At 42.2% G+C, this 60,948-nt stretch overlaps 3 protein-coding genes across 3 annotated transcripts in view; 1 reads left to right on the top strand and 2 right to left on the bottom strand.

The window, feature by feature from the left end:
- The first annotated feature begins 543 nt into the window (after positions 1-543).
- On the top strand, positions 544-8,604 carry LOC311244349 (uncharacterized protein). Its single transcript, XM_084333813.1, has 7 exons — positions 544-830; positions 6,575-6,679; positions 6,774-6,811; positions 6,912-6,937; positions 7,136-7,189; positions 7,603-7,656; positions 7,819-8,604. The coding sequence occupies exons 1-7, from the start codon at positions 749-751 to the stop codon at positions 8,033-8,035; spliced, it is 576 nt and encodes a 191-aa protein (XP_084189939.1). The 5' UTR covers positions 544-748; the 3' UTR covers positions 8,036-8,604.
- A 1,549-nt stretch (positions 8,605-10,153) lies between these two features.
- On the bottom strand, positions 10,154-36,350 carry LOC311243495 (uncharacterized protein). Its single transcript, XM_084332731.1, has 8 exons — positions 36,006-36,350; positions 35,700-35,744; positions 35,283-35,597; positions 28,970-29,278; positions 25,348-25,662; positions 21,704-21,853; positions 20,988-21,065; positions 10,154-13,729 (listed from the first exon to the last, which is right to left on the bottom strand). The coding sequence occupies exons 1-7, from the start codon at positions 36,037-36,039 to the stop codon at positions 21,022-21,024; spliced, it is 1,212 nt and encodes a 403-aa protein (XP_084188857.1). The 5' UTR covers positions 36,040-36,350; the 3' UTR covers positions 10,154-13,729; positions 20,988-21,021.
- Positions 36,351-53,333: 16,983 nt separating this feature from the next.
- slc25a33 (solute carrier family 25 member 33) overlaps positions 53,334-60,948 on the bottom strand; it is a 21,985-nt gene continuing 14,370 nt past the window's right edge. Inside the window, exons 6-7 of the mRNA XM_084333015.1 lie at positions 58,491-58,765; positions 53,334-54,920 (exon numbers count right to left, since the gene is read on the bottom strand). Coding sequence (XP_084189141.1) covers positions 54,721-54,920; positions 58,491-58,765 — 475 coding nt within the window. The 3' untranslated portion in view covers positions 53,334-54,720. The remainder of the gene's footprint in view (positions 54,921-58,490; positions 58,766-60,948) is intronic.

Raw genomic sequence — 60,948 nt, 5'->3', positions numbered from 1 at the left:
TACATTGGAGGTGGTTGGGGGGGGGGGGGGGCCGGGGGGCACACTGTATAAACAAGTAACACTGTACATTGAGGGGGGGGGGGAGGAGACACTGTACAAACAAAGGTAAACAAGACGAAAGTCTTTCTCTGGTCTGCATCCCCTTAACAATTGTGTGTATTGAGCTGTACTGTACTGTACCCATTCTGCAATCTGTTAATAAACTTTTCAATCAATCAATCAATCAATCAATCAATCAATCAAACTGGTGATGTTCTGGTGGGCCACAGACCAACTGGACTGGCTTGGCAAGTTGGCCAACTTCATGCTTACCCGAATGCTTACTTGCTCATTAAAACATGTGTTAATCCTTAAAGAAACAAATGTGCAACAACAGAAATCGAAATGTATATTCTGGGTATGTAAACGGCTGTGTAAAGATTTTGCCTTGCTGATAGAGAAGTATTTATCCTCTCTCAACCGCTGGTCGGCGCTATTGTAAAACTGAACTGAAAACCATACATTGGAATGTAGCTAATACAGAGGAACCGGAAATAATGTGACCAGCGAACTGTGGGTGCGAACGTTTTGTTGTTTTGATAGCAAAAGGGGTCCAATCACAAAGTTTACAAAACGAGCGCGCACAATCATTTGCAGTGGGCGGCGTCGGAGTTGTTGCCTTTTGTAAATAGTATTTTTTAATGTCAAAGGATTAGCCAGCTGTTATCGTTTTATATTTAAAATTGTTCAAATACATCAAAGCTAAACCATGGCCTCGTTTAGCAACAAGTCTGCACAAGAAATAAGCGACCTGCTGAATGAGTACGGGATAAAGCACGGACCCGTGGTCGGTGAGTGGCTCAGTTTTTAGTTTTACTTAGCGCTCATTTTTTGAATCATGCTAGCTAACATACAATACTACGCCTAACAGTTAATGTTGCATTTTCTATAAAAAAAAATCGTAAAACATAGTATTTGCAGGTCGCTCATAGTAAACCTACGTGATTCACGTATCTATCCGCGAGTTGATGCTACAGCCTGTTATAGCCCATAGCTCAGGTTACAGCCCATATGAGTTCAATGTGTTGCAGAACATGGTTGTTGACTGGACCGTTAGTTTCATGATGATGTTGTGGACACATGGGCAGGAACTAGGAATAATTTCACTATTATTTAATTGCCTAGAAGTCAGCCCAATGAGATCCCCACGGGTATCTCCTCAAACACAGTATAGAGTAGACAGTTGGGTCGTTCCTGGCTATTCGTGACTTTTCAATGTGCTAACCTTTGGGGGGGAAATCATGTTTTTTTGCGTTTTTAGAATTATATTGATCAGGTAAATAACATGTTTAACCTTCAGGTACTTGTATTGGTAGAGCTCAAGCACTTAACTCTTATCACTGGACTATTGTGTTTTGTACTTTTTGTATATTATATTGTATAGTGTGTATAATACTGGAATGTATAGGACTGTGAAGCTATGTATCCCCCACCCCCGAATTTTCCCAAGGGGATTAATAAAGGATCGTCTTATCTTAAATAATAATAATTATGGGTGGATTGTTCAGCCATCAGCCGTGAGAGAGTTCCACCCTGTTGGGGACATAATTATAATACATAGCTATTGCAAAGTGTTAATAATGTAAATATTCAACAATACTTAGCTTTTCTTACACCAATGTGTCCCTTATTCCATCATATATATGGTTTTATTTGAATAATAATGAAACAAGAATTGTGGAGTAGAACATTTGTTTATTATTCAGAACAATCACATGTTATGCACCCAATTTACCCCAAAGGGTAAATAATTAAACAATATTGCCTAATAAAAAACATGTATGCTGTTGATAATTTTCAACTGTGCAAATTAACCCTTTAATCGCCAAGGACGCCGTAACACGTCATTGCTCGCCATGCTTAATCTGCCAATGACGCCGTAACACGCCATTGAGATCAATATTTCAAAAATCTGTGATGGCAATCATATTTCTCCCGTGGAGACTTGAGATCTACTGTTGATCCCCTCTCAACGGTTCAAGAGCGCCATCTGGTGGCCGATCGGCGGATCGCCCAAACAGCAAACGGAAACTGGTGTTCATCCAAATTCGGTCCGACCACTCGCTATAGCTCCCGGGACTCCATCTTGACACACTAGATAATCGATCGCTCACCCTAACTCAATAAACAACATGATTTGGACGTATATACTATTATACAACCTGGAGATGGATCGCATATTTCAACATCCCATAATAGCAATCTTTTTGCTCCACGCTCATCGCCCAACGGCCCGAGGAGACTGGGGTAAGTTTCAGCGTTTATTTTTACCGTGTTCGATACAAACTGCTCTGATGATCATATCACCCACACTACATGAATCATCTAACGTTGGCCACGGAATTATAAACGACCCCCCCCCCCCCCATCCGGTCAACATCAGATGATAAGTAGTAACTTCTAGAAGCACGTACATTTGAAATTTTTTATCTTGCGCCGATCGCTATCAAACTGTATTTGATCATCAATATAATGCATTTAGGGCTATAAATCACGTTCTGCAGAATGCTGCAGAAAACGATAAAAACATATTTATACTTTAGACCGTATTTTAGTATGAATATGTGAATGAAAAAGTAGAACGTTGCTACATCCTAAACGATAGATAATTGACGTTGAATGGGCCATAGTAATGTCAATTTAGCAATACAATTAAAAAAGTTATAGCCCTGCAAAGAAGGGGAACTTCTCCATAGACAAATAGAGCTGGCAGAGGATGGTATAAGGATGTACATAAGCGTGGCAGAGAAGGGGTTAACATAAAAACATGTAAAACATTTAACATGGTTAAGTTATTTAAAAAGAAAAGGACCCTAACAGGGTGGAATTACCAACAATGTCTATGACCTTCGGACATCCACAGGACAGGACCACAGCCAACATGTCTCTTTCTTAATTTGTCTGTCTTTCAGTTTGTCTCTGTCTGTCTTTCTACCTATCTGTCTGTCTCTGTCAGCCTTTCTATCTGTCTCTGTCTCTCTGTTTGTCTGTCTATCTCACATTCTTCAATTTTGTTTCAGGTAAGTATGACAAGATTTCACTTTGTATTATGTTTCAGGTATTCTATTGTCTTAATAACTGTAATTCATTGCAATACTTGTCTACATTTTAGGTAAGTATACACTTCAATCAATTTAAGTACCTGACTGTCAACATACCAGCTGAGATCTCTATTGATTGACATTTTTAATTAACAGATTGCAGAATGGGTACAGTACAGTACAGCTCAATACACACAATTGTTAAGGGGATGCAGACCAGAGAAAGACTTACGTCTTGTTTACATCAGGGTCCCCCATTTTCACTTCATAATGACATTTATGACATACACAACATATATAAGAATCTAATCTAATCATCTAAACTAATCTAATCTTGACATTTAAGACATAGATATACAGTACTGTTACATTTGTGACATACAAGATATGCAAATATACAGTACTGTTAAACAGATCCTAACAGTAAATATATACATATGAGGGGGGGGAAATGTACATTAGGAGGGGGTGGGTGGCCAAGGCCAGAAGAATTTGTTGACACCATTTCGATGCCGTAGAGGAAAACAACATCCAGGTGAACTGCATGGTCATTGGTGTCAACAAATTCTTCTGGCCAAAATGCCTAGCAGAGATCTCAGCTGGTATGTTGACAGTCAGGTACTGCGCCTACTTGAAGAGCCTCAAGCACCAAACAAAAGGTTGGTGCAATTAGATATAGCAACATGGAGATACGTTGAGGAATCTATCTGGACAGTGTAGACAGAGACAGAGATTAATGTAACGAAAACCTTAAATGGATTGAAGTGTATACTTACCTAAAATATAGACAAGTATTGCAATGAATTACAGTTATTAAGACGATAGAATGCCTGAAACATAATACAACATACCGGTACCCTATACTTACCCAAATCTGGTCATACTTATTTTATTTCTTTCATGTTTTACACATATAGTTTTTTTTATAAAATGTTTTGCATATATATATATATATATATATATATATATATATATAGTTTTTTATTTATTTATTTTAAATAGTACACTCATTTGAGTAGTGGAAAAGGGGTAGGATTAAATAAGTGTATACTTCTTCCTACTCCTTTTCGAACATGTAAATTGAGTTATGTTTTGCTTTTGTTTAGTTATTATTTTGTTTGAGTTATGTTTTGATTTTGTTTAGTTATTTATTTTGTTTGTATTCATTTACATGTTCGAAATAAAGATTTCAAATAAAAAATCAAACAAAATTGAAGAATGTGAGACAGACAGAGAGACAGAATTATTACAATGCAAATCTTATAGACCTTTTCAACTTGACAATAAACATTCTAAATGGCCCCATTTGTGTTTCCTGTTGCAATGTTTGATAATACAGTATCCGACAGGAAGTAAACATAGGACAAAGCTGTTCCCCTAGCAATGGAATTCTAATGAAAAGGTATAACACTTTATAATAATGATCAATTACTGTGTAATGTATATTTACACAAGAGGGTGATCAATTGATACATGATCACGGGTGTGATGCGGCAGGACAGAGGTATAAAGCCAAATAATGCTTTATAACCAATTTATTAAAAGAAATCATAATAACGTGTTACATTGTAATACATATTGGTAAAATACAGTTTACATGACAATTGGATATGTATTAGAATTTATATGGATTTCCTTACATTTTGTAATAGATTTTCCACCCTGTTGGGTGCATGTTCCACCCTGTTAGGTTTAGGGTGGAACATTTTCAACCAAATTAGCCATTGCTCTGTGAAACAGAAAACATAGCTAGCTAGCTCTCCAGACAATACTGTAGTATATCAAACATGTTTAACTTTAAAAAAAAAAAAAAAATGTGGTTTACTTTCCTCATAATTTTGCCTAACAGGGTGGACATTTAAGAGTAGGACATACAGACTAACACCATAAAACTGAAAAAAAAAAAAAAAAAAAAAAAAAAGCAACAGATCGTTGGTGCTCACTGCACTTTGCTTCTTTGAATTTTCCACCAAATGTGTGATTCCACTTCCTGAATGTTGGTTCATGGTAATTGTAGTTCTCTTTTGTTCAGAAGGCTAAAAACCACAAACTAACAGGGTGGAACGCAATTTTGGGGACACCGTAAATTCAATAAAAATAATAAATAACATAAATTTATTTATATATAGTACATGCATTTGTCTTAATGTTATAAAGAGGACCTGAATCTATAATAAAAGCCTTTCATTATAAACATGTTTCATTTTAAGTAATATATAACAAGTTATATCCTGAGGACGGAAAAGTCACCAATAGCCAGGAATGACTATGGAATGTTATGGAATTCTGAGCGTAATCATTTAGTCATTTAGATGGGGCACTCATGGGGTTTCCTGAGACAAAATGTTATCAAAGGGGGTCTGCAGTCTAATGGTTGAGAACCAGTGGCCCAATACATGGATTGATTGATTGAAAACTTTAATTAACAGATTGCAGAATGGGTACAGGTACAGTACAGTACAACTCAATACACACAATTGTTAAGGGGATGCAGACCAGAGAGAGACTTTCGTCAGGGTCCCCCATTTTCAATTCATAATGACATTTATGACATACACAACATACAGGTATTCAGATATAAAAATCTAATCTAATCATGACATTTATGACATACAGATATACAGTACTGTTACATTTGTGACATACAAGATATGCAAATATACAGTACTGTTAATTAAACAGATCAGAGAGGTCGCTTTCACACAGGGGCTGTTTGGTCCGGACTATCGTTCCAGAAGTCGATAGTCCGGTTTTTCGGGTTTGTGTGAATGCGTAGTCGAACTCGGTCCTCCAAAAAACATAGGTCTCGGTTCGCCTTCATCGGACCAAACGCGGACCAAACGTAGTCAGTCACCTGATAAACTGCATCTTGGGTAGAAGGAACACCGCAGCTTATTATTATTAATACCGCGGCGCGCAGCACACTGCATCTATCTATCTATCTATATATCTAACTGTGCATCTTGGGTAGAAGGAAGAAGAAGAAAACACGGCTTATTATTAATACCGTGGCGTGCGGCATTACAAGCACACTGTGTAAACATGTCTCGTGGACAGACTTGGGTGATCCGCTGATCTGGAGTCAGACATGGCTCGCAGTCCACACACACAGACACACACACACACACACACACGGGCTCGCAGCCACACACACACATTTCCACTCTCTATCAATGCCACGCCTCTGCTACTATCACGCCTGCTCACGGCTACGCAGTTTGTGTATTTCCGCATTTCACTTTCTGAAGGGGAGGGATTTCCACTCTCCATTGTGTCCAATAGACGAGCGCCCTTTTTGACCGTGTGACATTGTTCAGAAAGTTCGGTGCGCTTGACAAATTGCTATGTGAATGCAGACGAACCAAATGAAGAATGCAACAATGTTGCAACTTCACCACCAGAACCGCACAGAGTCCACCAAAACTATATGTGAAAGCACCCTAAGGATGTATCATAACTGTCTTGTTACACATTCTCTGTCACGTTGTACTTAGATTCCACCAGAGGTCTGTATGAGAAGAAGTTGCGAGAGGCCATGGCCAAAGGGAAAAAGGCTCCTGTCAAACTGTCCTCTGACAAAACCTACTACAGAGAAGAGGGTAAGTAAAGCCCCATGGTGCTTGACTTGGAAACACAGATGCAGGAGGCGAAAGTCTGGTTTCATATTGGTTTATTTGTGTCCTTTGATTTCAGAGGAAGAGGTCACCTATGTTACCTACAACAGGACACCAGTAAGTGTCCAGGAATATGGTTAATTTAATCAGTTGGCTTAATTATTGGTGTAATTACTAATAGTTCTCATTGATATTCTCTTTCCTTTCAAATTTGCAGATCAGGAATGATGCTTCAGAAGAGGGGTCAGTTCTTTATCAAACCCACTGTGAACATCTGGTGCCCATAACTATCTTAGTTCTTCTGAAATAGTAAAAGATTAAGCTATTATAATATGACCATTGGGTTTCTTCATTGAGCGTTTATCCTTATCATTAGGGCACAAGTATCTTGTGTTTAAATAAAGCTAATTAGTATCTTAACTACTTGTCCATGTCCTTTAGGACAACATACATGCGGTCAAGGCCAGAGTACGCTGAGAGGGAGTATGAGGATGAGTAAGTTCATATATTTCTTAAGTACAAACTACAGTGAGACAAATCTAATCTTGTATGTGTTCATAGGAGATGCCTTTGTGTAGTAAAAAGTATTGTGTAGTTCCTTCTTCCAGTATGGCTGCCTGTAACCATTGGTAACCACTTTCAAAAGAAAACTCCTAATCTCCAGGCAGTGGTAAAGTAGGTAAACACTGGAAAAGCATATTACTATTCTACTGTGACTTGTTGTTGACCAAATGATTGTTTTTGTTTATATTTCCCATATATCAACACATGGCAACAGTTGTCTCTTCCATTGCCATGTACAAAGCAATGGTTGCTATGTTACAGGCAGCCATGTTGGAAGACTGAGAACTACAAACATTCCGCCGCAGGGCTTTGGATATACTAATCTGTATTTCTCTACCTCACAGGAGAACCTATTCAAGATCAAGGCCTGAATATAGTGGGAGAGATTTTGTTGATGAGTATGTTTATTAATCCACACTTTTGCGTTTATATTGTTCAGCCACTTTAGAACACTTAACCCTTTCACTGCGACAATACAGAAGGTTAACCCTTTCTGCCACACTGCAAAAACCTGTGGCAGTGAAAGGGTTAAACAAAACCTTTTTGCTTTTTCCCCTTAGGTCCCAGATGTACGATACCCCGTCCACTTACAGAAACGTCACTTGTGCGAAACCACCACCTGTGAGATCCGTCAGAGACGCCCCAAAGGAGCAGTCTTCCCGTCTGATTCCCCTCTGGGTTCAGTTCCTGGTCTTCCTGGCCGTGGCAGGCTTCCTCTATTTTGTGTTCTCCAACATGGAGTCAACGTACAGCGAGCCTTTTAAAAAACTAGAATGATATTTTTATGCATATTAATCCTTTGGGATTGTTATACTTTTGGTTAAGTGTGTTAATTTAAGGAATGTATTTTGGCACATGTGTTTACTCTTGTACTCATTGTTGAATGATGGTGTTTTTATACAATTTTGACTGAGGGGGAGGGGGGAGTAGACCCAAAATAAAATTCACATAAGCAGGTCACCCGATCTTAAGACGGGCATTTGCGAATATGAAAGACACTATAGATATCCATATCTATGGTTTGCAGTACGATTTTGAATTTGTCTAGTTTTTTGGCCAATTGCAACAGTTTGACCTAGCTGTAATGCAAGTGCCTTTTTTGTAGTGTATTTTACCTCTGTCCTGTGGGAAAGCAATCTAATTGATTTTCTTAAATATAATAAGTATATAAAATAAGTTTTATAAGTGGTTTGGGAAATTGTCATACAACAAAATGTTCCAGTTTCTGGTTGTCATGTCCATGCAGTGTTATTTGTGTCAGTAATTACTATAAACTCACTTTATTTGAAATTCTTGTTTGTTATTTCACATATTTATATCCAATAAAATGATTTTTATCCGTCCAATGAGCGTTTTTCTTTTCTTTTTTTTGCATGAAAATAAAGCTCACGATTCAAAATATAAAATGAGAACTCATAGTTAAAAAATGTGCTGTCAGTTAGGGCTGTCCTCGATAACATTTTTAGACTAGTGTAGGAGTTAACCTAATTCTCTGTGATGACCCTAGTTAAGCTCCGGGAGGGTCATCAAAGAGAAGCCGCCTATTCTCGGTCCTCGCTCCACAAGGGTGGAATGAACTTCCCACCAGTCAGGACAGCCGAATCCTGACCAATCTTTCGCTGTCGATTAAAAACACTTCTTCAATCCAATATCTGGAATGAAAAAATAAATAAAACGAACCTTCTTACTGTCCTATACTACCATGTACTCCTACTTGGAGTGATGCTGGATTGCACTCTGTCTTGGTCTCAGCATATTAATTATATTGTTTTAAAAATGGGAAGAGCAATTGGTATTTCCAGGAAATGTGCTTCTTTTGTTGCCCGTCCCCTTTTATGTCAGATAGTGCAAAGTTTAGTTTTGTCATCTTGACTATTGCTCTGCAATGTGGTCATCTGCTGCCAGTGGTGACCTCAGGAAGCTCCAGAACAGGGCAGCACGGTTGGTACTGGGCTGCTCACTAAGGTATAATGTGAGCCGTATGCGTGCCCGCCTCTCTTTGCTTAACGTTGAAAATAGATTGTCTTTTAATATACTTGTGCTGTTCAAGTTGGTCATGAGCAGTAAAACTCCTGTTTTTATACATAATCAGATTGTTTTTAGTAATACTGTGCATGAGCATTACACTAGAGGTTCCAGTAGTGGGCAGCTTGAATTGCCAGGTCCTAGAACCAGCGCTTTGGGGAGATCTTTTATTTTTAGAGGATTAACTCTTTGGAATGGCCTGCCTCGGAACCTCTGCTGCATTTACAGTAGATTCACCTTTAAAAAGAACCATAGATTGTTTTTAACACTAAAGTAATTTTTTGTTTTACACTAATGTAATTTTAGCTATCTTAATTGTTACAGTAGTTTCATTATGCATTGTGTGTACTGACTTTTAATAATTTTGTTTTTGCAATAGTGATTGTTTTTGTATGTTTTTTTGTGTGTGGACCCCAGGAAGACTAGCTGGTTGCTATCGCACCAGCTAATGGGGATCCCTAATAAAATCAAAATCTATACTAATATGTCTAATGTCCTTGCACTCAATACTGCAGCACCCAAGTTTCAGCACTGTTTGATGATCATTGTTACTCAGCTGAAAGAGTTGTACTCTTCCTGCTGACTTGTCGTACAGAACTTGTAAGTCGCTTTGGAGAAAAGAGTCAGCTAAATTACAATTACAACAGATGTAAAATTGTGTTTACCACATGCAATCACATTGGTGCAGTCTAGTTTTTTTCAATTCAGCATAAAAAATAATCGACAAGTCTTGGTCAGCAAAGACCAAACTGACCCATTAATCTACTAAGGAAGCAGCCTGAGTGTCGGTTATCTAGTATTGTACATAGAATGATGAGTTGAGTGCATAATGGCAAAGACGGACAATTTTTTTTTTAATACTAAGCAGTTTTTCTTTTTATTCTTAGTTTGATCTCAGGTGCCTGGAGAGTACATAACAGCAATATGAGTAGACGACCAAACTCAAAATTGAGTGAAATACAAACCCTTTCAACCCAAAAGCTCCAATACCTACAGTGATATAGTCTATGACAGTCTATTATTACACAATTTGTACATGTTGCAACTGACGAGAGGATGCATCGCAGGGCTTCTAAAAATAATACAAAACATCCCCTAATCCTTTAAGGATCATTGATCTGTGGAAGCAAGGACATAATACACTTAGTGGAGCCTGTTACAGTGTTACTTGGTAATAAAAAAGAAAACTAAACAAAATGAACAAACAAGTAATAAATAGTGTGTATATATATATATACATACAGCCTATAGACAGAGACCTGAGGAACTCATCTCACAGGTTCACCATCAGGCTTCTTAAGAGTACCAGTATTTCATCCCCTATATGTGGGTGTGTAGTAGTAGCCACACCTGAGTGAATATGAAGTCTGCCACAAGTCCAAAGGTTGTCCTCAGTCATGAAATGGATTCTATGTACCACTAACAAGAGTTAGCCTGTTAATCTAATCTGCACATTATCTCAACATAATACAGTGCTCAATAGCCTATCGATGCCCAGTTGTTTCCGGTGTCAAGAAGACACTAGCCTGAAAACTGGCATATGAAAAGGCAAATGTTTATTTAGTGTTGTAGTCTTTAAATGGTTAAGTATTCAGCGAAGAGTTGCACCACGTCCAGAATGTCTTAGATTAACTCGTTAGAGGCCCAAGCAGAGAAGCTCCTGGAACCCTATTGTATTTGAAAGGATTATTGTTTTTTCCCCGCTAAAAGTGCGTGCAGCTCATAAACCATAGGTTTGGCAGGCGGGTTCCTACGACCCTCCACTACTCAGACAAGGCCATGCACCCATGTCTGCCAGATGGTTGCGCTACAATAACATCACACTTAAAAGGCCATAACTCCCACACCTTGGGTCCAACTGCCAAAAAGTTGATACAAAAAATCAACATATATGCAGGTGAACGTGGTCCTCTAGAACCACCCATGTCTATCATACTGAATTGCCACGAAACTGTTTTTTTCCTAAGGCTTTTTCAATTGTCAATCAACACCAAAGTTGTCAGACAACATAAGGAGCTTGAGATACAAACTCAAAAAAGTATAAATTTTTTATATTAATAAACGGTATGGCCACTATCAACCAATGAACTTCGACAAAACGCTTCCCTTAGCACAAAATTGGCCATAAGTCATCAATATGTCATACAATCATCACGATATTCATTTGATATGTTGAGTGAATGTATATGATCATGAGGACAAAATCATTTTAAAATCGCTCCATAGGGGGCACAATAGTGCCAGAAAATGGGTACTAAAACAGCATTCCTATACATGACAATTTACAAAACGGTGCATACAGGTCCAGTCCTATGCCACATTAGGCATCCCCAAATATGGAGCCAATAGTGCTGATGGTGGCGCTATAGCAGCCACCTAAATCTCAACTCTTTTAAAATTCATTAAAAATCCATATTATGTGCGATAGGTCTGTCATCTTCTGAGGTTGTCCTCCAGAATGAGATGAAACTTTCATATGCTGGTACCTATGGAAAATGATGAAGTCTGTCACTATTCTTCAAAATATGCTAAATCAATTAACATCTATATCTCCAAGTCTTCACATTTTTTGTTTTGCCAAATGTTTGATCAAACTTCACCAAAATATTTGACAATACACCGGAGTGTACCTCAGCAGAAGTTTGTCTGATTTACTTTCAGAATCTTATCACCAACAATTAAATTGTTGGGGAAAATACGGACACAAATACACGAGTCTGGCACATGTGATGTCATTGCCTCAAGTTATAAAAAGGTGTGTAAAACCTAATCTTTCCAGTGGTGAAGCTAGTAAATCACCTCCTCTGGGGATAGGTTGCTGGTTCCAGTCCCAATTGGTGTCCAATTCAAACTTGCCAACCATGTGGCAATTTATGTGGCAAAAGTCATAGACCACCTTTGATAAGAATTTGTCCAAATAATTTCTTTCACCGACTCCCTAAAATTATTAAAATGTGAGAAGACTCATGACAAAACATGTCCTCAATTTCTCACAGTGTAAGTCACCTCACCTGAGGATACAAAGGTCATTCAAGTCCCAGGGTGAGCAGGTCCTCCTTCTGAACACTAGCAATTTTATCTTGCCTACTTTTCAAGTTCTCAGATTTAATCCAAATGATATTAAGAACTATCAGCATTGACAGACGTCCATAATCAGAAACTTCAGGGTTCATTTGGACGACAAGAAATTAGTGCACAATGCATGAAAGCATATCTAAAATTGCTGGTTCGATCCCTCAGGCCGGCAGAAAAACACCCATCAACAAATTAATTATCAATGGTCTTCATGGAATTTACTTTGTTTAGGCAACGTTTCTTCTCCGATAAAGAAATGTAATTCCATTGTTAAAGGTGCTATAGATAATAGTCAGACGCTAGATGGCGCACTAGAGCACCAGCATGTAATTTATCCAAATAGGTGCATTCCACGTGGGTAAATGGGAAGTAGAGCGGGGATACATGCAGTAACATGTAAACAACATTCAGTTTGGACCCGCCAAATTCATTAATCAATAATTATTATAATTTCTAAAAAGCTCTGTGGATATATTATTATTATTTTTAAATGATTACTCTATATAAAACCTTTTATTTTTATCTATAGCACCTTTAAAAGTCTTATTGTGTCACTGAAAGAGAGACCAGCCACAAGTAACTAGCCTCTAGGCTTTGTTTTCCACTGGTGTTACCAATGCTCTTGATTTCTTCTTGCAATCAATGCAGCTGCCTCTTCTAACTTAGCCAATCAGTTAGCACAATATGCTTACAATAAGGACAAATTAATTAGCACCAAATGCTAATCCACTTGTATGCTATGCTAATATGCTAACATTTGAAGCCATACAAATACTGGATCTACTTTACATAGGACATTCTACACTGGCAAGTTAACATGTAGATTTTTTAAATCCATCAATCCCTTTTCCTCTAGCGCCACCATCAGGCCAAACAGAGAACAAGATATCTTGAAAAGTAATGGTTGGATTACCATAAAATCTGCTGTGAATATTCATGGGCCCTAGAGGAACAACCCTATTGATCTTAGTCATCCCTCTCTAGCGCCATCATCAGGCCAAACCGACAACAAGATATCTTGACCTTTCCTCTCCTGGCAGCATAATGCCACAATGCCCAATGGCATAGTGCTTAATGCCTAAATGCATAATGTCCGACCCCCAATGCATAATACCATAATGCTTAGTGTCATAATGATCAATGCCATATTGCTTATGCTTCAGTGCCCCATATGCCAAATGCTGCAATGGCCATGTGCGGCTATATTTCCGATTAGTGTTGTTGCCATTTTGCCGATGGACACAGTGTTGGGTGATGATGAACACAGTGTTGGGTGGTGATGGACCAAGCTGGGTGGTTCTTTGGAACTTGGTCACATCTCCCTCCTCACCAGTCCAAGAAGGTCTTCACCCCAGTCTCTGGGCTCAAAGTCTGAAACACAGAAACACTGTATGACAGCTAACCAGCTTTTACACAATGAGACATGGACAGTCAGTTCTATTTCATTCTGGCCTCCGCTCAGCGTCAGTCTGCACTGACTTCACTTCGTGCACGAGCACTGAATAAAGAATTCCACAATGTACCTTTACATACCAACATTCGTCTGGCCACACCCCTATCCGCTTACCTTCATAAGCAGGTATGTGGTCACCTACTCGCCTCCTTCTTCACTTTCACCACAAGGAAATGCCTTTGGTAGATACCCACACTTGACGAGGTTGTTAGTTGAAGAAAGTTGATACGTGTTTACATTTTTTCTTGCTTTTTTCTCCTCTCATATTTCAAAAGAAAAAAGCTAAGTCATAATGTCTACCTCGGAGGGTCGCGCTCGCAACGCCACTCTTCACCAGCGGTTCTCCATTGCCGCCTCTGTCGTGCGTCTTGGAGCGGGGTTGAGGCCTCTCTCGTGGTCGGCAGCCACGCCCGGTAGGCGTCCGATGGGTAATTTGCCTCTCCAAGGAGCTGGTGCACCAGTGCCGTCTCCTGTGCGATGGCCTGGTTCCGGCTCTGGTTCCTCTGCTTCCGGGGAGTCGTCCACTGTTGGGCGGCCGGCGCCTTTGGTTGCGGGGGATTTGAGACGCAAACTTTTTGCGTCAGCTCGCTCCCGTCGCAAGATGGTGGCTTGCAGACACGAACGGCCTGGTTTTGGTGAGTTGCTGGAGCCGGATGAGGATGAGTCTGTCTCTACATGGCCGATGGAAACAGAGGACTACATGATAGAGGCGGACGGGTTCTTGTTTGAAGGCCCGGTGGAGACATGTCTCCCGCCCGTCCAGGTAACACTGGAGGGGGGTGAGATGTCTCCTTGGGGTTCCTCATCCGCAGATGTTGGGTTAGAACCTCTGACTCGGCGGCGGGATGCCCTGCTATCAGCCACATCAGAATGTGGCTCCTTAACCAGTAGTCTGCTGCATGTGAGGGACGCGGGCTCGGAGGGGGAAAGTATGCAGGGGGAACTGCGTGCTTTGTTCCCCGAGCTCATGGCGGCGGCGGCAGTCGCAAACGGCGTGCCGCTGCCGCAGCCACTGCCTGTTCCTGTCCCTGACGATCTCATAGGTCATCTATGGCAACGTCGCCCGGTGAGAGGGGTGGACGTTGTCTACCCATTTTTCCCTTCAATGGCGGCCTACGTCCGTCAGGGACAGGTGGTCTCCCACATCATGGGCCTTACTCCCGCCTACGTGCAAGTCACGCGGGTGGTGGGTTTGGTAGACGGCATGAAGGAGGGCGTGCCACGGCTTGATAGGCCGATGGCGGCACTCCTTTGTCCTGAGGTGGTGTGGGAGCCGTTACGGAAGCCGGTTCCCCAAGGGAAATCGGCGAGGCGGTTGGCGTTTGAGCGACCAGTCATTTATCTCCGGGACACAATCTCTAGCTGCCACTTCCAACATCGCGCAGCTGGCGAGATTCATGTCCGGGATATTGACAGGCGGCACAGAGCTGACTGATTTACAACATGATCAGCCCGCCCAGTCGGCAGGAGCCATCCTGCATCTGATTCAGCCGCAGGCTATAGCCGCTGGGAAAGTGCGCGCCCTGGCCACTCTGATCCAGCGCCACCTTTGGCTGGAGCAGGCGCGTGTGCCGGAGAAGAAGAGGACTCCACTTCTGACGGCACCCCTCTCCGAGGCTGGACTATTCGGGTCGGCACTGCAGCTGATGACCTCAACCTGCAGGGAGATGCAGGAGGAGCGCTCCGTGCTCCAGCCTCATTTCCCCCCGGCCGATGTTGCCGGTGGAGTCAGACGGCCGCCGCGTCGTCGAGGTTCCTCTGCCGTGGCCGCCGCTGCTACCACCGCCACTGCTGGACCTTCGGCGAAGAAGGCCAGGAGGAGAGAGGGCGCCTCCGCCACTGCAGCCGGCCCATCTACGCCCGGAGGTGACGGTAGGGATCGTCGAGACCAGCCGCCGATCGTTTACCGTCCCTCCGGGGCTCCACGGGGTGGAAAACCCCGAGCGGCTTGTGGCAGGCGTCGCTAAAGTTCATTGACTTTTTCCCTCTGTGGTCCCCCCCTGTTCCCTTCCCGGCCCCACTATGATTTTGTTGAAAAATAAAGAGTCCCTCCTAAGGAGGGACTGTATTTTTTGTTAACAAACTGTGTTTATTCACCAAACATATGATGGGGATGCAACGTGTGAATCTTTTGCTAGTATGGGTTTGATAGGAGGGCTAGACGTTACTTTCATGTTAAAGCTTAAGCAAGGCCTGCAGCCTACACTCGGTTGAAAAAGGGTTTTTTCTGCCTCAACCTGAATCTTCACATAAAGGTAGAGGTTAGTTGTGTGCTCTGTTGCTTAAACAGTGATATTGAGCTGCAACACTATTGTGTTGGTTTGCAGTAATGCTCGTATGAAAACGTATCACGGCTCAGCCGCTCTCTCTCTCTCTTAGATACGGGTGTCGGGTTCACACATACACAACTTGGCCTTGCTATGAACCCTGTTCACAGATGTGTCTGTGGCTAGCGTGCATTGAATTAGCTTGCGCTATTCATTGGGATTGCTACTGAAGGTATCATATGGCTGTTGTTGTCATATGCGAGGGTTGGGCTTGCGAGGGGGTACCGGATAAACCCCTCCTTCCCTCTTCTGATTGGTCAGGTGGTCAGGGGGTTTCTGGTAGGCTTGGGCGGTATGACTTTTTTCATACCGTTATACCTTGATTGCCTAACACCGCGGTGCACGGTATATGACGGTATGACTTTTATTCATCAGCGGGAGGGGGGGGGGGGGGGGCAACCCAACCCGAGTTACCAAGTAAACAAATCATCGTCAGCTCTCAGAATGGTAGTCCCGCACCGGTAGAAGCCTGCACCGTTTTAGCGTTAGCATCTAGCCATGGCAGACTATTTGATTCCTTAAGGGCTAGAAATTGCCTGGGTTTTGGTATGCTCCCGAAATGCTCCCGTTGTTTGGCTACTTCTATGTGCAGTGAAAACTACTCGAATGCTTTATAACCTAGTCATTGATTTAGTTCAGGGTAATCTAAGATTAGCCGCAGAGCTAACGCTACTTAACGTGAGCTAACGCTAGTTATTCAAGCTCAGTAGCTCACAGAGAGATAAACAGCTGACAGTACAGGACGGTACAAATACAATAAAAAGGCGGTGGGGGCTGTTGTGTAAACCTTGTAGGCCTACTCTTTAGTTCACATATAATAAGAGACGGATTATTTGCTTGCTCCACCAGTGCACCACTCGACAACAACACGTCACCAACTCTCGTCACAACGCTTTACGGTATTTTCACAGCACTGTCGCAACATTACCGTAAAACGTGAACACCGTTGTGACCCACTCGCTCCACTAGAGCGGTCTCGCCCTCTGCTGGCGCATGTGTGCACTACACTCTGTGTGCACTACACTCAAAACTCTGTTTCATTGTTATAGAAACTGAAGCGCATCTGTGATTTTGACGGTGACGGACGGTATTGAATCAATACCGTCGGTATCTCTAAATACCCCGGTATACCTTAATACCGTCATACCGCCCAAGCCTAGTTTCTGGGACTCTCTTTTCATTCGGTCAGGGTCAAGCTGTTAGGCAGCTTGGCACGGGGGGGGGGGGGGAGGGTTTCCCAGACTCTGCACCTATCACAGGCGTTGAGTCTTGGGTTTCCCCCAGTCATAGCAAAGTCACTAGGCACGTTTCTATTGGACGACGGCTTCCGTGAGTTTAGACCCGTATGTACATTTACATTTACATTTAGTCATTTAGCTGACGCTTTTATCCAAAGCGACTTACAAGTTCTGTGCGACAAGACAGCAAGAAGGGTATAACTCTATCAGCTGAGTAACAATGTTCATCAAAGTGTTGCGTGTTACAGTGTAGGTTAGTTTATTAGGACAAGTGCATGACATTAAGGTTAGTCGGGGTTAGATTTTTTTTTTTTTTTTTTTTTTTTTTTTATCATTTCAGATAATGGTTGAAGAAGTGAGTCTTTAGTCGACGGCGAAAGATTGGACGGGATTCGGCTGTCCTAACTGGGATGGGTAGTTCATTCCACCATTGTGGGGCAAGGACTGAGAATAGGCGGCTTCTCTTTGATGGTATGTAGGGTCTGTTGTTGTCAAGTTGTCGGGGCAGAGCGTAGGAACTTACTGTTCTACTACGCTCGATATACGTGTAACTTGAGTCGGTTGGTCACATGACTCAATGTTACCGTGACTTTTCAATCTATGGCTCACGTGGGAAGTCTCTGAGGAGTTCCGTTTCTCCTCTGTGGTGAGGGTGGCAGGATGTAAAAATGTAAAAAAAAAAAGACCCTCGGCTGCGTCACGTGGGATTCATGTCAGTCTGTGTTTCTTTCTTTTTTAATAAAAAAAAAGAGTGGAGAATATGAAGCACGACAACCTTCTTGTCGTTCTCCCAGGCGCCTTGAAGGATCAATGTGTGGTCTGGTTAGACTGTCCGTTGATATGTTTTGGGTCCCGACGCATACATAGTGCTGGCTCGGGGTGTTTCTGTTAAGAATCATGCGGGAGGCTAGTACGCCTTGGTTGCTTGTTATTAAAACAGCGTTTTTATAGGGCAACTGGGATGGGGGATTTTTTCCTGTTACTGGGTCTCGACGGATTCTTGTTCATATCTGGGGGATGTTAACGGAATAGATCAGAACATAGGTAGAGGGGTCTCAAGCACTTGGGGTGGGCCACTGAGCGTGGTATAAATAGGACCGTCTGGGTGGAGCCCTCTTTTCATGTTTTAGATCAACACGCATACCTGCCCCCTCTCCTGGAGTGGGCATGTCGGCGTGGTTAGGACACGGGACTGGCTCTGGTCGCGCTGGTCCAGGTCAGTTAACCCGTTGTCCGCCGGGGATGCAGATCTGCTGTTCTGGTACCCTGAGGGACTTGTGCTTTTTTCGGGGGGGAAAATGCCGGGTCGGCCCGGGTGTCACGGGGTTAGGAGTTATGGAGACCCTTTGTTGGGTACACGTTGTACCTGGCACTATTATAAGGGGCTGGTTCTCCTTTCTTTCGCTCCTCTCTCACGCATGGCGAAGAGGGGGCTGTTGGGGTGGTCTTCTGGACCTCCTCTGGTAACCCTGTGTGCTTCCCCAGCCGCCGGGCCCGGTCCGAAGTAATGTTTCGTTGAAACCGTAGGCCTGGGATAACCCCTTTTTTCTTGAGGGGTTATAGGAACAACCACCGTATGTGACCAAGAGGGTGGTTGATTCCCTGGTGTGTTGGAGCAGAGTCAACTCCCGGGTTACCCGGTTGAGTGTGCCCCTGCACGCTCATGACGTCTGCCAATCGTGTCAGCCTTCTCTGCCTCGAACCCTCTGGGTGGTTTTGTTTTGATGGGAGGCTTTATCATGGTGCGCAACAACGCCAGCATACGCCCCTTCCGCCGGGGTGCTGTTTCAGTTGACCCCTTTGGCGCCTGTCTCGTCCGCAGTGCTCCAGGCTCGGGTCTACAGCCTGCTGCCTGGTTTCCCCGGTGCGCTGCCTGCTTCCGTTGGTTAACCTTTTGAATGCTTTACGGCCATGCTGACTGCCTGTGTTGCAGGGTCAGTGTGCCAGGCGGTGTACTATTGGGGGGAAAGGGCCCGCTCTTGGAGGGGCCCTGTCCGAATACGCTGGCCATGTGGGGGGGCGGTGTCACTAAGTGACCGCCTGGTGGGGTCTTGATGCCTGGCGTCATTGACCTCTCCGGGCCCCCCTTTTTCCAGGGGATCCAGTCCCTTCAGTGGGTCTGGGTCTTCCTTCGCGCTCTGCTGCTACGGCCTTGCCACAGGGTTGAGTTTGCTCTTGACCCCGTGATTTTGGGGGCAGTAACGAGGGTTGTTCCTTCCGTTCGTTCGTTCCCTGGTGGCATGCGGGTTGTGCGTAGTCGTGGGGTCAAGCCACGATCTGCTCACCCTGTGCCTTGAGTTGCTTGAGTTCCTCTTCGCACGGTCGGATCAGTCTCCCTCCCGTCCTCCAATAGGGAGGGTATCCCTCCATTATGGAGGGTCGGGGGGCTCGGTCCTCCCCGGTCTGATGGTTGTGGGGGGCCTCAGCGGGGTACATTTGTCGAGCTTCTGGCTTCCGCTCAGCTCCTCTTGTGCAGACTGACGCTGAGCAGAGGCCAGAATGAAATAGAACGTAAGGTTATGTATATAACCAAGTTCTATGAATTCTGGTGACGCTCAGCGTCAGGACGGCGCTGCGGCCCTTGATCTCGCCTTGTGGTTAAAGTTTGGGAAGGAGGCGAGTAGGTGACCACACACCTGCTTATGAAGGTAAGCGGATAGGGGTGTGGCCAGACGAATGTTGGTATGTAAAGGTGCATTGTGGAATTTTTTATTCAGTGCTCGTGCACGAAGTGAAGTCAGTGCAGACTGACGCTGAGCGTCACCAGAATTCATAGAACTTGGTTATATACATAACCTTACGTTTTGCCTTGTCAAATATCAAGAGGACATACATTAGGGCTGAGCAATATGGCCAAAATCATTGATATATATATGTTTTACTTATCATTGACAGTGTAACAATATTTTCCAATACAAACAATGTGACGCGTTTTTATCATGGTGCAGCTTTCGTTCAAAACGCAGAATTCTCATTCAGTATCACAAATGCTTTATAACACTGCCAGGATGATAATTCTTTTTTTTACCGTTTAAAAAAACAAACCAAACATCTTCGATGACGATATTGTTTTGATCCACTTTTTCTCCCCATTTTCTATTTTTCTCCCATCCCAATTTCATATATCCAATTCTTCCCTCGCCTCTCTTGAACGTTGCTAGACTACGCTTCCCACAGGTCGGTTGTAGTGAGGACAGAAGCCTTGCATCACGTGTCCCCTCCGGTACACGAGGAGGCAGCCTGTCGCATCTTTTCACCGCAGCAGCTCGAACTCTGTGGCGAGGAGTAACGCGTGGGAGGCTCACGCTGCCCCAGTCACTTCCTGCTTCCGTCGCACCGGCATCACCAAACCGACCTGTAGGAGTCGCTGTCCACAACGTCAAATCCCCACCCACCGGCTTTCCCACCCTCGAACACTTGCCAATTGTGTTAGTATGAACGACCGGCCAGCCGGTAGCAACGCCGAGAGCTGGGCTCGAACCCAGCGTCTCCTGCATTAGAGGCGAGCACCTTGCCCACTGCGCCAATCAGCCGCCCCCGATGACGATATTGTGAAGAAAAATGCATACATACAACATACATCATTGTTCTAGTACCAAGACAATCCATACCTTTAGGCGCCTCCAATTTTGGCTGCATATTCAGTCAAATCTTATTTATTGATAAGGCGACATAAGTGTTGTCCACACCTGCAGACAAAAGCACAGCTGTTAATTTATGAATTCTTCCAAATTAATACAAGTGTGGATTAAAGGGATACTACACCCTTTTTGAGAAGCCAATCTGATTAGTCACAAACTAGGAATAATTTCAGTACATCCAAAAAGCACATACACAGTATAAGTAATTTCCTCCTTTTCTTTTTCACTAGAAGTTGAAATGATTAGCATTTGTTGGCCATGCTAGTGGAATAGGGGACCCAAATAATAATAATCATTAAAAAAAATCTTTAAAAAAATAAAATCACAGCTATCACAAACTAGCTTCCCAAATGTTAACGATGCAGAAATTCCCCAGAATGACACGTGATTTTTCAGAGAAATGGTTTTGGTCCACATTGACTTCCACTACCGTTGCCAACAACCTCTTCTAATATCTGAATGCACATTCCGATATTTTGTCCTTAGCTGACGCTTTTACACAAATTGTCTACAACAAGTCAGCAGGAGGGGGTACTGGTGTCAAGTCCTTTTTCGAATGGACTGCAATAACTCCCAGTTTGTGTGACAACCCAAAACTAGCCTTTAAAAATGAGTGGAGTATCCCTTTTACAGTCCTCGGATGAGAAGAAGGTTGGGAAGGCTGACGTATAAAACGCAAGACATACAGGTTCTGGTCTCTCTCTCCAGTTCAGATGGCTTCTTTTCCCTTTTGCACAGCACCCTGGCCACTATGATGATGATGACGACGGCCACAACGAACGTCAGGCTGGACACCAGCCAGCTGATCACCATGGGGCTGAGCACCGGGTCTGGGTCTGAGGGACGAGAGGACAGCAGAAATCAGTCACGCTTCGCTGGGCACAGCCATCTGGTTTGCATGGATGGATTTGAATCAAGTATTTCATCCTTAAAAAAAAGAAGAGGAATGGCACTGTGGACGATAACAGGATTTGTCTTCTCCTAGGACTCGTTTCCTCCTAGAACTTGTCTCCTCCCCTCTCCCCAAACCCCCAGTTTTATTGTGTCCTGTACCCACCCCCCCTCTCCTGTCTATAAAGAGGATTTCTCCAGGGAAATCGCTCTTCTTCCAGATTCCAATAGCTAGTTGTTTGGTGAGAGTCATTCAAGCCATATATCGGTTTTGGTATTTTCATTCCGAGTTAATAAATTGTATTAACCGGATCCACCGACTGAGTAAGTTATTACGGCTTTAATCGGCCACATTCATTCACAGCACCCGTTTTAAGAATTCACATAATATGGAGGCTAAGTGGCGCAGTGGGCAAGGCGCTCACCACTAACGCAGGAGATGCTGGGTTCGAGCCCAGCTCTCTGCGTTGCTTCCGGCTTGGCTGGTCGTTCATACTAATACAATTGGCAGTATTAGGGGGTGGGAAAGCCGGTGGGTGGGGATCGGACGTTGTGGACAGCGACTCCTACAGGTCGGTTGGTGCGCCTGTACAGCAGAATCAGGAAGCAACGGGGGCAGCGTGAGCCTCCCACGCGCTACTCCTCGCCGCTGAGAGATTGCGCTGTACAGGTGAAAAGATGCAACAGCTGCCTCCTCATGTGCCGGAGGGGACACGTGATGCAAGGCTTGGTCCACATTGCAGCCGACCAGTGGGAGGCATAGTCCAGCAACGTTCGAGACAGGGGAGGGTAGAATTGGATAATACAAAAATTGGGATGAGAGAAAAATAGAAAATGGGGAGAAAAAGTAGGTAAAAAAAAATTCACATATGTTCATCTTGTGCCCCGGGACAGTTCAGTCAGCACTTGTGAGCATGAATCACTCTCTCCTGAAACTAACAGCAGGACTGTAAAGGAATGTGAATCCCTACCCACATTCAAAACCGCTCTTAAAGAGCACCTACGGGAGGCTGCAATTTGAAACTGGCCACCGTAAATGTCCAAACCCCCCCACCCCCTCCGAATAGACAGTCTCCTCCCCACCGCATGTATATATTCTCTCCCCACCGTATGTATATTTCTCTCCCACCCACCCACCCCCTCCTAATGTACAGTCTCCTCCCCACCCCACCGTATGTATATATATATACCATCGTTTCGGCCCGGGAGAGTGGGGTTTTGTGTGTTGTGGGGTAGATGAGCGGGGGGTGGGGTTCTTTGGGACATGGAAGGTTAACGGGCTTGGCTTGGTTGGGGGGGGGGGGGGGGGGGGGTCCCCTGCCCTCTCCTCTACTGGCCCAATCAATTCAAGGGACCCGTGTCACTGGGGCCCGGCTCCGTGTATAGCGGTCCTGGGATATGGGCGAGTCCCATCTCCCGGGGTGGATGGCGGGAGGGGGGGGTCCCTCTTATGGGGGTCTGGGCTGCTGAACACAGCCTTAGCATAGGGATTCAAGGGACCCATGTCAGTGTACTGTCATATGTTTGATGTTGTATGTCTAAATGTCAATACAAATTTAAGTTTAAAAAAAGAAACTAACAGCAACAGAATTCGAGGAATGTCTGATCACTAAGTGTGTCTGACTCTTACCAACTAAACTGCACGGACTATAAGTTATGACGTATATCATGCCAGTTAGGGTACCTTATGTATACGGCACCCGTGTATACTGTAAACTGTATACTTCTAAGTGTTGCCCATATTTATTGTAACGTATAATATAACTGATGGGACATACAGACCCTCATCTGCACCTTTGATTACACAGTTTACTTGCTTATATTCAGAGTTAATTATATTGTTTACACCGCATATTTTTATCTTTACTATAGTTTTAGTCCCCCATGTTGCTATGACGCCCACATTTCCCCAAGCCCAAGGGGATAAATAAAGGAATATCTTATCTTAGAAATCAGAGAATGTAACTGGGATGTGAAATCTGGGGCTGCTTCACAGACAATGAATGGGGCTCAGAATTTGAGGCCATAAAATGTTTGTGAGCTCTTACACCGAAATGAGGGTTTGATTCTGATTCAGCCAATGCTAGAATATAAACCTAATTTAGGTGTAAGAGCTCACAAAAACATTTCAGAGCATAGTCAATTGTCTATGGAGCAACCCCCTGATTTTACATCCCAGCTACATCACTGACTGGAGGGTTCCCTCTCTGACATCTAGCTTTAGGAGAGATTGACGTGTGTTAAATACTGACTGAACCGTCCTGGGGCATAGGAAGAAGATAATGTTAATTATTGAAATGAGTGGCATTCCCCTTTAATCACAATTAGGAAAAGTCTCTTGTAAAGCTGTAGGATTTGATCATTGGTAGGTCTATTTCAATGCCAAATCAATAATAATAACAATGAACTGTAATTCTAGCCATAGAAAGCAATCATTGTTACAGGGAAATGTTTGGGTAGGTTTTCTACACAAGTTTTAAGTACTTTCTGGTGGACTGAGAGAGAACGAGAAGAGAACGCACCATTCCTGATGGGGAGAGCGTCAGATTGGGCTACTGTGGTGGTGTTGCTCATATTTTAGTAGCCTACCAGAACTACAATGCACTGTTTGAAAAAGCCTGTAGCACCTGTAAAAAGGCAATGCAACATTTTTTTACGCATGCATCCAATGTCATTCTTACCTTAATAGGAATTGACACCAGAGTTCTCATTCTTTAGATATTGGAATATATCGAATATATATTATTGAAATATTTTGTATCCTTTTTGCGTCTACTGATCAGTGGTGAAAACATATCAAACAATTCCACAGCAATTCATAATTTGTCATGGAAATACATAGAAACAGATGAAATATGGACAGTGTTCAAACAAGGACTTATGGTGGATCAATATGAAACATATTTACATAATTTATTTATTATAATAAAATAACAGATCTGGAGATTTCTAAACAATTCAAGTGTCAGTTTTAACCTCCTTGACGTTAAAAGCTGGCCAACCCATCTGGCTAATATTTTTTGCTAATACTATTTGACCCAGGTCTGGTAAACACCAACCTAAGAATGATTCAGTGTCTAGATCATCAGATTTTCAATTAGCAGTAAAGGCCAGTTGTAGGATTACTGTGTTTAATCTCTGTGTTTCTTTCAACCACACGATTTTTTGGTCACTAGTCACTACGATGATGGTATTGACCGAAAAGATATGGAGATGCCATGATATTACCATCGGTATCATGGTTTAAATTAGATTATAACATGGTATTATACGAAATACTTAACTTTTACCATGGTAAATTATTTATATAACGGCTGGTACAATCAATCTACCATGAGACTTTTTCACACGGGTTAACACAACCATTTGATGAGGCCAGACACCACACTACCATTTATCACTTACAAAGAACACTCTTATTAATATGATCCACATTCACCTCTGATGGAGATCGGCAGGGGCTGGCTCTCCCTGGACACGAAGGTGCGGCCACCCAGCTGGACTCGGTACAGGCAGTAGTAGTAGCCCTCGTTGGAACTCTGGGCGCTGGGGAAGGTGAACGTGACGGAGGGGGTGAGGGCTGGCAGTGACTGGCGCACGGTGCCGTTGGAGCGGATGAGGCGCAGTTGGAAGGAGCCCCCGGGGTACTGCTGCCGGGTGGAGCAGGTGATGTTGAAGCCGTGGCCCTTGAGGATGGTGCCGACCGGGGCCTCGATGGACGTGTTGTACCAGTGTTGGGGAGTGAGGAGCTCCACTGGGTTCAGACAGGATATTAAGAACAGGGAGTGCAGATGTTAAGTTTGTTATCCATTTCATCAAGAGTTTGAAAAACTCATTGTGCATATGAAAGTTCTGGATATGTGAAAATGTTTCTGCAAAATGAGTGTGGATCCACTATTCTATTAACTTTTGATTTAGGGCTACTCCATTATGGAAAAAAATCATAATCACGATTATTTTGATTGATATTGAAATCACGATTACTCATTGATTCGAGAACATCATATATGACGACTGAATTTGTTTTACCTTTCTTCTCTACCAAAGGCTGCCTTTCTGTCATCTTCTACAAGTTACCAAAGACATTTCAAAATAACTGGAAAAACGTGCCGTGGCTCCCTCCTCCCTCTCAACACGAGCTGAAACTACCGTTTAGGCTTGGGGGGGGGGAGGGGCAGAACACACCGCTGTGAAGGAAGGGTGCGCTGCATTTACAACATAAGACAAAATGAGAGCAACACAGCATGCGGCACAATAATAGTTTTATCTTGATTATCTTCAAAATTGAAATTAAAACGTGAGTAATCGCCCCCAGCCCTATTTTGATTTTAATTTGAAATAGAATTGCAATTGAATTAAAGTAGGCATGCAGGGTCTACGCCAGGGGTGGCCAACCCGCGGCTTGAGAGCCGCATGCAGCTCTTTGCCTGTCAATGTGCGGCTCTTCCATCCATAAAAAAATAATAATAATAAAAAAAAAAAAAAAAAATTTAACTTTTTTTCACTCATTCCATAAGGACGTAGAATAAACATTTAATTATTTTTTTTTAATGGTCCATTTGCATGTTCTTGGTATCTGAATCTAGGGAGATATATGGATCAGTGTCAGAAATAGTGTGTCTGTTACTAGGCTTGAGTAAATTGTAATGAACCAAAGGAGAATATCAATTCTATTTAAAAAAAAATTATAATCTTTGACTGTGAATAACGCCATGCTAAAATTTACCAGACCTGAAAAATCTAAGCAAATGAATAAAGGGAAGATGATTAAACAGAAGGTTTTGTAGATGCAGTACTGAATTCTGCCATCTTTTTTATAATGTAAATTTCTCCACCATTTTTCATCGTATTGCAACACAATTTTTTGCAAGACGTTCACAGAAAGGTAGAGAAACTAACTGCGTTCCGTTTTATGGCAATAACGTTCAGGTTTGTGGGAGATAATCCCAAAAAATAAGAGAAATAAAAAAGTAAATCCAGAAGTCAGATGATTGACAGGGGCTGGTGTGAGCTGGGTAGGGTAGTTTTTCGAAATTCGAAAGCCCTGAGTCTCTTCCTTCAAAAGACTACACTCACTTTTGGCTGTGCCACTTCCTCCTGTCAATATGCGCCGGTTTCCGACTCATTGCCCTGAGATTTCTATAATCTTATATTTCACTAATAACAGTTAAAATAATTGGTAAACAAACGTAATGCTGAAAATATACACTTTTACTGTATATCTCGGGCTTAAGAGGTTAACCCTGTGAGGCCCAAATTAAAAAGACATTAGCAACTTCAGAGGGTGGGACATATAAACACATTTACTATCAAATAGCATTGTGAGGCTGAACAACAATTTCCAGAAAAAAAAAGATTCTGCCCTTTACTGGAATACGCAAAAAACTGTAATTTTTCGGCCTATTTAGATTCTCGATAGTATATGTGTACTTATGCACGCTAGAGAAGCGGGCTGAAAAATCGATTATCTTATTTCCTGATCAGCACACACATACACATATAGGGCCCACATTGATATATCTGTGAAAAAAGCTCCGATTACCCCAAGACTGGTAAAATAGATTCCTTACCTCAGATCAGATGTTCTCCAAAAAGATTATTCCAATTCCTGATCGCCATTCTAAATATCGATCGCGTTTATTGATCCAACGCTGGGTGCTCGAAACACATATTCCACGCTGTTCTGAGGGACCACCAAAGACTGCAATCGGCTCGGATTACATGCCTGACAAGTAAAATGTGGATTCCAGATTTTCTTTTCCCCATGCACTTTCATTCAGTCCAATCCAATGGGTGCATTATCATCCGGGACACTATAGGGGGCGGTATTTTACCTGTTCGAGCTCAGAGAGAGTCCCAGTGGTAACGTGAGGCTAGATTGATGAAAAGAAAATCGCTAATAAAAAGATAACGATTAATAACGAGATTTCTCGTCGTTGGCACTCAAAATGTTAATATTAGAGGTGCAGCGATTCAGAAATCTCACGATTCAATTGCTATTCCTGGGGTCACAATTCAATAAAAATAAATTGATTCTCTATTAATAATATTCTTAATTCAATACATGTATAGATTTGATTCTAGATTAATAATAGATTCTAGATTTAGCTATTTTGAGTTACTTTTCCCATTTGTATGGGGGCCCATTAAATGTACTGCAAGCGATATTCTTTTTTTATAATGAGTAGGACCTGCTGTCTCTGTGAAAATATTATAGGCAGTCTATGGTTTGTAGGTTGCCGTTTTGGCTCAATATTAGTCAGATTGGGCTATGATAAAAATGATATGAGGAGCCAGTAGGGGGAATATCTAACGCAGAGACAGACACACACCCACAGAGAGAGAGAGAGAGAGAGAGAGAGGGGTGGTCGGAGAGTGGAGAGAGGCAGATAAAAGGGAGGGAGGGAGACAGAGCAAGGTGTTCGAGAGATACAGGAGAGAGAGAGATGATCAGAGAGAGTAAGGGAGGGCATTGTATATGGTGGTCAGCAAAAACAAAGCTGCAAATGTATATGGAAAATGCCCATAGATATAGCGGCCTGTGTGAGCATGCTTGGTGGTTATAGGTATAAATTATCATATATAGTAGTTATAGGTATAGATTATCTTATCATATAGTGGTTATTACATTACAGATATTCAAACAGTCCCTTGAACAATCCTGGCGGCCGGTGTGTTAAAACGAGCCGCACCGTTGCTTTGATCAGACTAATTCATTGTTGCCATGAACATGGGCATCATGCTTTTTCTTGAACTCGGGTGCAATGCACATTGTGCATACTAGGAGGCTACGATATTCCATTCACTACTGTACATCCGCAGATCGATAGAGCTTGCTGCCCTTTGAAGTAAATGTTATAATAATTACAGTGCCCCCATTTTTCATCAATACATTATGATATGTTAAACTGGAAATAATGTGTTTGCGAGTTTTGTGTTTCGGTTTTAGCCCGAGTAGAGCTGATGCTGGCAGAACCGACGGAGCCGTGGAGACAGGACGGTGTCTGTACGATGACTCACCTGCAGTGGGACAGGACAGTGACTGTGTGATGATGACTCACCTACAGTGATGTTGATGGAGTTGCTGGGCGGGGAGCTGAGCAGCTGCGACGGCGAGCTGCCCTTGATCCTGTACAGACAGCTGTAGCTGCCCTGGTGCGATGTCTCCAGGTCGGACAGGACCAGCTCCACCTGGGTCTGGCTCTGGTCCACCCTCTGGGTCACCAGCGGCGTGGCCACGCCCTGCTTGTACAGGTGGAAGTCACTGAGGTGGTGACCCAGGAGCACCGTGCAGCTGAAGCGAACGGCCTCCCCGGCAGAGAACACGGCGTACGGAGACAGTAGAGAGAGTGTGGGCATCAAAAGGGTCCCTGGAGATCAACACAGGTTGAACAGAGAATAAGTACAGTCCAATACAATATATTTTTAGTTTATTAATGATTAGCGATTACTCAATCGCAACCTTCATTAACTATCAGATTTGGAAAGGGTTTTGCCCTTTTAAACGTTCAAATTAAAAACATTTAGCTAAAATATGTTTTGCAAACCCTACCAAGTGTACTGCATTCACCTTATCTTTTTTAACTATATTTTACCTCGTGAGTCAATTGAGGGGGACCCTCATTTTCAATGACGCAGAGGGTACATGATGGCATCATAATTACAAAACCTTCAATCATTCAGTAAACAGTAATACACAAGCATTCGTACAATCAATATCCATATAGTAGCAAATTAATGAGACAATGGGTTGAATGAGACAGTAGTTCAAGGAAAGCAATTACAAGTTGTCAATGGTCCGTTATTGATTAAAAACTAAAGCACCCAAGTGAGACAAGAATACTACATTTTAGATCAGTTTGCAAGAGATTCCATGATACCACTGCATCAACACACAAACTGTCCCAAGTTCAGTCCAAGCATAGGGTGCCTGAAGAACCAGACAGTCACTGAAGCACGTTGCACGCGGACCAGTATTCCAGTGCGACATAGAGCAGATATACGGTGGTCATTTACAGAGTAGGGCTTTATAAATATACAGGGAGAAATGGTTACAGTGCCTGTTCATTAATGAAGACCAATCGACCTTACCACACTCCGGCAAAACACACGCTTATAGGGATGGCTTGGACAACTGACCCCGCCCGCCCGTTCATGTGCAATGCCCAATAACGTCGGAGACAGGATCGCTGTGGATAACTGGAATGGCAATCAGATAATTTTTTTTGCATTACTGTGGCCGTCTTAAATACTTCAAAGCTTCGTTCGATGGCACAAGCTTCGAACATAAAAAGAAATCGAAGTTTAAAAAAAAATTGCCTCAAATCTTGCGCCTCCATTCCAATGAAACAAAAGTAAGCGGCGCCTTCCCGCCTCCATTCCAATTAAACGAAAGTAAGCTGCGCCTCGACTCCACCTCTCTACAACAAGCACGTGGAGATTATCTGTGTTGAAAACAACAAGGACATGTGCAGCAGACATGTCGACGAAGAAGTCATCAGACGTGTGGTTACACTTTAAAATATGCAAAGACAATGCCCAAAAAGCCGAGGGCCAGATATGCCAGAAAAAAATGGCATATCACAACTCTACAACAACTTTGTCAAATCACCTAAAAAACGTAAGTATCGTTGTACACGACGGCGACGCCACACAAAACATTAATAAGGCTATGCCTATGCTGCTATGACTAATGTGTTACCAAGTTGACTAATTTAATTGTAATCATCTGCTTTTGTAGGTGCATTGTCTGATATAATTATAAATTATAAATTAAATATAATATAATAGTTTGCTTGATAGACGAAGGTTGCAACATAATTATGTAATGTCATGTCGTTGGCTGTGAGAGCAGCCCCACTGCACCCAGGTAGCGCAGCCGAGTGAAACCTTGTTGGCTGCGTCACAGTCACGAAAGGGGCTACTTAATTAATTAATCCAATCCACTTTATTTATAGAGCACATTTAAAAACAACAAAGTTTACCAAAGTGCTGTACAAGTCCCACAACATAAGATCAAAAAAATCTGTTTTTTTGCACGTTGACTGGAAGCAACTCACTGACAATCGACAGCGTTAGACCCATATATAAAATATAGGTTTAGCTCTACAAACTACAACTACGTTTACATGGGGTTAATGGACGGCAAGGCCAGATGCACTTCCCGGAAGGGGCGTGGCACTCAATGTGTTAAACTAAGATAATGGACATTGTACTACAGCAGTGGTCACCAACCCGTCGATCTTTGAGACTGTCCCTGTAGATCTTTCCATGAAATTTTTTTTTTTTTTTTTTTTTTTTAATAGATCTTACCCTGAGAGTCCACATTACAGTTCTACTTTTGTTTTGATGTGAAAAGTGATGCTGCACTTAGCACTGACTGAGAAAGTACACATACAGTTCTACTTTTGTTTTGATGTGAAAATGATGCTGCACTTAGCACTGACTGCACTTAGCACTGACTGCACTTAGCACTGACTGAGAAAGTACACATTACAGTTCTACTTTTGTTTTGATGTGAAAAGTGATACTGCACTTAGCACTGACTGAGAAAGTATACATTACAGTTCTACTTTATAAAATTCTAATTGTAAATATGTTTGTCAATGTTAATAATATGAGAAAGTCCACATTACAGTTCTACTTTTGTTTTGATGTGAAAAGTGATGCTGCATAAGATGACTGCACTTAGCACTGACTGAGAAAGTACATAATAGTTCTACTTTGACGTTTTAATGTTGGACCAAAGCATTGCATGTAATTAGAATACAGGCAAATAAAAGTAATTTAGTTTAAAGTACAATCTTGGCTGTCTTTTTCTCTCAACGCTTCAATAGGTAGATCTTGCCTTCACCAAAAAAAAAAGTGATCTTGGGCTTAAAAAGGTTGGTGACCACTGTACTACAGTATTGTGGGAAATATTTTCAGGCTTGAGAATGTTCAGTTGACTTTGTGCTTATTTTATAGAATAGAATAAAATAGAAATCCTTTATTCATCCCGAGGGAAATGTGGCACTACAAATCGCTCACAGTAAACATTTAGGTAAACAAAACAAAAGTCATGAATAGGAATAACAATAAGCCTAAGAATAAAATACAGGATATACATTTCCTATGTTATAATTCTAATATAAAATATACAGTAAAAATATAGAGTAGGTACCGGTATGTCGATTTAAAATTAAAGTAAAAGTAAAAGTCCAGGAAGATAGTACTGTCACCCTGTGCTCAGTGATGCAGTGAGGCACAGGGATGCATTATAAAGTCTGATGGCTGTCGGAATTAAGGACTACCTGTGCCGTTCAGTGCTACATCTTGGGAGTCTTAGTCTAGCACTGAACATGCTCCTTGTGTCAGCCAAGTCTGTGTATAGTGGGTGGGAGGGGTTGTCCCCAGTGTTGCAGTGGCAAATTGACAGTAGGTCAAACGCTCCACGCGCATGCACAGTTTTTTTTGGCACAGATTTTTTTTTTTTGCCTTGAAATAGAGAAGCTGAAAAAGGTAGCAGCGTATGAAACTTTTGTATCACAAACAGTACTGTATTTGCAAATCTGGTATATGTCATAAATGTATAGATGTAGCAGTACTGTCTATCTGTATGTCGTGTATGTCATATATGTTATGATGAATTGAAAATGGGGGACCCTGATGTAAACAAGACGAAAGTCTTTCTCTGGTCTGCATCCCCTTAACAATTGTATGTATTTAGCTGTACTGTACCCATTCTGCAATCTGTTAATAAAGTTTTCAATCAATCGATCAATCAATCAATCAATCCCGCAGTGCAATACTCCAATTCAGCCATTGGGTGGGACGGTCATGTGACCCAAATCAGCCAATGGAAGCGAGGGTCCTAGAGTGTTGGTGCTCTCGTCCTGCAGCTGGATACTATTGCCTCACAGCGCGGCCGTCAGCGCGCGGCCCAGAGAGCGCCGCTGGCTCTGCGGCTCTGCAGCTGCATGCTTCTCCGGGAGTCCGGTTGGATAATGCCATGTAAAAAGTCGCATGCCTGACATATCGGCATGTAACTCGAGAACCGAGGCACGGATTTTGGCGATCCAGATGGCATTCGAACGGCAACGAATAGCGCTTTATTCAGTAATTTATATCTTCGGCGAAAAATGCAGCCCCGAGCCTTCAGATGCTCGCAAAGGGCCGTGAAACTGAAACTGAAAAACAGTGAAACCCCGGACATTTCGATGAATTAATAAACCCCCCCCCGGACGTGAAAAGAGGACATGTCCGGGCAAAAGAGGACGTTTGGTCAGCCTACTCTACCTGTGCTTTTGTTATGTAAAAACGGTGGCCGCGGCCCGGGCCGAGCCGGTACTTAGTTACAACGAATGGGAACAGCGGATTTTTGTGTGCGTGACTGCGCGTACACGCGGGAACATTTCCGTGCGCGATTGCGCGTACTTCAGCCTCAGTGAGCGAGGTATAACGCCGTTATACCGAGTTATACCAGCACTGCAACACTGGTTGTCCCTGATGGCATAGAGCTTAGCAAGGCTCCTCCTCTCCGCCACCACCGCTAGAGAGTCCCGCTCCACCCCTACCACATTACTGGCCTTCCTGACCAGCTTATCCAGCCTGTTTGCATCCCCCGCTCTCTGTCCGCTGCCCAGGCAGGTCACAGCGTACCCGCCATCACCGACTCGTAGAACATCCTCAACATCGTTCCTTGTACAGACGTTGAAGGATCTCAGCCTTCTGAGGAAGTAGAGTCGGCTCTGGCCCTTCTTGTAGAGTACCTCTGCGTGTTTTGACCCGTTCAGTTTATTGTCGATGTGTACACCGAGGTATTTGTAATCCTCAACCGTGTCCACATTGACTCCCCTGATGGAAACGGGAGTCACAGATGCACTCCTCCACCTCCTTCCCTGGTCACATTTAGCTTCAGGTGGTTTTTAATCGCACCATGTGACAAAGTCCACCACCAGTGCCGGGTATTCCTCCTCATCACCGTCCTTATCCCACTATCGCAGAGTCATCAGAAAACTTCTGAAGGTGGCAGGACTCTTGACAGATAGTGGAAGTCGTTGGTGTAGATGGTGAATAGGAAGGGAGAGAGGACTGTCCCCTGCGGGGCCCCGGTGTTGCTGACCAGTCTGTCTGACACACAGCTCTGTAGGCGCACATACTATGGTCTTCCCGTCAGATAGTCAACAACCCAGGACACCAGGGGGGCCTCTACCTGCATCGCCTCCAACTTCTCACCCAGCATCCCAGGCCGTATGGTATCAAAAGCACTGGAGAAGTAAAAAAAAACATGACTCACAGTGCTCACCGGCTTGTCTAGTTGAGTGTAGGCTCGGTTCAGCAGGTATGACAGCATCCTCTACCCTCACTTCGGGGCTGGTAGGCGAACTGGAGTGGGTCTAGGTGGGGTTTAATCGCCGGGCGATTTACCTATATTTATATTTACCTTATTTAATTGGGGACATTGATTAAAACAGTTATTAGGTATAATCATTATCGATATAGAATATAGAGTGTGAATTATGACATGTTGTGAGTCTGTTCAGGCCTCTTCCTAGTCCAGTGGCGTCTGTGTCAAGGCCAGGGCACATGTGCATTTTAGTTATCTCTGGGCCGAGCTAAAAGACACTTTGGCCAAAAACACATAGGCTATGCATTTTAATCTAGGTTTGGTGGGAAAATGCACAGATGCCGTGTTTGGGATTGGCCACCGGCCATACGCCTATGGACAGAGCAGAGTATAATATTGAGGGCTAGGGCATTAGCTCTGGACTCTCTCTCACTCTCTTTCTGGACTCTCTTTCTGGCTACTCTAGTCTCTTTCTCCTTACGTCTTTCGTCTTTCTGCCTTTCTCGGCTTCTATCTTTAATCTCTCGTATTCTCCATCTATTCTCTTATTTTCTACTATACTTCTCTCTCTCTCCTTCCTGGTTATTCTTTCGTCATATTCCGCTGTCATGTTATAACTACTTATTAGTATGTCTGTTGTGAAGTGTTCCATGGACCACCCCATGTAAATATGATGGTCTTGATCTTTTCAATAAATACAAGACATTGTTTGAACTCCTATTCTGTGTGTAATGATTTATATTATTGTTTTAACCCTGAGTAAATGTGTCCAAAAATCACCCACAGTACTCACACATATTAATAGTCAAGTATCTAATCCAGTAGTAGCAATAGCATAACCTGTAGCATAACCAATAATGTGTAGCACATATGATGTGACGACTGCATGTTACCAGGTCTCTCTTGTGTCTATTATGTGTGCATGCATCTGCGTTTGATGCATGCTTTTTGGGCCATTATCCAGAAACGTTTATTGGATCAACACAGTAGATAAAAGTCATTAACCGTTCCCATGGGAGGTGATTGAACAGAGAACAGACTCTCACCTGAGCATTTCACCCCCGCGTCGTTCCCGTGGGTGCAGGGGGAGTCACTGTGGAGGACACTGGCGCAGCGAGCGAGGCTCGCCTCGTGTCCGGAGCACTGGACGTGCCGCAGCCAGATCTCCCCGCTGCCGCGACCAAACGCCGCACCGTGGATGGCGGATTCAGCCAAGCCACAGCCCAGCTCCAGGCACACCACGTCGGCCTCCCTCAGGTCCCAGCCGCGGTCACACACTGTCCCCCACTGGTTGTGGTGAAGTACCTCCACCCTCCCGGAACACTTGCTGTCCCCGTCCACCAGTCTGGTGCGTCTACCATCTGCAGATCAGACGTGATAAGCTCTCAGAGGTGAGACAAAAGAGAACTTACTGAGGGACACGGTGTCTGATTTGGCAAATACAACAGGAGCTTCAAGCTTACCAAAAGCATTAACGTTAACTCCACCCCATGGGACGAAACAGCAGCCTGTAAGGGTTAATGTGCACGTTTATTATAATAGATACAATAGCTTACTAATATCAGTGGTGGCGTTTGAAATAATAGACTACTAGAGGTAGCCAGGCTGGATATCATTTAGAATGAGTCTCAAATGCGTTCAAATGTAACGCTAACAACGAGTAGCAACAAGTAACTTCGCGTTAGCATGTGCTACTACTACTACTACCTAGCAAAACAACAGACTTAAGTTAGCTAAGTAAAGAAAATCACCCAGCAAGATGTAGTTACCTAGAAAATAATAGACGTGGAGGATCTTCAGCATCTTTCACCCTTCCATCAGACCGGACGTGAAGGATGCCGATGCAGATAACGATGCTGACAGCCGTCGTCCAATGTAGCAGGTTTCTCACTCACGTTATGTTCACGTTACCAAACAACTCGTTTAGCTTATATCTGCTAACGTAGCCAACAGTTATCTATCGAGCCAGCCAACATGGACAGCCAAGCTTCAGTCTTAGCATTGTCAAGAATGAAAAGTCACTCTAAATCACAAGCAGATAGTACTACTAAGTTACAATAGTTAAGAGATCGAGCCATCGGATGTTCGTGGAACTGTCGTCGTCTACATATAGACCAGCGTCAGACCACCGCAACACTTCCGGTATTTTGAGCTCATGGGAGAGAGCGGGGGGGGCGCGGGGGGATAAAATGAATTAATGTTGATTAGAGCCTTGATATAAGTGGTGGTAGCACTAGCACAGCTATGACCACTTATGTCAAGGCTCTAATCAACATGCATTAATTGTATCCCCCCGCCCCCCCCCCCACCCTCACGAGCTCCATGTAACGCGGAAGTGTAGTGGTCTGTCTATGCCCGAGAGTCGAGACGCGTCGCACTGACGTTATCATAGGATGTTTTGCCCTGAGTGGCGTGTGACCATTCTCCCTACCACAGACAGAGGTCACTAACTACACACACACAGTACTGATAAACCAATTATCTGTTTATGAAAGCTTATCACCCAGGAAGAGTGTCTTATATATCCCAGTGCAGTGCCCAGCACTTACAGGTCAGCAGTTAATAAGATACTATTTTATGGTTCATTGATTCTATCTCTCGTAACCTATCTGTTGCAACATGCTGCAAATAAAGCCACCCTAAATGCTATTTCTATTTTGCTTCTATGACTTATGACTTATACTTTTGCACACGCATTTGTAGGTTATATAATTAAGGCTCAGATAATTCGAACATTTAGAAGTGAAACCAAAAGCTATTGACTATCAATTCTCATCTACCGTCTACGTGGGGTAAAATAATGTCACATTTCCATTCTTACAGTATGTACAGTTTCTTCGTCAAATGTATACTCTCTATATACAGTACCGTATTTGTAAATCTGGTATGTCATAAATGTATAGATGTAGCAGTACTGTCATGTATGTCATATATGTTATGATGAATTGAAAATGGGGGACCCTGATGTAAACAAGACGAAAGTCTTTCCCTGGTCTGCATCCCCTTAACAATTGTGTGTATTGAGCTGTACTGTATTGTACCCATTCTGCAATCTGTTAATAAAATGTTCAATCAATCAAATAATTGATTGATTGAAAACGTTAATCAACAGATTGCAGAATGGGTACAGACTACAGTACAGCTCAATACACACAATTGTTAAGGGGATGCAGACCAGGGAAAGACTTTCGTCTTGTTTACATCAGGGTCCCCCATTTTCAATTCATCATAACATATGACATACATGACAGTACTGCTACATCTATACATTTATGACATACCAGATTTACAAATACGGTACTGTATAGAGTATACATTTGACGAAGAAACTGTACATACTGTAAGAATGGAAATGTGACATTTCTTGTGCTGTTTACTAGAGCCAGACAAAATAAATAATAGCATGCATATATCCACTGTGAATGGTTATAACATTGAAATAGTTACTGAATAGAAATATCTTGGAATCTGGCTTGATACTATAGATGATCTTGTCAGCAAACTGCAACAAGAAATTGTATTATTTTACAGAAACAGAACCAGCTTCCCCTATGATTAGTAGAACAATTATTGTTGAAGCAGTTTTCCTATCAGTGTTAGATTATGGGGATGTAATTTATAGAAATGCTGCTTCTTCCACTGGACATGGTCTATCATTCTGCCCTCAGATTTATTACTGGTGATAGCTATGGTACTCACCAGTGTATCCTCTATGATATGGTGGGTTGGTCTTCTCTGGCTGAGAGAGGGAATACATACTGGTATTTGTTTATCTATATTGCCATTGTCAGAATGATAATATAATATAATATTATTGATCTCCTTGGGGAAATGCAGGCATCATAGCAGCATGGGGGAAGGGGGGGGAGGGTAGGTACAGGTATGGGCAGGGGGATAGAAAGAGGCAATACAAAGTTGAATCTGGATATAAAATATGAATACAAGTAAACAGTATACACAAAGGTGCAGATGAGGGTCTGTATACCGTATCAGTCATGATATACGTTATAGTTCTCCAGCTGCTGACAGCAGTCCATGCCCCCAGTTGTAGAGACTGACTGGCACGAAGGACTGGCAGTGTCCGGGGGGGGGGGATCAGTCCGTGGTTGAAATGGGGGACCCTGATGTAAACAAGACGAAAGTCTTTCTCTGGTCTGCATCCCCTTAACAATTGTGTGTATTGAGCTGTACTGTATTGTACCCATTCTGCAATCTGTTAATAAAGTTTTCAATCAATCAATCAATCAAAACGTGATCCTCATCTTGGCTAGCTCCTAGCGGAAGAACAACCTGCTCTGTGCCTTCCTGGAGAGGGCGTGTGTTGTCCCACCAGTCTACTTTATTGTTCAAGTGTACTCCTAATAACTTGTAGGTCTCTCCACCATATCTACCTCCTCCCCTCAGATGGTGATGTGAGCTACCATCTTATATTGCATCTAATATAAGACCCCTTCATATGACTAGCTTATGCTTAAGGTCCCTTGAGCACAGTCTGAACTTGGAAAGTCAGCCATTTATTTTAATGCACCAACTTCTTGGAACAATCTTCAACTCACGCTAAAAATCAGTTCTCTGCTGACCTATGGGCAGTTTAAAGCCATAATCTCAAACATCCCTGTTCCATTATGTTACTGTTTTAACTGATTTTATTCCCTGTGTTTTGCTTGTATTTTATTGTCCTATGTTTTTATTATTGCCTAATGTATTCTTGGCATCATTGATGTTATGGAACTGACATGGCAGTTCAGACAGGAAGACCTGTTACCACTCCCTGCTGCATTCTTGTTCTATTGACCGGTTGCTCTGGCACTTGTATCTGTTTTCAGTGGTAAAAGTATAAAAGTATGTGATACTGAATATAGTAAAGTACCAAATATATCAATACACATTACATTAATCTCTAAATAGAAGAAAGCAGGAAGCCGGACCAGCACTCTCAGCCGTGTACAAACATGTTTCGGAACAGGTGTTCCTTCGTCAGTGTTAATGGCTAGCCTAAATGTAATATATCATCCAGCTGTGCTGGCTATTGCTCTGATGAAATGTTGTTTTTTGTCTTGTTTGTTTTTAATTGCAAAAGATCATACAGTCTCTATAGTTAGTTGGTTTTGAACCAGGGGGCAATACCAAGTGTTAAGTCACTTCTACAGGCTATGTGTCCAAGGTGTCAAAAATCCTGAATTTACCCTTTAACACTTTGGTTGCCTAAGGTTAAATTAATGATATACCATAGATTGCCAGCGCTATTTGTCTATGGAGAAAGTCCCCTTCTTTGCAGGGCTATAACTTTTTAAATTCTATTGCTACATTGCCATTATTAGGGCCCATTCAAAGTCCTATATGTATTGTTCATTGTGTAGCAACGTTAAACTTTTTCATTCACATATTCATAGTAAAGTATGGTCTAATGTATAAGTATGTTTTCATCTCTTTCTGCAGCTTTCTCCAGAACGTGATATATAGCCCCAAATGCATTATATTGATGATGAAATACAGTTTGATGGCAATCAGCGCGATATAAAAAATTCCAACTAGACGTACTTCTAGAAGTTACTACACGTCATCTGATGTTGACCGGATGGGCGAGGGGGCGTTTATAATTCCGTGGGCAGCGTTATACCAATCATCTAATGTGGGTCAAATGTTGATAATATCAGTTATTATCGAAGACGGTAACGTTACACGCTGAAACTCACCCCAGTCTCCGCGCGCCGTTGGGCGATCATCGTCGAGTAGAAATTTTATCATTATGGGATATATTATTACCCGGTCCATCTCCAGCTTGTATAATGGTATATACGTCCAAATCATGTTGTTTATCGAGTTATTGGCAATCGATCGCTATGTAGAGTGACGAGCTAGAGTCACGGGACATGTACCGAGTGGCCGGAAGCAATACGGACGTCTAGCAAAACCTCTAGTGCGCTTCCTGTTAAGCGCTTGCGCCGATCGGCCACCAGATGGCGCTCCTGAACCGCCAGAGAGCTCAGTGGGTCCTGCTGGTGGATCTCAGGCCAGCGGAGGGACATTATGAATCCGATCGCAGATTTTTTTAAATATTGATATAAAGATGACGTACAGCGTCCCCCGGCAACTTTAGCATGGCCAGCAAAGACGTCTAAAGACGGCTCCCGGCACCCAAAGTGTTAAAGAGCTAGTTCAGATAATTTGATATGAAGTGGTAAGACATACTTGCCAGTAGAGTAAGCAATACATAGCTATTAGTTCACTTACAGAATCCAAGTTTCAAGTTTCTTTATTATTTGTCATACAGAAATACAGAATACTTTGCATGAAATGTTTCTTTCTGTTTTGCTCCTGAGAATGTGCTAGATAATAACAAGATAGTATAAATAAGTATAATAAGTATAAAATAGAAAGTTAATAGAAAGTCAAATCCTGTGTTCAGATCCAGATTCAGATTCCATTAGTTATATGTACAACAGAGTAACGTGTGGGTTTTGGTCCGTCGACACAATACACATATAATTAAAATAGTACAGTGAAAAAGAAAATAAATATTAGTACTAAATTCAATGCAATAGAAATACAATGCCAACATGGATAATATACAGTGTATATTATATAAAGTGCTGTGTGTGTGTGTGTGTGTGTGTGTGTGTGTGTGTGTGTGTGTGTGTGTGTGTGTGTGTGTGTGTGTGTGTGTGTGTGTGTGTGTGTGTGTGTGTGTGTGTGTGTGTGCGTAGGCCCTGCCATAAAAATTTGCATATGGTTGTTTGCATGTTGTGTTTGTGTATGCACAGCCAGGTCTGCGTGAGTGTATGTGTGTGTCTAACTGGCCGACAGACAGCCAACAGGCCGTTAGCACCCTTTGTTCATAAGTCTGGTTGCCTGGTGGAAAAAGCTGTCCTGGAGCCTGCTGGTCCAGGTCCTGAGGCTGTGGTGCCGCCTTCCTGACGGCAGCATCTGAAACAGTCCGTGGTTGGGGTGGCTGGGATCCTTGATAATCCTGCAGGCCTCAGTGACACACCGTCTGTTGCATATATCCTGGATGGAGGGAAGCTCACATCCACTGATGTTCTGTGCTGTCCGCACAACCCTCTGTAGCACTTATTTTTATTTTTTTTTGTATTTTCTTTTGTATTATTTTTTAAACAAACAAATAAACAAACATGACAACATAAAATTAGATATACAAGCATTAATTAACAGTGCACATCCAGTTAAATCACCATTTTTAAATAAATGTCTTATACAAGATATACACCTAATACCTGCTATCTAATACCCTACACACATATGCTCTCGCTCGCTCCCCCCCCCCCCCCCCGGGCCCCCCCTTGGATAATCCATCCATTATCATTCGCTCCTAACCAGGCACTACAATTATATGCTAGCTTTTATTCTCTCCACCACTTCTGACCACATTGTAATTTTGGATTCACTGAGACCCAAAATTCTTGCTGTGGATATTTCTAGATAAATCACATCGAGATATGTAAGAATCCAGACCTTCCGGCACATTTTTTCCGGTTGAAACCATCGTGATGCTATCAGCTTTTTAGCCGCTGTGATACCAGATAAAACCAATCTCTTTAGCTGTATAGGTACTGCACACTCAAAAACATCATTCAACAGTAATACAGAGGGGTGTACAGGTATATTCAGAGTTAAGAGACTTGATAATTGCTGGGTCACTTTCCAGAATATCTTAACTGGTGGGCAGTCCCAGTACATGTGCATAAATGTACCCTCGTCCCCATTTGTACATAAGGAGCATTTGGAGTCTTGTTTAAGACCCATTCTGTTCAGTCTTATAGGAGTCAAGTATGTCCTATGAATATAGTTAAGATTGATTTGTTGATGGTCCGGGTTCCGTGATGCAAGTCGAACATTTGCCCAGGCTTCTTGCCAATCAAAATCTTTTCGCAGGCTGATTTCAAGTAGATCTCGATTAATAAAATTTGATTATAAAAAAAAGATTATTTTTTTTTGTTGCAAAATCAACTCTGCCTCTCCTTGTTAACTACAACAAGCAATGCTGTTTGTTATTTAAGATGAGGTCGGACTCGGCACTGACAGATTTGTGTTCATTATGCTGCTTTTATAAAGCCTCAAATGACGGCTTACAATATACAATTTTGGCTGGTAGCTCTCGGCTAGGTGGTAAATTAAAAAGTAGATCTTGGTTCAAAAAAGGTTAGGCACCCCTGCCTTAATGGAACACCATGAGCCTTCAAACATAACAATAACTGTGCGTAAAAATAATATGTGGAACCGGTGAATACATTTTTTGTGTATTTCCTCATAACTACAAAAACCCTGTTTGTTGAAAACATCTCCTAATGTGTGTATGCCCTGCTTTTCCCATCTAGGAAATCTTATAGGTCGTTTTCCAATCAGGAGTGCATTGTTATTGAATAAGGAAGTATGATTATGCCATTTATGTGGGTTAGAATATTTTTTTTGTGTTTCACGCCATATCCGGATCGCATGAGTAATAATGGGGCCAAATTTCCGTTCGCATTGCTTAATTGATAATTTGGTGTATACTATGTCCTGCAGTCTATGTGGTGCTACTATATTTTCTTCTAAATTTCTCCAGGATACTGATGCTTGGGGATCGAACCATGTTGTCAGTGGTCTTAAAGTGTACGCCTTAAAATAGTGGAAAAAATCTGGAAATGCCATACCACCGTCGGCTTTGTTTCTCTGTGCGGTGGATCTTTTTATACGTGGTGGTTTGTTATTCCAAATAAATTTGTATGCGGAGGAGTGTAATATTTTCCAGTAACCATCTGGAGGGGGTAACGGTAGCATTGAGCTGAAGAAGTTGATTCTAGGTAGGACGTCCATCTTAACTATTGATACCCGTGCCTGTACTGAGTTTTTAAGTTTTGACCACCTGTCAAAGTCGTATTTGATTTTATTTTGGATTTTTATGTAATTGTGCTTCACCGTTTGGCTTATGGTAGGGAATACTTCAACTCCCAAACATCTAAAGTGTTTAACCTTCGGTAGCACTTTGCGGTTGAGGGAGGTACAGTTCCCATACCAGGCGGCGATGCATCCAGTCAGAATGCTCTCGGTTGTGCCTCTGTAGAAGCCCCGTAGGATCGGCCCCATGTCCAATTTCTTCAGCTGCCTGAAGGCATCGTTGTTGGAAGTTTTGGCTGTGTTCCGAGTGAGCCAGACTAAAAAGACTGGCCGCCTCAGACCTACTCCTATCCAAGCTCCGGGAGGGTCATCAAAGAGAAGTCGCCTATTTTCAGTAGAGATGTTCCAATACCATTTTTTCCTTTCCGATCCGTTTCCGATACCTAAGCTTTGGGTATCGGCCGATACCGATACTTATCCGATACCAGTGCATACATAAAAAAAAAAAAAAACGTATATAAATTATATATATATATATTTTTTTACAGATACTGTTTTATATATACTGTTTTTTAGTAATAACTAGAAAGTAATGGTATTTATTCAACAGGTGATTGTATAGATTTGTATTAGTATCATTAATCAATGAGTATGGGGCTGCAGCACTGCAGATATACCCTACTCCAATGAGCCACTCGCTTTGCACTCGCTACCCAGTGGCTCTGCAGATATACCCTACTCAGTCTACAAGGCTCCGTTGAAGTAGCAGAGGAACTGTTGTGATTTTTGCACAATAAATATTCAACATTCTCTTTTGAGACTCCGCCTCAGACTCTTATCATTTGGCACTAAAAGCTAAACATTGTCGCCGATATGGCTGTCCGCAACATGTCATTAATTGTGTACGCGACGTGCAATTGTGCAATGACGACGTTACCGTGAGCTAGGTTAGCTAGCATGAGCTACCGGTATATGGAAAGACCATAGAAGACTGTAACGTTACTGGTGACATTGTGATTTAACTTGGAATACTCCTTTGCCAACTTGCTGTACTTTGCTTGCAGGTCTGCAGCCATTATTGCTGGATTATGAATAGCCCCAACTTTAGCCAAGGTAACGTCAAAGCTAGCTTTCGGTTAGCTGTTCAATGCTAATAACACCAGCCACCAAGCGAACTCATCAGAGCTCCCTGTCAACAGCGCTCTGTCGGGACGATGGCATTTTAAGAAAGTATCTGCTCTGCTGTTAAAATGACAAATGGCAATTGACACTTTAATTCACGTCGATTAAGCACACGTTTGTTTTATAATGCTCACTCAGCGAGTAGGGTATATCTAGCAGTCCGCAGTGTTGTTGATAAATTACGTCATATGGTATCGGAGCGCAACATTAGAGGGTACTCGCCGATACCGATACCAGCATTTTAGGCAGTATCGGCGGCATTTCCGATACTGGTATCGGAACAACTCTAATTTTCAGTCCTTGCCCCACAATGGTGGAATGAACTACCCACCCCAGTTAGGACAGCTGAAACCCGTCCAATCTTTCGCCGTCGACTAAAGACGCACTTCTTCAACCATTATCTGAAAAAATATATATATTAATAAAGAAATCTAACCCTAACTAACCTTACCATCATGCACTTGTCCTAATAAACTAATCTACACTGTAGCACTCAACACTTTTATGAACATTGTTACTCAGCTGATAGAGTTGTACCCTTCCTGATGACTTGTCGTACAGAACTTGTAAGTCGCTTTGGATAAAAGCGTCAGCTAAATGACTAAATGTAAATGTAAATGTAAAAGGGTATTGGGACTTCAAATTTAAATGTAGAAGTCAGCTAATAGATAGGCATCAATTACCGGTACACTATTGGCAATCTTTATGTAAAAGATAATCATTCTGAACTATTCCTTTAAAGCCCTATTCTTCCTCAGCAGGAGTTTATCGGGCCCTTCTCTGAGGATTTACTCCCCATCTGCCGACCTGCCTGATGGCCAAGTTCAAACACTAATTTGCTTTTAGATAAGGTGGTTATGATGAGGTGGGTTGGTCTTCTCTGGCTGAGAAAGGGAATACATACTGGTATTTGTTTATCTATAATTCCAATTGTCGGAAAGATAAGATAAGATAATATATTATTTTATTGATCCCCTTGGGGACATTCAGGAATCATAGCAGCATGTGGGAGGGGGGAGGGGAGGTACAGGTATGGGCAGGGTAATAGAAAGAGGCAATAAAACATGTAATCAGAATCTAAAATATGAATAAAAGACAGTATATACCTCATCTTGGCTAGCTCCTCATAATAGATAGCTAATAGATAGGTACACAGTAAATTTCGCAGAGTACATTTACTCAGTTTGAGTAAAATTTACTCTGCGAAATTTACTGTGTATCAATTACACTACTGGCAAGCATTTCATACCACATTATGTAAAATAAATCTAAACGATCCCTTTAAGGCTATATCCTTCCTTTATCAGGCCCTTCTCTGAGGATGTATTCCCTGTCAACCTGCCTGATGGCCAAGTTCAAACACTAATTTACTTTTAGTTAAATGTTTTGCATTCAAATCAAATTGGCCAACTCTCTCCTGGTTGAAGTAATTTCAGAAGTTGATTAATTCAATCTGGGAACAGACATGCATTGCACACACACACTATCAGTGTGTGTGTGTGTGTGTGTATGTATGTGTGTACATATGTGTATGTGTACATATTATTATTACATATTATGTAGACACATAGACACGCACACACACATACAGTACATACACACACACTCTATTTCACACACACATACATGAATAATGTATGTACGCAACTATCTCCACATATACATTTAGAAACAGACAAGGAACATAAACTTTACACGTGCAGTCAGACATTAAGATACCTGCCAGTTACATTATGTGTTCAATTGACCACACACACACACACACACGCTTGGCTGGAAGATGCCAAGTGTCTGGATAATACCACAAACCCTTTCAGATGTACAATTTCGTATATGAGATTAGAATTTAGGACCTGCTCAGAGGTATTTGGAGAACTGAACATTCCAATGATGTCACAATGGCTTCTGGCCAGTGGAGGCAGAGAGCTGGGACACTGTTGCGGCTACATTGGGCCATAGATATATATCACTAGATGACTCACCCGCGCTTCTGGCCAACGGAGACCGACGTTGCCACATGGCGGCCATCTTGCGTAGGTGGAGCACGCCCACTCATACATGCATGTCTATAGGGAGGTGTAGTCCAGGGGCGTCGTTCTGGTATGGCAAGGTATGCCAAAAAAAAATATTATTTTTTATAATTGCAATTTTTTATGTTGATTTAGAATTCGAATGTCAACATTATGAACGAAGCTTCGAACTATTCGGTACAGCCCTAGCATGTTTTGATATTGTCAATTATCTCACTTTTACTAGGTGACTTTTACTGTGACTAACTGAAATATGCCACAAAAAAAAGTAAAATGGACATACAGACGTTTTTTAGTCAAAGGGCAGCAGAGACAAGTGATACAGGGACACAGGTAAGGTCTTACAATGGCTTAGTGATTATAACAGTGCAGTTCAACATTCAGTAACCCATACTTTTTGTGAATGTGTTTTTGATACTACATTCTGTTGAACACACACCTCAAAACCGTACCTAAGGAAAATTGGCTCAATTGCAAGAAAAATAATAGACAGTTATGATATTACATTCTGCATAATTCGTATGCAAAATATTGTGGTTCCCTGCTTTAGTCTGTTAACACATTTCTATACTAAAAATGCTTGTGTAGTCCTGTGTCATACCTAAATGTCATATAACTGAATTGTATAGAAACAACTCACCAAAAGTGACTATTGCACAACTGATTTGACAAAAAAAATCCACCAAGGGGGGTAAACCACCCCTTCACCCCCCCCCCCCCCCCCCCCCCCTCCCTCCTCGCCATACCCTGCCTTTTACCGAAACGACGCCACTGGTGTACTCTGACGTCACGTATAGGGATTTATCATTGGGAAAATGGATTGCGATGGATTCGCGATATTGTAACTATTCTGCCGCATGGAAATTGAAAAGCTTTACATTTGTGCACAAAATGAGTTCCCTTCTATCACTAACATTATTGTTTAAACATTTTTGGTTGAAATAAAGTTGTGATTTTTTTTATGATTAATTGCGAATATTTTCATGTTGAGCTATAGATTGTGGATGAATAAGCACAGAAAGGTACACCATGCTAATGTTAATGCTTTATTTGTTTTGAACGAGGCGATTTAGAAATGGGCAATGGGGAAATACATTGCGTTGGACAGAGGGTGGAACACGAAAAACGGCAATGACGTAACCACTACACCTCCCTATGATGCATGATACTATTGAAATAACCATAGCTTGCTAAACTTTCAACCGTTTGGTTTGTTAAAAACGTCAGAGATGTAGTTATCATACTGCATACTTACAATGGACTTTCATATGAAAATAAAAATTTAAATTCTTCCAAGCAAGAATCATAGCCATATAATAACGTTTGTAATAAACCAAACCTTTTGTAAATCCGTCAAGATTTCAGCGAGTTAAGAGTATTTTTGTTTGTGCAGATCATCACCTTAATTCTGCGCCAGCTATTAGTTGGGGCCCGCTGTAGCTAGGCCGCTCTTTAAACGATAGGAGTGAGTCACCTTGTTTGTAGAGCTATATTCTATATTATAGCTATGGATACAATACTATGGCCCATTTGACATCACCTATCTATCGTTCAATATGTGAAAAATAATAAAATTTTCCATCCATACGTTCCTGTGTTATACTGTGGTGAATATAAGTATGGTTTTAGAGGTCTAGGGTAATTCATGAAATGCTGAGTTATAGCCCTATACGTCAATTCCACTATAGACGTTGCCGTTTCTTGCCTGTACACGTTATTATTCCGAAATCAAATCTATATCATAGGTATTATGTTCCATCATGAATGCATGAAAGGGGGGGGGGGGGGGGGGGGGTCGTTTTTAATTATTTGATTGTCAGTAACGGCATTCGTATTGAACACTAAAAACGGTTATCAGCCCGATCGGTATAAAAGCATTACATTGATCAAGCAAAAATGTACCTCGTTCTCGTTCTTACCTGTGATCGGGAGTATTCCAAAAATAATATTCCAATTGTTTGATCGCCATCTGATACATCCAATGTCCATTTGGTCCACAGCATAATCCACCACAACTAGGGATGTCCCGATCCGATCACGTGATTTTCAGAAGATCGGGATCGAAAAAAAGCAAGAAAGAAAAATCGGGATTTTTTTTTAAATCTTTTTTTTAAACATTTTTTTTTAATTCAACAAAAATGACCATGTTCACGTCTTAAACTCATACTGAGGCCTTCGTTTTGGTTTTAAATTGCATATCATCATTCATTTATTTATTGTCACACAGAGCAGAACTTGCAGTCACCTTTTTACAGACGATGGCACCATTGCTCTCATGAAGCAGCAGGTTGGAGGCGGAGTTTTTAGATTACTCCGGTTGCAATGCCTCGCTTGAATGAAGTTAACTTTTCACCTGGATAACGTCAACCTGCAGCCGACCAGTGGGAGGCATAGTCTAGCAACGTACGAGACAGGGGAGGGGAGAATTGAAGGAAGAATTGGTGAGGCGAAATTGGGATGGGAGAAAAATAGAAAAAAAAGAATTTTTATTTAATTTTTTTTGTAATAATTTATTTTTTAATCGGTTACTAATGTGAAAGATCGGTATCGGTAGATACTCAAAATCACATGATCGGGAGCAAAAAAATTTGATCGGGACGCGTGAATACTTTCCCTAAGGGGGTTGCACTTCCGTGTTCGGTTTGCGCGGCCTGATTGGCCACTGACGTTTCTCTCAGCGCCCAATCGCTCCTAACAATCGCGCCTAGCTTTCAGTTCCACAGCCCAAGTCCTTCAGTTCCACAGCACAAGTCCTTCAGTTCCACAGCCCAAGTCCTTCAGTTCCACAGCCCAAGTCCTTCAGTTCCACAGCCCAAGTCCGACATCACATCAATATAAATAACGTATTGTTTTCATCTCTCTATATTAACGTAACTAGCTATTCATATCAATCGAAATAACGTATTGTATTGTTTTCATCTCTCTATATTAACACCTTCTATGCCACTCACGAGTTTTCTCGGAATTATTAATATCTCGTTGAAAGCCACTCACGAGATTTCTCTGATCTTTTTTTTTTTTTTTTTTTTTCGATCTGAAATCATATTGCATCACGCGAGCCTACCCTAGTATACCCGAGTGCCGCCGGCGATCAGATGTGGAAAAAAGCGCCCCCTATCGTCTCCCAGATGACATAAGGGATTTTGGAATGGACTCAATGAAAATGGATGGGGGAAAATATCCTGTACTCCACATTTTCCAGTCCACTGATCCAGCCGGGGTTACCACAGTTCATTCTGGATCCTCTGAGCCCCGCGGAATCATGTGTACTACTGTATCACGTTGGATCTATACACTTATTGATTTTTTCGAATGGTGATCAGGAATTGGAATATACCAGTTGGATACCATCTGATGTCAGGTAAGGAATCTATGTTATCAGTGTTAGGATAATCAGACTCATTTTGATGAAGATATAAGCTGTTTTGTGAAATGGGCTCTATCTGTTTCACTGTAAAAATCCAAGAGGAAATGAACACAGCGATTATCCGTGCGCGGCTCGAATGTGCGTACGTGCACGTATTATATTGATCATCTAGCGTTTATTTGAAAACGATTCATAAATAGGCAGACAAATATCAACGTTCTGGAATATTCCAGTAAAAGACGATTATCATAGAATGGTCCAGAATGGACTGTTTTTTACCTCAAAACGGGTGCTTTTCAAAATGCTCTCAAACGGAAATGAAGCAATAAAATACCAATCTGCCTTGACAGCACTGACTGGAAAAGGATTCTTTGATAAGCGACGGGCAGATTAGACACATAGCCATAATTTAAAACATAGATTAGGCGATATTAAGCGTAACATTGGCGCCGATGGTGGCATTCAAGAGCTAACTCTGGCGCCACCTCGTGGCACTGAAAGTGTTAATGTGATTCCATCAACACAACATAAATGTTCAAAACACGACTTATCTCTGCAAACACGACTTCATTATTGCTTATCTCTGCTCTGTTCAAAACACGACTTCATTATTGCTTATCTCTGCTCTGTTTACGTTGGGTGGACAAGCAGTGAGTTTTAATATTGAGCACGGCATAAGAAGTAGGTAATATGCTCTTGCGCGTGACGCGACTTTGGGCTTCATTATTCAGCCACAGGCAGGAGTTTTTTAGATCACAGGCTGGTTATGCATAATCTCGCCCACCAGACTCTTCTACCGAATTGACTAAGTAACGCGATTGGGCGCTGAGAGAAACGTCAGTGGCCAATCAGGCCGCGCAAACCGAACACGGAAGTGCAACCCCCTTAGGGAAAGTATTCACGCGATTGGGACATCCCTAACCACAACATATGGATCGGGGATATTTGACACGCTTCAATGGAAACGGGAGAACGGCTGCCCTCGCCCGACAAGGAAACATGAAACCGGAGACGTTTGGCCATTACACAGGCCAAGATACAAGGTTACAAAGGGTGCTCGATACCGCCATCTAGCCGGATGTGGCCGGTATTGCACTTTGGCGACCTCAGACTCATTCCCTATGGTAACACATTGGTCCGTGGATGAATAATGAATACAAATATCGAATAAAGGAATAAACTACCAAAACCCGAGAAATCTCGGGTCTGGCGCCCAACGCATGGCGAGTTAACCCGGGATATCTCGGGTCTGGCGCCGAATGTGTTAAGGCAAGCAGTAGTCCACTCAAGCAAGATGGCCGCCGGTGAACTACGCGGGAGACTCTGCCTGGAGCCATCGAGTCTTTATATATATACATTGGGCCAGTGGAGGGAGAGAGCTGGGACACTATTGCGGCTACATTGGGCCAGTGGAGGCAGAGAGCTGGGACACTGTTGCGGCAACATTGGAGGTAGACTGAGAATTCTGAGGAAATAAAATCCAAAGATCTTAGACCTCAAAGGGATTGAATCAGAAACACTTTATTCGCCGAATACAAAGAATGTATGGTAATTTGTCTTGGTGACAAAGGAGGTGCAAAGACAGGACAACAACAGTGCAACAGGGTCCCACATACAGTGCACAGGGATAACACAACCACACTAGATGATATACAGTATATTACATATTATTTAGTACGGTACAGTATATGGTTTGTCACTTTGTGACTTTCATGGGTTTATGTACTTTTTAAGACACATTTCAAATAAATGAAGTAAATTTGTTGCTGCAGTTGTGAATCAGCTAAAAAATAACTACCACATCTCTTCCAGTACTGGTAAAATAATGACTTTATCAATACAAAATACAAAAGATAATTTTGTATCAAGGCAAGAATGACCCACATGTCAAAACACTGGTGTCATCCTTTAAACTGGTGTTTTAATCTTTTAATCTATTTAGTTTATTATTTTGTATTAATATTCCTTTTCTTATATTAATTAAAAAATACATTTGAGATGTAAAGCACCTCATAGACCCACAATGTAACTCACTCACTCACCTGTTTACACTCTGCCCCCAGTGGTGGATCCCAGGTGGCACTTTGACTCTTGTTTGGTGAATCTGCCCTGATGCTTTGTATCTACTGGCTGTGTGTCCTTGTTATGTTCTTATTTGCGGTTGACAACATAATTCCCCTGATTCTAATGCATAGTACAATCAATTTCACCAAATGGTACTCCATCTTCATCAATGCACATCAATGTGTTCCATCACCTTATTATATATATATATATATATATATATATATATATATATATATAAGGCTTATTGAGACTGGTAAAAAGTAATTTACTTAAATAATTCCATAATATACCTAGGTGACTGTAGTGTTGCTGTCAAAGGTTATGACACTCGGGGAGCTCCAGTAGCTCACCATGTTTCGCGTTGAGGAATACCGTGCTGCGTCATGGATCTGGTTGACTCCGAGTTCGATTCCCGGACCCGCCGTCATTTGCCGAATGTCTTCCCCTGTTCTCCCTCCCGTTTCACCCTGCATCTGTCGGTCATGCTTGACCAGAAAAAGCGATAAACGCTAAAAAAAGAAGTTTAAAAAAAATAAAAGTTATGACACTCAAATAAATTCAACAGAAATGATAGAAAATGCAATAAATGCAAGATTGTAAGGCAATTGTAAATGCTATGTCAAAAGCAGGAGGATCAGGCTATTGTAAAGTGCAAAAGAAAATACTAAAATATACTGCAAATACACTCCACCATCTTGCTGACTATATCCAGTCTCTCTCATCTGTTCAGCCACAATATTTCACCCACATCACACCTGCTTTTCTCCTTTGTGATGCAACAAGATAAAGCTCTCCTTGTATGACGCAGACACCCCCTGCAAGCTTCTGCCTTGATGTCCTCACAACCAACCATTCCACCTCCAATGCCATGCTGAGAGAAATGCCCAATAAACTAATTTAGTGAACATGTACCTGCCAAGTATAGTCAATATTTTTACAGCAATACCAAATCAGTCATTTTATGTAATATACAGTATGTGTCAATGTAGTGACTGACTTACTCTATTGATTACTGTACCAATTGTAGATAATTGCCAAAAACTTGTTACATTTGCAATGAGGTAATGGTGTCTTGCAATGAGGTAATTGTGTCTTTGACACGGTTTTGAGCATTTAAGCCACTGAGAACTGTAATAAAATCCTTATCTTTCATTGTTTATCTTCCATAATTATTTCATCACTTGCTGCTGCAAGTAAACCTACAAAAGATACATGTTGAACTTCTGACTTCAGTGTTAGATGTGGAGTTAACCGCTAACATGCTTTTAGTTGATCCTTGTCTCGAGTCTTGAATAATTTAAACATAGCAGGAACAAAACGTTTTAGATAATACTTAACCTGCAATAAGATGCAATATCTGTTAACGATTTACAGGATGTTGAAAACACATTTATTACTCGTCATTGTATGCTTGTGAAATATGTCATAACACATAATGACACGTGCAACACTAACCTAGCTTAAAATTCTGAGATATTTTTGTCAAACAGCTAGGCTAGTGGTCTGTATAAGTTTCCATTAATTTGTGTTAAGCTAAGATAGCTTTCTACTGAACAGAGGAAATTGGTATCCATCTCCTTGTCTGATCCTGGAGATGACGGTAAGCGCATTTCCCATAATGTTGGCATGTTGCTTTAATCAAATGTAATGTTAGATATCCACCAAAATTATGTACCATCACCATGCGTGCCCAGGCACCAGCTAACTCAATCACCGTGCCAATGGGCAACAGGTAACTCAATCATCGTGTCAATGGGCAACAGGTAACTCAATCATCGTGCCAATGTGCTGGAGGTAACTCAATCATCGTGCCAATGGGCTGGAGCCGGAGGTACCTCAATCACCATGCCAAGGAGCGGCAGGTACCTCAATCACCATGCCAAGGAGCGGCAGGTAACTCAATCACCATGCCAAGGAGCGGCAGGTAACTCAATCACCATGCCAAGGAGCGGCAGGTAACTCAATCACCATGCCAAGGAGCGGAAGGTAACTCAATCGCCATGCCAATGGGCAACAGGTAACTCAATCACCATGCCAAGGACTGGCAGGTAACTCAATCACCATGCCAATGGGCACCCGGGACGTGCAGGATTATTTTTCAACCCGTATTACCAGGTAAATGCTCACATTTACCATGAAGCTGGTACATGTGTACATTCAGTTGGTGAATGAAAATATTTAACCGGGAAATGTTTACATTCTCCGTTCTCACACATTTACCATAGTACATTACGGTCACCCGACAACTGAATGACAATTTCTTGATGCAATTTATTGAGCCACTGGTCAAATAAGCATTCAAGTTCTCATTATATTGTAAAAGGTGACTATATCTTAACAAACAAAATATACAGAGATTTGTATAGTAATGAAAAATATGATAAATTACTCTGCTATAATTCAACTTCAAATTCACCACGTGCTAATGAAAGAATAAGCCGAAATCTCACAATGGTCTGTGGCTGTTTGTTTTTCAAGGTACAGTTATTTTCCTAAATTCAATATCTTTTCCCAAATTCTTCCCTTCATTAAATAAAATAAAATGTTAGCTGTGGTGGCTCTTTGTACATTCACCATTGATAAGCTTCAGAGAAACAAAGACGATAACAATAAAAATAATAATACATTGAATAATTTAGTTTAACTTAACACTATTCCTCTAAGCAGATGACCTTTGATGATGTACGATAACGAAAAAAGGTTCTCAGCTACGGAGTTTTCCCGCCATCGAGTACCGCAACCGTTATTCTGATAAGCTTCAAACAACATGCTTTTTCAGTGAAAAAAAAAAGTACATTGAAGTCTTTGGATAACAGTATAACCTGCTTCAATTTGCACCAGATAAAAAGTCTCTTTAGCAGCTGATCCAAAGACCAACAACAACATCAACAACAATAACAACAACAACAACAAAAAACTAATGTGCTGCATTTTATATTGTCTCTTGCCCAAATGTGCCTTGGGGTAATTGTGCACCTTCCGTCATACGGAATGCCGTTTTCATTTTGACTCGCCCATCAGGTGGACAATGAGTTCATAGGTGGAAAGGACGATGGCTGTGTTGGGGATCTGTCTGATGAGCTGTGGAATGAGTCCTCTGTAAAAAGCTGCATAGCCTTCCTCCACCGCTATCAACCTCCCCGTCTGGAAGAAATACTTGTACTTGCTGCCCTCCTCCCGCAGCCTCGTTCGAATGACCTCTGTGAGGACAAACAGAGGAGTACAAAATATATTCATGAGTAGAAATGTTTTTCATTAAGCCGGACTGCTCCAGCCCAACACAGTATCCTGTTTTAAGAGAATACTTCACACGAAGAACCATAGAAGTCCCCTTTTAATTATTTTAAAACAGCCACTCTGCTTGCAGCTGTATAGTTGATCCATATCAGTGGAGTGTTAACTCAATGGAGGCCAAACCCGAGATAGTCCGTGTTAACTCGCCATGCTCTGGGCGCCAAACCAGAGAAAATCCGGGTTTTAATCCATATTTCTTTTATTAGCGATATCCATTAATTTTTCATCCATCCAGCCTGACGTTATCATTGGGAATGGCTCTGAGCTCGAAAAGGGCAAATACCGCCCCCTATCATCTCCCGGATGGTATTGCACATCATTAGATTGGATTGGTTGGGACTGTGCAGCAAAAAAATGAGTCCGGTCCAGGTTTTACTTCTCGGGGATGCAGCTGGATACCATTGCATTCACTGTGGGGACTGGGAGCAGCATGGATCGATGTGTTTTTGGATATAACGTTGGATCAATAAACGCGATCAATATTTGGAATGGCGATCAGGAATTGGATTAATCTTTTGACATTAGATGTAAGGTAAGGCCTTTATGTTACGAGTATTGGGGTAATCAGATGTTCCTATCACCGCCATCGGAGTGTGTGTGTGAGGTCGCGCCGACCAAAGTACGGAGAACCGATTTTTCAGACCCCACTGCTCTTTGTGCATAAGTACACATATAATAGCGATAATCTAGCGTTTATTTGAAAACTATTCATAAATCAAGCGACAAATGGCACGATTTCTAAGGAAATACATTTAAGCTCGATTTGCTGGGGTTTATTGAGATGAGACAGAACGCTCTAGAAATATATTGATATTCATCACGGTATAAAATGGAAATGTATGTATGAAAAATGTATCTGTTTCGTGCATGTTGACTGGAAGCAACTCATTGACGACCACTGTGTTATTTAGATCTATTGCTATTATATTTTATATGTTTTATGCACTCGCAAATAAGTCCTTTCCTCCATTGGATACAGCGTTGGCCCAGAAGGGCATCAGCAGAGGGCGGTGTTGGCCCTGAAAGAGTTAATGTTCCACATCGCCTTAACTCGATCAGTGCCCTCTAATGTGTGGTTAAAAGGCCAGCGTTCTAAAGTATAGGAATACGTGGCGGTGTTTGCAGGGCTATAACTATATTATATATTATAGCTATAGATACAATAATATTGCCCATTTGACATCGAGTATCTATCGTTCAATATGTGAAAAAGAAATAACTTTTTCATCCATACATTCCCGTTTTATACCATGGTGAATATAAGTATGGTTTTAGGGTAATTCATGAGAGGCTGGTAATAGCCACCAACGTGTATTATACTAAATGCATTGGCGTTCCGTCCCTACACACGCTACAATACAAAAATCAAATGCATAATTTAGGTATTATGTTCCATCATGAATCCATGAAAGGGGGGGGGGGGGGGGGGGGTAATTTTTTTATGCTTTGATCGTCACCAACGGAATACGTTATGGATCAACCTTTGATCAACGCAAGATTTATACCATATAGCCCTTACCTTGACTAGGATGTGCCCGAAAAAGAATATTCCAGTTATCTGATCGCGAGTCCCAGTATTGGTGTCGATCGTGTTGCCAACATAATCCGCCATACATCATCGATCTGGAGCATTTGACGCTCCTCAAGCCGATCGGGACACCCGCTCCCCTTGCCCGACATTGGAAAAGTCTGCCCGGACCAATATAATCGACGCACAGCCCAATACACAGAGTTTCAAAGGATGTGCAATACCGGCTGCATCCTACCAGGCGGCGGTATTGGACTTTTGCGATCTCAGACTCATTCCCTATAACACCAGGCTCCCTGGATGGATAATGAATGGAAATATCGAATAAAAGAAATAACGATGAAAATCCGACTTTTCTCGGGTTTGGCGCTCAAGCGTCGACAAGTTAACCCAACTTTATTCGGGTATGGCATCCATTGGGTTAAAGGAGACAATCTCCACTATCAACACAACACTCCAACTGGCAAATGCATATGTTACTATATAAATGTAGCTATAATATATATATATTGTATACAATATATATACATGTGTGTATATATATATATATATATATATATATATATATATATATATATATATATATATATATATATATATATATATATATATATATACACATATACATATGTGTGTATATATATATATTATACTGTGAATGTGTCCAGACATCTCTTGGCAGAGTCTAAGGTGCAGTGAGCAAGAAATAGCAACCCCTCCCCTATACCTACTCAACTTCATTCCACACATTAGATCAAAACAAAACACGACAGAGGCGGTCAGGTGGCGTAGCGGTCCGGAGATTGCGTTCGTCACCAACCCCGGAGACGCTGGATTCGCCTGTTCGAATTTAGCTCACAGCTCCGGGGTTGTCACCAGCTTGGCTGGCCGTTCACACTAATACAATTGGCAGTATTAGAGGGTGGGAGAAGCTGGCGGGGTGGGTCCGGGTCGTTGTAAACAGCGACTCCTACAGTTCGGTCGGGGCGCCTGCTAAGCGCGGATAGGATCTAAGGGCGGTAGTGTGATCCTTCCACACGTTACACGCTCTCAGTGAGAGTCCGCGCTGCCAGGTGAAAAGAAGCGGTTGATTGGCTAGACGTGTGTCGGAGGAAGCACGTGATAGCCTCCACTCTCCCAGACCGACTGTGGGGGGTAAGTAGTGCACAGCGACCAGGAAGGGGATTGGGAATTGGCATAACGACTAACATTGGGATGGGAGAAAATCGGAGGAAAATGGAGGGGGGAAAAAGATTAAAAAAAAAAAAAAAAAAAAAAAAAAAAAACGACAACAAAGTGCAATACCAATCTGGATTTAGTATCACCAGGCGTGCAGCAAGAACCGTGAATGAAATCTACTGTAAGTACAGTTACTTTTTTATTATGTAGATTTCTCCGCCATTTTTCATCAGATTGCAACGCCGTTTTTTGCTAGACGTTCACAGAAAGGTAGAGAAACTAACTGCATTCTAATTTTTGCCAATAACATTCAGGTTTGTGGTAGATAATCCCAAAAATAAGATAAATAAAAAAGTGAATCCACAAGTAATTTGATTGACAGGAGCTGGCTTGTGTCGTTTTTCGAAATTCCAACGCCCATTGAAAGCCCTGGGTCTCCTCTCCTCATATGACTACAAACAAAACGGCGGTGCGCATGTCCAAGTGTCTATATTCACTGGTTTCCGAATAGATTTCCAAAACGCATATTTCACTACACTTTAACCTATTGGTAAACAAAAATATTGCTGAAAATATACACTATGGCTGCTGTTTTGACAGGGTTAGGGTCTTTACTCTTGGCTACATTTGGAGAAAAAAAAGCAACATTAATTCATACAGTCTGTAGAGATGGATTTATGGCGTGATGTCATTTTGGGTCCGGTACCGGACCCATCGGGCTCAAGAGGTTAAGTATTCGTGATCAACTAGAAATGCATCAAGTTCTCACCGTGTGGGTAGGCTATGCAGGACGCACATCCTTTTGAAAAAGCAGCTGCCAGCATCAGGCTCAAGAAGTCCGATGCTCCTTTCTCCGCGTTCGGGGACCTGAAGTTGCTCTCCGCAAGGCGCTTCTTCAGTGTCTCATAGATGAGGAAGCAGATCATGGTCTCAGAGATGCCGGCGTAGGAAGCAGTCAGGCCTCGGTAGAAGCCCCGCACACCTTCCGTTCTGTAGACGTAGCGGGCACACTGCAGCGCATTCATCTTCTTCTCTCCTCGAGCTCTGAGTGGTGACACATGTCAGAAGTGTCAATGTCACAACATGAACTCACACACGAGCATGTTGAGTCATGCGCTAACCCATATCAAACCATGGCCTTGCTTTGGATCAAGTCCAGTGCCACTGCTAACCCATATCAAACCATGGCCTTGCTTTTAATCAAGTCAGGTGCTAACCCATATCAAACCATGGCCTTGCTTTGAATCAAGTAAAGGCTCCCACATAGTGGGGCGGAACAGACTCTGCAGAGGTCCGCGTGTACTCAAAGCGCGAAGCTCACATTTTCTAACGGCGCGTCGCGCGGATGTACGCGTCGTTCACTTGGTGTCACACAAAAGGCTGCTCGGCGTGTTGGTCGACATCGATCTGCATTAAATGTGATACCGATCTGCATTACCGAGAGAGTAAGGCAGGATCATGGTTCTATGGGTAGGATTGGTCCGGTAAAACTTTGGCAGGTAGATGACGCTAAATTTAGTTTTACTATTGCTAATTGTTATACATTCCAATTCATATACATTTGGACCATGTCTTTTTTTCATCATCTGAAAAAACTTGAGAATTTTGAATGGCTTTTCTAATTTTGAAATCTTGGAAACGGAGATAACCTAGACTCTTGACATCGGTGGACGGTGGGTAATTAAGCATTACATCACGCGCAGGAGTGGTTTGTGAACAATAAACCATGCCTAGGGGTGGTCGTTAGACCCCCCTAGGCATGGTTTATTGTTCACAAATCACACGATCACAAGGGGATGCAGACCTACTTTCTATAGAACTTCATTCTTAGATGCTTCTATAGAAAGTAGGTAAAACAAATTAAAACGTTTTCTTTGCCCTATAGGAAAAAAAAGTTTTCGCCCTATTTTTTTATTTATTTTTTTTAAACCTACTGTAGAGGGCCTAAACTTAACCAGTTGGAAACCAAGCGTACAGTAATAAAATTAGCAATCAATCAATCAATCAACTCAATAGGCCATGCTCACTTAGAACAGCGCAGCACCCAGCTCTCTCAGTCTGACTATCCCCCGCGTTGCAGGCAGAGTGTGTGTGTGTGTGTGCGTGTGTGTGTGTGTGTGTGTGTGTGGGGGGGGGGGGGGTGTGTGGCGGTGGGTGGAGACTAGAGCGAGCGCTGACAGTCGAAAAGGAAAAATAAATTGAAAAAAAAATGGAAAATTAATCAATCAATCAATCCGCGATTTTTCTTTTGTTACAGAATGATTCAAGACCCATCAATTACATCATCCAACATTGTTTAAAGCACTAAGACATTCGCTGTGACAGAATCGCTTGATATTTAGTCGTTTAGTCGTTATCAACATATCCATTTGTTAAATTATTGTCCGGCATCTTGTGATCCGGCGGAGTGATGTGATGTGATTCGGTTGTGGGCGGGTCCTGGGCCAGCAGCGTGGAATTGTGAAGAATAAACACGTGTAAAATGACTGTTTCAGCCAATCAGAATCGAGAAATTTGCATGCCGTTGTATAATCGGGGGTAAATATCAGGCAAAGATTGTGGGAAATGTAGTAAACTGGCATGAGAAATGTAGGAAATTGGTACACGGTGGTACACTCGACTATGAACCTCAAACGACTGCGGACATGCCGCGCAGAGTCCGATCCGCTCACAGTATGCCCGACTATGTGGGAGCCTTAAGGTGCTAATGCTAACCCATATCAAACCATGGCCTTGCTTTGAATCAAGTCAGGTGCTGATCTAAATGTCAAAACATGATCTTATTTCAAATCAAGTGCCAACCTATATTTGACTCATCTCGGGTTTCTGGCACACAATACTGTCATCATGACTATGCTATGCATAACACGTTGCATCTTGATTGTGAGCAGGCTGAATCCAAAGTCTCTAGCCAAGCTTAAAGACTGCCAGCACGGTTGTTTGACATTGATTGATTGATTGAAAAGTTTATTAACAGATTGCAGAATGGGTACAGTACAGTACAGCTCAATACATACAATTGTTAAGGGGATGCAGACCAGAGAAAGACTTTCGTCTTGTTTACATCAGGGTCCCCCATTTTCAATTCATCATAACATATATGACATACATGACATACAGATAGACAGTACTGCTACATCTATACATTTATGACATATCAGATTTGCAAATACAGTACTGTTTGTGATACAAAAGTGTCCAGAAAAGGAGTGTATATACATTTGGCA

This window comes from Notolepis coatsorum, assembly GCF_963971535.1.
Source record: "Notolepis coatsorum genome assembly, chromosome: 17".
Lineage (NCBI taxonomy): Eukaryota > Metazoa > Chordata > Actinopteri > Aulopiformes > Paralepididae > Notolepis > Notolepis coatsorum.
Note: the sequence above shows the minus strand (reverse complement) of the source record. Positions and strands in the feature narration are given on the sequence as shown.

What these genes read in the sequence shown, in the direction of transcription:
- LOC311244349 (XM_084333813.1), top strand. Translation starts at nt 749, where the DNA reads ATGGCCTCGTTTAGCAACAAGTCTGCACAAGAAATAAGCGACCTGCTG. An exon ending in AACCTACTACAGAGAAGAGG is followed by an intron (nt 6,680 to 6,773) that starts GTAAGTAAAGCC and finishes CTTTGATTTCAG; the next exon opens with AGGAAGAGGTCACCTATGTT. An exon ending in GAGAGGGAGTATGAGGATGA is followed by an intron (nt 7,190 to 7,602) that starts GTAAGTTCATAT and finishes TCTACCTCACAG; the next exon opens with GAGAACCTATTCAAGATCAA.
- LOC311243495 (XM_084332731.1), bottom strand. Translation starts at nt 36,039, where the DNA reads ATGCTGAAGATCCTCCACGTCTATTATTTTCTAG. An exon ending in CCACGTCTATTATTTTCTAG is followed by an intron (nt 35,745 to 36,005) that starts GTAACTACATCT and finishes TAACCCTTACAG; the next exon opens with GCTGCTGTTTCGTCCCATGG. An exon ending in CGCGGGGGTGAAATGCTCAG is followed by an intron (nt 29,279 to 35,282) that starts GTGAGAGTCTGT and finishes GTTGATCTCCAG; the next exon opens with GGACCCTTTTGATGCCCACA.